The sequence below is a fragment of the Anomaloglossus baeobatrachus genome, chromosome 9 (assembly GCF_048569485.1).
Source record: "Anomaloglossus baeobatrachus isolate aAnoBae1 chromosome 9, aAnoBae1.hap1, whole genome shotgun sequence".
Taxonomy (NCBI): domain Eukaryota; kingdom Metazoa; phylum Chordata; class Amphibia; order Anura; family Aromobatidae; genus Anomaloglossus; species Anomaloglossus baeobatrachus.
This window is the reverse complement of record NC_134361.1, coordinates 72,729,206-72,801,294: the sequence shown is the minus strand read 5'-3', so window position 1 is coordinate 72,801,294 and position 72,089 is coordinate 72,729,206.

Sequence of the window (72,089 nt, the reverse complement as noted above, 5' to 3'; positions counted from 1 at the left end):
TGTGTGTCACAAACACCGTGACCCCGACGATATATCGTTAGCAATGTCGCAGCGTGTAAAGCACCCTTAAGTGTATAGAGCTTCAGAACAAAGCTCCATAGACTTGCATTGTAAAAGATAATTTGGACTCATGCATAGAGCACAAAGAGCGTGAGTTGGATAGTCTGAAGAGTGGGGATATCACTGAGAAGAGAAGCAGAACGGGGCTGGATCATAAATTAGGCAGAGGTAGGTGAGTATATTAATACACTCACACTACAATACATCTACAAACATTAATTAAAAACAAGTCTTCATGGGCGTGCTTTTTTAATGGAAATTAATTTAGATTGTGAATTGAACATAAAACATGTAAATTCAAAATTAAAATGATCTCTTAATATCAGTTTAAATTATAATTTCCTAATCAGATAATTATGCTATTACCTCTGCTTCAGGTCTTTGTGAATGACACAGGTTTTCTGAGTTGAAAAAAAAAATTATGGTTTGTCAAGCTTAGCAACACTAAGATATGAAAATAAAAGACAGCTGCACTCTGAAATTCTAAAACATGAATGTAAGAATATAGACATGTATTACTGCCAAACGAAATAAAAAAAAAAATTGAGATATTTAGCATACAAAAATGGCCATTTCTATATATGCCCAGTAGCCACGTCAAGGCATATCTCATATTACTGAGAACCTACACTGAACTGAAGCCTCTCTCTGGGTTAAAAACCTCCATGTGTATTGGGCGAGTAGGAACCTGTTATAAAGAAAAAGTAACCAGTTCTAATGGGGGAAGGGGTGCACAGTCAGAAGGCATAACCCCATAATCTAGGTAAAAAGACTGGTAGCACTGTGAACAGGTGCATAACTGAACATGGCATATAATGACAAAAAAGACAGCTGCACTCTGAAATGCTAAAACATGCAAACGATAAATGTAAGAATATAGATATTCATTACTGCTTAAGGAAATTAACATTTTTTTTTAGCTATTTAGCATAGAACAATGGCCATTTCTATATCTGTCCAGTAGCCACGTCAAGGCAATCTCATATTACTGGGAACCTACACTGAACTGAAGCCTCTCTCTGGGTTAAAAGCCCTATACTACAGGAGGCTGTGCCTCCATACTATAAAAGTATTGTACTCTATGTGGTGTCACCTTGGTGAGTTATTCTAGACGAAAATAGTTACATATGACCACATCCAATGGGGCATTTTGCAATTTTTTTTCTATGGGTTGCTGTAAGGATATACAGTATAAAGAGCTTTGCTTGCCCATGGAGGTACATTTAAGGATCCATACAGTTCTATGGGTGCTGTACTAAAGTTTTATACTTAGATGTTATTCATGAGACCTAAAGGAATGTTTCCCTGCTGATAACCATAAAACACATACACAATAAATTTCACGCAGTTGTTTTTCTTCATCTGTGACACAGTGTATTTTACAGTTCTTTTTACATAGTTACATAGTTACATAGTTACTAAGGCTGAAAAAAGACCTAGGTTCATCTAGTTCTTTGTTTAAAGCTTTCCATGTTTTTTCATTTGTGACATCAGCAGAGCTCACTGTAAAGTGAATAAAGATGTAACTTTGATGAGCTGTGCTAACATAATTCTAAGGGCCGCTTTACACGCTACGATATCGCTAGCAATTGCTAGTGATGTCGAGCGCGATAGCACTCGCCCCCGTCGTTGTAACGATATGTGGTGATCGCTGCCGTAGCGAACATTATTGCTACGGCAGCATCACACGCACATACCTGCTCTGCAACGTCGCTGTGACTGCCGAACAATCCCTCCCTAAAGGGGGAGGTGCGTTCGGCGTCACCGCGACGTAACAGCGACGTCACTAAGCGGCCGTCCAATCAAAGTGGAGAGGCGGAGAAGAGCGGATCGTAAAATCCCGCCCACCTCCTTCTTTCCTCATTGCTGGCGGGACGCAGGTAAGGAGATGTTCCTCATTCCTGCGGTGTCACACGCAGCGATGTGTGCTGCCGCAGGAATGACAAACAACATCGTTACTGCAGCAGCAACAATAATTGAGATTATGGGGTGATGTCACCGATTAGCGATTTTGCATGTTTTTGCAACGATTAAAAATCGCTAATAGGTGTCACACGCAACGACATCGCTAATGCGGCCGGATGTGCGTCACAAATTCCGTGACCCCAATGACATCGCTTTAGCGATGTCGTAGGGTGTAAAGCCACCTTAAGTGTTTGCATAGTTATAGCACTTTTTCTGCTCAGTGTTCTTTTTTTTTCATCCGTGACATGGACAAAGTGCATGGAAAGAAAGGATAACAGTTATAATTCCAGTATTCTTTTTACAAGTCAAGATTGTTAAATAAACAAATGTTTCTACTGAATTTAGTTCATTTTTAGCATTTTACACTATTTTACACCTTACTGATGTAATTTTCCAGTTTTGAGAATTGTGCTTGTTTTATGCTGTAGAAAAACAAAATGGACATACTTATCTGCCGCTTATTTTCAGCAATGAAAACCTTATAATTATCATCAAATCTTGTGCTCTAGCATTACAATGATTTACTATTTTCAGTTTCTTAAAAAAAATATTTCTGCCTAATAGGATCGGCCGGTCTCCATGATTCTGGTTACTAGTTTTCCTTGGGTGAACATCTCAGTAAATCACTTGACCACTGCCTTATACAGCTGAGTTAATTTGACTGCTTCAGTGTATTCTGTTTCAGTAGAGCCTTCAAATTTTCACTTTTTGCTACGAAGGAACATAATTGGTCCTTCTGCTGCTTGGTGTCACAGATGATTGATGAGCCGGTGCTTGTATTGTTCCATAGTGGAAGTGTTGCTAACAACTTTTAAGTCTCTAGGTTATTTGCAGTTCTTCTGCACTTGTGAATATTACAGACTTCTCGCCTGCTGCACCTTGGACACCATTTTGGAAGAAAACTTTGCAAATTACACATCCACTTTTATAGTCTATAAAATTGCGTAATACATTTTTCACATAAACACAGCAAGTATAATATTTTTATTGCAGAGGCTGAAAATGTATTGGAACACCTCTCTTTATCAATTTAGAGACTGCATTATTTGCAAGCAGCCTTTAATTCTTTAGTTACACTTTCTACTCTACTTCCAATAGGTGGCGCTGCGCTAGAGTTTGTCTCCTTTCCTGGAGAGACAATTTGAATATTTTGCAGAGGGGCATGGCAGCTATAAGTCCCCTTACTGGCAGATAGACTAGACTGGCTTGCAAAGTCTCCATAAGGAGACTAGTGTTCCCCCGTGGTCCCCACAAAGCTTCTCATGAGCCAGATCATACACCCCATACTTTGCACTGACGAGGGGCAAGCACCCCGAAACACCGTGTCTGCAAATTGGGATTCTGATCTGGCATATATATCCTAAGTTATATGTAAAGGATTGTTAAAAATCCACATTTAACTTTTAGGATCGCTACTTCCAATAGGTGGCGCTGCGCTATAGTTTGTCTCCTGTCCTGGAGAGACAATTTGAATATTCTGATCCAGGTAATTCCCTGAAGTCAATGCCTCTCAATGGCCTGTAATGCTCCCCAATATTGGGGAGTAGGAGTAGACCTACTGGGCCACAGAAGGAACTCGGGATTTCCCTGAGCCTGGGAAGGGTTTGATTAAACAAACGCCGGGGTGAACGTCAGGTGCCACTCCCAGGACAAATAATGAAATAACGTTTGGAACACCATTCTAAGTCCGAACTGGGTGCAAAAACCTAAAAAAAAATCACTATATGAAGAGAAGGTATGTACACCAGTGACTATGCAAGGGGAATACATGTAATAGCAGTAACTGCTGTGTGAATACTGGCCTGAAAAATACAATAGCTACATGCAAAAATGAAAAAATGAGAGTGGTTGATTGAGTGCAGCATTAGCCAGTCCTGTAGGGAGTGAATGGAGCAGCAGTCAGACATGAGCAATGCCACTCCATTGTGCTAGAAAAAAAATTGTCCCATTCTGCCGATTAGTGAGCGTCTTCGTAGTAAGGCCACCATGATCAATAAGTTATCACCTGTCCTATGGAGCAGTGATCATTTGTTTTTATCAGACATTAATAGTAGTCAAAATAATGAAATGTCTGGAAGTGTAGATTTTAACAATGAATTTAGTCTAAAAAAGAAAATGTCTACACAAGGAATATCTAATAATATTCCATTTTAGGTACATTTATGGCAGCAATTTTCTACAGTTTCTGTTCTGTGCCTCACTGGGTCTCAGATTATGTGGGTGTCTGCGTTATGACCTGCCACCCATGCTGACAATGTATTGTCCAACTGTGGTAGTAATCTTTGGCCACCATACAAGAATGTCACCACAGGGGCCAGGTGATTTCATGTCAGCATGAGCAACTCCTTATCATGATATCACAGGGCAAGGACCGCAGCCAGATAATATATTATCAGCATGTACAAAACGTGACACAAGAGTGGGAGCAAATTGCTATGGAAAAAAATGTCTTTGAAACTATAATATATGGCTTTTCCCATAATGCTTAAACTTTAGGGTATTGAAAACCTGTTTAAAAATTGGGGTCCTTGGTATCAGTAGGCAGAATTATAATATTAGGTGGTGGGGAGACTTTTGCCTCAGTCGTAGCAACTGTTTTACAGTACAAGACCTATTTTAGTAAATATGTCCACAAATAATTTTCTGATTTACAGTGAAGGAAGCGAAATGGGACAGAGGAACATGTAAGTGGATAGTGCTTCACTTTGACTCCAAAGCCCCCACAAACTTTAGATATTTGTGGGGTAAACAATGGTTCTACAAATTGTTCTGCCAGCAGCTATCTCACTGAACTCTCCCATAGAGGAGCGCCGAGCAAAAGAAGGTTTGTATAAGATATCGCTACTAGACATCCTTTCCGGTGGCTTATCTCTTAAGGCCCCGGTACACACATCGAGATTGCTAACGAGATTGTTGCTGAGTCACAGTTTCTGTGACGCAGCAATGATCTCGCCAGCAATCTCGTTATATGTGACACCTACCAGCGATCAGACCCCTGCTGTGAGATCGCTAGTTATTGCCGAATGATCCAGACTATGTTTGACACCTACCAACGACCTCCTAACACGGTCCCAACGCCCGCCAAGATCGTTATACAGGTCGCTGATCGTTACTACGTCGTTGGTAAGGTCTGACTGTGTGACATCTCACCAGCGACCTCCCAGGAACTTACCAGCGATCCTTATCAGGTAGTATCATTGTCGGGATCGCTGGTAAGTTCTTGTGTGTGACTGGGCCATTAGAGATCAATAGGATTGCAAGTACAGAGATGTTTTAACTTATCTCTACCATCATCATTTATTGGGGGCAAAGTCAGGGGACCCCAGGCACATTAGACTGATGGCTGAACCCGTCATTATGGACCAATTTGGCTGAGATTTAACTAATATGCATGGGGCCAGGTAGCATCAGCATCCCTGCACTACACTGTCTCTCCCGGCAGGGACGCCAACTCACTTACCCTCATGGCTGGATGTCGTCCTCCCCCACACTTTCACTGCCATCCATGTGCTTGCTTGCTTCCTCCCAGTGCCTGTGCAAGCCACACAAGTCCCCTGGGAAAGTGCCTATGGACCATGCGCATGCCTGCCCTGCTCTTCAAGGTCTTTGTGCTACTTCCCAGAAGTACCTCTTAGCAATAGGCTAAGAGGCATGGGATACTTGAGGCATCCTCCAACTAAGGAAGGTGTCTGCACTACGGTTTTAGTTAGTCTACCATCTACTAGCTAGTTGTCAGGTCCCGTGTTCATGACCCGTTACTTACACATGTTTCCACCTTCCCATACCTGCCTGCACTAGAGAATGTACCTGCTTGCACCTGTATCTGTGGGGGTCACCTGCACAGTCTCTTAGACTGTCCTGGGAGTGGAGGTATGCACACCAGTGAATATGCAACGGGAATACATGTAATAGCAGAAACTGCTGTGTGAATACTGGCCTGAAAAATACAATAGCTACATGCAAAAATGAAAAAAATGAGAGTGGAATCTGCATTACTGCCATGAAATGTGAATAAAGAGAAATTTAGCTATTGAATTGATCAATGCAACAGAGCCCCAAAACCTCTTCACAGTATTCTCTTATTTTTGGGGTCCCTAGCTAATGTGTGTCCTCTCATGCAGTTAAAAAACTTACCAAGTATGGAAAGCTAAGACCCAGGCTATATACAGTTAGGTCCAGAAATATTTGGACAGTGACACAATTTTCGCGAGTTGGGCTCTGCATGCCACCACATTGGATTTGAAATGAAATCTCTACAACAGAATTCAAGTGCAGATTGTAACGTTTAATTTGAAGGTTTGAACAAAAATATCTGATAGAAATTGTAGGAATTGTACACATTTCTTTACAAACACTCCACATTTTAGGAGGTCAAAAGTAATTGGACAAATAAACCAAACCCAAAAAAAATTTTTTATTTTCAATATTTTGTTGCGAATCCTTTGGAGGCAATCATTGCCTTAAGTCTGGAACCCATGGACATCACCAAACGCTGGGTTTCCTCCTTCTTAATGCTTTGCCAAGCCTTTACAGCCGCAGCATTCAGGTCTTGCTTGTTTGTGGGTCGTTCTGTCTTAAGTCTGGATTTGAGCAAGTGAAATGCATGCTCAATTGGGTTAAGATCTGGTGATTGACTTGGCCATTGCAGAATGTTCCACTTTTTTGCACTCATGAACTCCTGGGTAGCTTTGGCTGTATGCTTGGGGTCATTGTCCATCTGTACTATGAAGCGCCGTCCGATCAACTTTGCGGCATTTGGCTGAATCTGGGCTGAAAGTATATCCCTGTACACTTCAGAATTCATCCGGCTACTCTTGTCTGCTGTTATGTCATCAATAAACACAAGTGACCCAGTGCCATTGAAAGCCATGCATGCCCATGCCATCACGTTGCCTCCACCATGTTTTACAGAGGATGTGGTGTGCCTTGGATCATGTGCTGTTCCCTTTCTTCTCCAAACTTTTTTCTTCCCATCATTCTGGTACAGGTTGATCTTTGTCTCATCTGTCCATAGAATACTTTTCCAGAACTGAGCTGGCTTCATGAGGTGTTTTTCAGCAAATTTAACTCTGGCCTGTCTATTTTTGGAATTGATGAATGGTTTGCATCTAGATGTGAACCCTTTGTATTTACTTTCATGGAGTCTTCTCTTTACTGTTGACTTAGAGACAGATACACCTACTTCACTGAGAGTGTTCTGGACTTCAGTTGATGTTGTGAACGGGTTCTTCTTCACCAAAGAAAGTATGCGGCGATCATCCACCACTGTTGTCATCCGTGGACGCCCTGGTCTTTTTGAGTTCCCAAGCTCACCAGTCAATTCCTTTTTTCTCAGAATGTACCCGACTGTTGATTTTGCTGCTCCAAGCATGTCTGCTATCTCTCTGATGGATTTTTTCTTTTATTTTCAGCCTCAGGATGTTCTGCTTCACCTCAATTGAGAGTTCCTTAGACCGCATGTTGTCTGGTCACAGCAACAGCTTCCAAATGCAAAACCACACACCTGTAATCAACCCCAGACCTTTTAACTACTTTATTGATTACAGGTTAACGAGGGAGACGCCTTCAGAGTTAATTGCAGCCCTTAGAGTCCCTTGTCCAATTACTTTTGGTCCCTTGAAAAAGAGGAGGCTATGCATTACAGAGCTATGATTCCTAAACCCTTTCTCCGATTTGGATGTGAAAACTCTCATATTGCAGCTGGGAGTGTGCACTTTTAGCCCATATTATATATATAATTGTATTTCTGAACATGTTTTTGTAAACAGCTAAAATAACAAAACTTGTCACTGTCCAAATATTTCTGGACCTAACTGTATGTATAATGTGGACCGGCAAGGTATGGGTGGGGTCGGGTTCACAAACGAAAGACTACTAACAAATATGAGAATACCGTGAAGAGGTTTTGGGGCTCTGTTGCATTGATCAATTCAATAGCTAAATTTCTCTTTATTCACATTTCATGGCAGTAATGCAGATTCCACTCTCATTTTTTTCATTTTTGCATGTAGCTATTGTATTTTTCAGGCCAGTATTCACACAGCAGTTTCTGCTATTACATGTATTCCCGTTGCATATTCACTGGTGTGCATACCTCCACTCCCAGGACAGTCTAAGAGACTGTGCAGGTGACCCCCACAGATACAGGTGCAAGCAGGTACATTCTCTAGTGCAGGCAGGTATGGGAAGGTGGAAACAGGTGTAAGTAACGGGTCATGAACACGGGACCTGACAACTAGCTAGCAGATGGTAGACTAACTAAAACCGTAGTGCAGACACCTTCCTTAGTTGGAGGATGCCTCACGTATCCCATGCCTCTTAGCCTATTGCTAAGAGGTACTTCTGGGAAGTAGCACAAAGACCTTGAAGAGCAGGGCAGGCATGCACATGGTCCATAGGCACTTTCCCAGGGGACTTGTGTGGCTTGCACAGGCACTGGGAGGAAGCAAGCAAGCACATGGATGGCAGTGAAAGTGTGGGGGAGGACGACATCCAGCCATGAGGGTAAGTGAGTTGGCGTCCCTGCCGGGAGAGACAGTGTAGTGCAGGGATGCTGATGCTACCTGGCCCCATGCATATTAGTTAAATCTCAGCCAAATTGGTCCATAATGACGGGTTCAGCCATCAGTCTAATGTGCCTGGGGTCCCCTGACTTTGCCCCCAATAAATGATGATGGTAGAGATAAGTTAAAACATCTCTGTACTTGCAATCCTATTGATCTCTAATGGCCCAGTCACACACAAGAACTTACCAGCGATCCCGACAATGATACTACCTGATAAGGATCGCTGGTAAGTTCCTGGGAGGTCGCTGGTGAGATGTCACACAGTCAGACCTTACCAACGACGTAGTAACGATCAGCGACCTGTATAACGATCTTGGCAGGCGTTGGGACCGTGTTAGGAGGTCGTTGGTAGGTGTCAAACATAGTCTGGATCATTCGGCAATGACTAGCGATCTCACAGCAGGGGTCTGATCGCTGGTAGGTGTCACATATAACGAGATTGCTGGCGAGATCATTGCTGCGTCACAGAAACTGTGACTCAGCAACAATCTCGTTAGCAATCTCGATGTGTGTACCGGGGCCTTAAGAGATAAGCCACCGGAAAGGATGTCTAGTAGCGATATCTTATACAAACCTTCTTTTGCTCGGCGCTCCTCTATGGGAGAGTTCAGTGAGATAGCTGCTGGCAGAACAATTTGTAGAACCATTGTTTACCCCACAAATATCTAAAGTTTGTGGGGGCTTTGGAGTCAAAGTGAAGCACTATCCACTTACATGTTCCTCTGTCCCATTTCGCTTCCTTCACTATAAATCAGAAAATTATTTGTGGACATATTTACTAAAATAGGTCTTGTACTGTAAAACAGTTGCTACGACTGAGGCAAAAGTCTCCTCACCACCTAATATTATAATTCTGCCTACTGATACCAAGGACCCCAATTTTTAAACAGGTTTTCAATACCCTAAAGTTTAAGCATTATGGGAAAAGCCATATATTATAGTTTCAAAGACATTTTTTTCCATAGCAATTTGCTCCCACTCTTGTGTCACGTTTTGTACATGCTGATAATATATTATCTGGCTGCGGTCCTTGCCCTGTGATATCATGATAAGGAGTTGCTCATGCTGACATGAAATCACATGGCCCCTGTGGTGACATTCTTGTATGGTGGCCAAAGATTACTACCACAGTTGGACAATACATTGTCAGCATGGGTGGCAGGTCATAACGCAGACACCCACATAATCTGAGACCCAGTGAGGCACAGAACAGAAACTGTAGAAAATTGCTGCCATAAATGTACCTAAAATGGAATATTATTAGATATTCCTTGTGTAGACATTTTCTTTTTTAGACTAAATTCATTGTTAAAATCTACACTTCCAGACATTTCATTATTTTGACTACTATTAATGTCTGATAAAAACAAATGATCACTGCTCCATAGGACAGGTGATAACTTATTGATCATGGTGGCCTTACTACGAAGACGCTCACTAATCGGCAGAATGGGACAATTTTTTTTCTAGCACAATGGAGTGGCATTGCTCATGTCTGACTGCTGCTCCATTCACTCCCTACAGGACTGGCTAATGCTGCACTCAATCATTTTCGGCAGCCCCATGCAGAATAAATGGAGCAGGTGTTGGGCATCAGACCTCCCTTTTTTTTGTTAACAGAGTAAAAATTCCTCATTAGAGATACCATGTTTTTCCAAAAATAAGACAATGTCATATACATTTTTTTGCCCTGAGAAAAGCTCTAGGGCTTTTTTGGGTAGGTCTTATTTTTGGTGAAACATGGTTGGAGGTATATTACACCCCCCCAAAAAGCAGACTCCTCCTTCCCAACAGACTCATACTTACCAGATGTCTGCATGGCTCCCAGGTCCTCCTGCGATCTTTGGCGGGTGTTCCCAGCAGGTATGCTCCACAGTGGTCCTACCCTGCTCCTGGCCGACACACTCACATACATCAGATCACACACACACATCAGGTCGCACACACAATCACAAATCAGATGTCACACACACACTCATCACATCCGGCGATACCAATTGCATCCGGCCAGCAGGGGAAGATGGTATGCAGTGCAGTGGAGCGCGAGGACCTGTGGTGGATTGCATGGAGGACTGAGCAGTGGAATGCATTGATGCATTCCACCTCAGGTCCTCTATGCATTCCACCTCACTGCGTCCCAGGATTTTCTGCTGTACAGACGCAATTGATATCGCTGGATGTGGTGAGTGTGTGTGCGATCTGATGTGTGATTGTGTGCGATCTGACGTGTGTGAGATCTGATGTGTGGGTGTGTGTATGTGCGATCTGATGTGTGTGGGTGTGCATTTCACTTCAGGTCTTCCTGTTCAGCATCTGGTGAGTATGATTGCGGGGTCTTCTGTGTTCTTTCTTATTTCTTTTGTCTGTTTTCTATAATGAAGTGTCCTGCAGTATTCCTTAACTTTTTCAGCTGAACATTTTATTATTGAACCACGACTAGGGCTTATTTTCCGGGTAGGGCTTATATTTAAGACTTAAACCAAAATTGATGAAAATTCCTGCTAGGGCTTATTTTTGGTATAGGGCTTATTTTTGTAAAAACATGGTACATATTCTGTATTCTGCTGATTGGTGCAGATCTCAGCAGTCGTATCCACACCAATTAATGGGTTATCACTGGACACCTACTTTAATTTAATAATTTTGATTTGTATCCTTGGGGTAGATTAGCAAAACAGTCATGATATGTGAAGATGTAGGTGCTTCGGTTCTCTTTGGAAAAATGTAACCAAAGTAAAAGTACAGTTTGCAATTTATTTATTGCTGCAGACATTGTACATCGCTGTGTCTCAGCCTCGCTGAACATATTTCATTGAAAGTTCATAACATCTGGAACTTGATATTTGTTTTGCGTAGGTGCAAATCACAAAGAATGAATACAAATGAGATTCTGGACCAATTCCACTAACAATGCTATATGACTACTAAGCAAAAACATTTTATGTCCACACTTTAGAATGACTAGGAGAGAAATCCCGCTATGTACATTTTATTTAAAATAGCTGTGAACATTACGGTTTTCTCAATGTGTATTGGGTGATGAAGGTCATAGCGCAAATCTTCAGCTTATGGTGGGAAATTGTGTTTGTTGTGAGGAAGACCAAATATTTACTGAAGGGGTTTCCCACTGCTGACTTTCATGGCATTTCCACAGGAGCCATGGTGGCCGGCGGAAGCAAGATGTAGGAAAAGGTGAGAGGGATGACATACCATATGTACAATCAATAGGAGTGCTCACTGAGTATATAACAGCTGCAGGCTTATGCTGGATGGACTATATTGAGCTACAGCAGATGGTGCTGTGTTATCTATCAAGCTTTTTATTATAAGGGTAGTTCCTCTCTATACTGTCTTGTATGACCTCTCTGTTTTTTTGAGTCAGTTCTTTCATCCATGTTATTCATGATGCACAATATAGTTGTTATATGTGTAGGGGTGCTGCCATTATGAACGGTTAAGCACCCGATGATTTTAAGAGACAGTGCTCACCTGTGTTCTGCATTTCGTAGACTAGCCGTCAGAGTCGGTGCTCCCCTCTGAACTGTGCACTTGAACTAACCCTGCCCAAAAGCTGCAGGAAAGTGAGGAAGAATGGGAGAAGAGCTTAGGGTGGGAACAGACATTAGGTCACTAGAGCGTGTGAGAATGAAGAGAGGCTGCCCTAGAGACTGTCTGAGAATGGCAGTTGGGAGACAGGAACGTTGCCGGGCTGCAAGAGAGACTGCAAGTTGGACCGTGACAGAGCCCCGTATCCACCAAGTCAGTACAGGATTGTAAAGCTCTTGAGGTCAGCGATTACGAAGATGAGCAGTGCCGCCATCCTTAGGAGTCAAGAAACCCTGGGCCTGTTGAAGAGGAGAGGTTCACCCTGCATTGGAAGGAGAGTGCGCACCAATGAACCACCAGAGAATCACAGTATCGAGCCGCGTGGCCGAGATAGCAGAGGCCAATCAGGTTGTTATTGTAGTGTTTTTGTAAAGTAATTCGTTCTTTAAAGTTTTCTGCTGTTCCAATATTTATTTAAAACAGAGAACACAAGAGTCTTTAAATTCACCAAGGTATAAAAACACCCCATAGACATCGTAGTACAAATGTAAAAAACATTTTATTAATAATAATGCACAGGGTATTACAAAAATTACAGAGCAATAATCAAGATAACCGGAATGGGTAGTGAAGGAAGAGGGGAGAACCCCACGTGACCCAGGATAAATGTCAAATATTGAAAGCAGGACCTATTAACCAACATATATATGTATATAGTAGCCAACTGTCCATAGAAAAAGCCCCACATGGGGACCAAAAAATCCAATGTGCCGCTAGTTAATGGCCCAAGACATAGACATATGGCTAACTATCAGGTCATACATCAAGAATAGATGTCAAATATTGAAACCAGGACCTATTAGCCAAATATATATGTATAGTAGCCAACTGTCCATAGAGAAAAGCCCCACATGGGGACCAAAAAACCAATGTGCCGCTAATTAATGGCCCAAGGCATAGACATATGGCCAACTATCAGGTAATACATCAAGTATAGCCAGAGGCCCATATATCAAAGACTGACACAAAAGGCCAGGATTCACTATACAGCTGGGCTGTAACCTCATAAACAAATCAGAGGTGCCCAAGCTGCATAGCTTAACCGACTATTCATAAGACATGAGGGCTTACCAGTGATAAGTAGAAGGTCCAGAGATCCTGAGGGGCACGTGGGGACCGACGTCCCAACACGTGTTTCGTGTAATACTTCGTCGGGGGACGATAGTTGAAAAGTGTGAGAAGTGGAGTTTAAAAAGGAGGCCTGATTGTCGCTGACACGCCTCCATTCCCCATGTGCGCTGCAGTGGGTAACCGCTACGGAGCGCGCCGCGGCACAGTCTCGGCGGCCGGAAACCGGCGGAACACAAACTTCCGGTGACGTCACCAGATAGTACATCCGGTTCCCGGCCGCCACGAGCGCCGCCACGGACGCGATACCAATCAGGCGGAAACCACTGCAGTGCTAGGTGGGATAGACCAACCCCTTGTAGAAACGCCCATCCAGCCTCCATAATCGCGTCATCAACAATATAATGTCTAATGCACCAATATATACTAGGCACTTTTGCATATAGGAATGAACTATCCCCTAATAACACCTATAAAAGGGATATATTACAAGGCATATACGTATCATGCGTTATACAGACGCCACAAGTGGTGCTAATACAGAGGAGATAAAGAGAAAGAAGCGCTTTTACATATAACAATGAAATATCTCCTAGTAACACCAATAAAAGGAATATATTACAAGGCACATATATATTATGCGTTATTCATATACAAACCCCACAAATGGTGCTGATATAGAAGAAATAGGGGCAAAAGGCACTTTTACATATAAGGATAAAATATCCCCTAATGACACCCATGAAAGGAATATATTACAAGGCACATACATATTATGCATTATTCAAATAAAAACGCCACAAGTGGTGCTGATATGGAAGAGATAGAGGAAAAAGGAAGGAAAGAAGATAGGCAGACGTCTGCAAAGGGGTGTAGATATAGGAACATGGGCATGAGTATATACACAGTGGTTTCAACGTAGAAACAATTACAAACAATCCATGTCCATGTCTGTCACAATTCCATAGCCTCCCAGTTTTTTGTTGTTCTGTAGACGCACATGAACCTCCATTACTTCCAGATCAGAATTGATGACAGAACCTTGGGGAGGGGAGAAACAAGGGGGGGGGGGGGGGGGGAAAGGGGGGGGGGGGAGGGAGGGGCCAGAAGGTCGAGATGCGTGACAAAGACAGGTCCCTTAAAATTAAACAAAGAATAAAAGACACACTGTTAAAAGAGTCATAGGACCACCAATATATACAACATGAAAGATACATCTAAAAATACATCTAAAAATACGCTAGAGGTTACGCAGTTGTTCACCCCTCTATTGCGTATTAATGGTGGACTCAGCCACCCAGAGGACCAAATCTCAAGTTAATTGAATCCGACTGGGAGGAGCTCAACCCCCCTCTCTCCTCTCTCCAGTCGGACTCATTTAAGATATCACTATTATGGGGATAAGAACGGCAGTTATAAAAATGGGGCGAAGGAAAGCCGTTCATTAAGCCCGTCCGGAGCCTGAGTACCCAAGACAAAGATCCAACGGCACTCCACTTGTGCCAACCGTTTTTTGAGGTCACCACCCCGAATACCCAGATGTACCTTATCAATACCACGGACTTTAAGGGATGTAGGGTCACAATTGTGAACCTCCCTAAAATGTCTGGGTATCGTTTTTAGGGATTCGGGGTTGGTGGCCTCTTTGGCCGCCAGAACATCACGCACATGCTCCCTCGTGCGGATTCGGAGCTCCCGTGAGGTCAGACCGACATATATCTTGTTACAGCCACATGTGGCGTAATAAATTACGCCAGATGTGCTGCAAGAGATATATGCCCGAATGGAAAACTCCCTCTTTCCGTCCGCTGAACAGAAGGTTGTAGCCCGAATGATGTTCTGGCAGCCACGGCAGCCACCACAAGGGTAACAACCTACGCGTTGGGGACCACATCCAAAAAGGGGAGTGCTCTTGGCCACATAGTGACTATGCACTAATGTGTCCCTGAGACTCCTACCCCTCCTTGCCGTCATCAAAGGACGTTCAGGTAAATATCCACGAAGGGAGGGCTCAGTGTGGAGAATGGCCCAATGCTTATTAAGTATACCTCTGATTTGGTCCCACTGTCGGCAGTAGGTGGAGATAAATCTCGCCTTTGGACTAGACGTGGGTTTTATGGTAACATTCCCAGAAAGGAGCTGGTCCCGCTGGGAATGTTTAGCACGTTGGTAACCCTTTTTAATAGATCTCTTACTATATCCCCTCATAATGAACCTCTCCCGCATGTCCCCTGATTCGGATTCAAAGCCATCATCCGACGAGCACAGCCTGCGTAACCGCAGAAACTGGCCCGTCGGGATGGCATTCACCGTTGACCTGGGGTGACCCGAGGTGGCGTGGAGGAGGGAGTTGACCGAGGTAGTTTTCCTGAAGATGGTAGTAGAAACAGCCCCGCTAGACTCCACCGAGATCCGAATGTCCAAAAATTCGATGGTCCTTGGTCCGACTTGATGAGTTAGGTAGATGTTATAACTGTTGGAGTTGAGGTGACGCACAAAATCTTCCAGCTCAGAGACGGTTCCCCCCCAGACGACCAGAATGTCGTCAATATAGCGCAGCCAACACTGCGCATGGGAGCTCGCCGGCACGCCGTCCCCGAAAACCTCCCTCTCCCAAAAGCCGAGAAAGAGGTTTGCGTAAGACGGCGCACAGGCTGCCCCCATCGCAGTGCCGCGCCGCTGGAGGAAGAACCGGTCCCGAAACACAAAGAAATTGTGCGTCAAAATAAACTCCAACAGCTCCATGACAAGAGCGGACAAGGACCCATCGAGGCTACTCGAATCCAGGTAGAATCGCACGGCGGCCAACCCATCCTGATGGCCAATACTAGAATAGAGGGCCTCCACATCCATTGTTACCAAAATCGCCCCCTCCTCCAAGGTAAGACCCTCCACTCTCCTTAGGACATCAGCAGTGTCTCTGACATAGGAGGGCAACGTCTCCACTAAGGGATGTAAGTAGTGTTCAATAAATTTACATGTGACGTCGCACAGCCCTCCCATGCCAGAGACAATGGGACGCCCAGGAGGTGTCTTGGGGTTTTTGTGAATCTTGGGGAGGAGGTAAAAAGTTGGAACAACAGGTGTTTTTACTAGGAGGCCCTCATAGATTTTTTTGGGGATAATCCCCTCCTCGAATGCCCTCAGTAAAATCAACTCCAGGTCATTGGCGAAGCCGCGTATGGGGTTATGATGGAGAGGTTCATATGCCTCCCGATCCCTTAGTTGCCGCCATGCCTCCTTCTCATATAACTCAACCGGCCAAATTACCACATTCCCGCCCTTGTCGGCAGGTTTAATCACCACCCCGTCCAATGATTCAATCTCTCGTAGTGCCATTTGTTGTTGTCGAGTGAGGTTGTTTTTACCCCCTCTCCGTGGAAGTTGCTGGATATCCTTTGACACTAAATCACAGAAGATCTGAATCGGGGGGCATAAAGACAAGGGCGGAAATGTGGCAGACCTCGGCATTGTGTGGCGTGGGAAATTACCTGCTTGTTGGTAAGCCGACTCCTCCTCTAGCTCCTCAAGCGCAGCAATAGCCTCCTGTTCACGGATGGAAGCACTAGATTCCCCTGTAGCTCTCTTGGAGTGTAGTTTATGTAGTACCAACTTCCGCAAGAACAGGTGGAGATCTTTGATTACTGAAAAGAGATTGAAGTTAGTATGGGGCACGAATGACAACCCCAACTTCAACACATCCGTCTGCATGGGGGTGAGGACATGCTTGGATAGGTTAATTACCTCCATCTGTCCATCACCACCCTTTTTCCGGGCCAGAGGAGGAGGGGCTGACCGTCCACCACCCAGCGCCAAGGTCTGTTGATTCCGAGCCTGGACTGACCTAGTATTTGGTCTTACATTCCTGATATTTTCAGAGGCAGTATCTTCCTCCAATGAGGACATAGATGAGGCAGATATTGACATGGACGAGGCCTGGTGTTTCTTCTTTTTGGGGAAGGGTATACCTCGCCAGCGAAAGACCTGACCATTTTTATAGTCCGTGACGTCACGTTGGTATTTCTTCGTCTTGGTACTCAGGATCTCCTTTTCCCACTTAGTAAACTCCTTATCAAGTGAATCATTATACTTAGACAACTCCTCAGGGGTGAGTTCAGAGTCAAGGTTGGCCTGAGCGTCTGCAATTTCACTCTCCAAATCTTTAATGGATTTTTCATTCAGCTCAATAAGGAGCTGCATGAAGATCCTGGAGCAGTTAGACGCGGCCTCCTCCCACTTTGTTTTGACTGTCTCATCTGAGACCACAAAAGAAGGGAAGACCCTGACTCGTAATCCCCTGGGGACTAGTCCTCTGTCAATGTATCTTTTCATAAAAGCCACGTTCCACCACAATCGTGTCTTCTTATTCAACATGGTTTTAAGACTATTCATGCGATCTATGGTGGACCTAGAGCTCGTAGTAGGTAACTCTTCCCCTCCAGCTTCAAAAACTCTGTCCAGTTGGGTTTCCCACGTTTTTTCGCGGGCTTTATAATCCATGGAAACCTGGATAAGGCCTGTGATAAACCACAGAATAACTGTCAAATATAACATTGAGATCCAGAAATTATAGGCAACAACTCAATAATGCATTTAAAACAGAGAACACAAGAGTCTTTAAATTCACCAAGGTATAAAAACACCCCATAGACATCGTAGTACAAATGTAAAAAACATTTTATTAATAATAATGCACAGGGTATTACAAAAATTACAGAGCAATAATCAAGATAACCGGAATGGGTAGTGAAGGAAGAGGGGAGAACCCCACGTGACCCAGGATAAATGTCAAATATTGAAAGCAGGACCTATTAACCAACATATATATGTATATAGTAGCCAACTGTCCATAGAAAAAGCCCCACATGGGGACCAAAAAATCCAATGTGCCGCTAGTTAATGGCCCAAGACATAGACATATGGCTAACTATCAGGTCATACATCAAGAATAGATGTCAAATATTGAAACCAGGACCTATTAGCCAAATATATATGTATAGTAGCCAACTGTCCATAGAGAAAAGCCCCACATGGGGACCAAAAAACCAATGTGCCGCTAATTAATGGCCCAAGGCATAGACATATGGCCAACTATCAGGTAATACATCAAGTATAGCCAGAGGCCCATATATCAAAGACTGACACAAAAGGCCAGGATTCACTATACAGCTGGGCTGTAACCTCATAAACAAATCAGAGGTGCCCAAGCTGCATAGCTTAACCGACTATTCATAAGACATGAGGGCTTACCAGTGATAAGTAGAAGGTCCAGAGATCCTGAGGGGCACGTGGGGACCGACGTCCCAACACGTGTTTCGTGTAATACTTCGTCGGGGGACGATAGTTGAAAAGTGTGAGAAGTGGAGTTTAAAAAGGAGGCCTGATTGTCGCTGACACGCCTCCATTCCCCATGTGCGCTGCAGTGGGTAACCGCTACGGAGCGCGCCGCGGCACAGTCTCGGCGGCCGGAAACCGGCGGAACACAAACTTCCGGTGACGTCACCAGATAGTACATCCGGTTCCCGGCCGCCACGAGCGCCGCCACGGACGCGATACCAATCAGGCGGAAACCACTGCAGTGCTAGGTGGGATAGACCAACCCCTTGTAGAAACGCCCATCCAGCCTCCATAATCGCGTCATCAACAATATAATGTCTAATGCACCAATATATACTAGGCACTTTTGCATATAGGAATGAACTATCCCCTAATAACACCTATAAAAGGGATATATTACAAGGCATATACGTATCATGCGTTATACAGACGCCACAAGTGGTGCTAATACAGAGGAGATAAAGAGAAAGAAGCGCTTTTACATATAACAATGAAATATCTCCTAGTAACACCAATAAAAGGAATATATTACAAGGCACATATATATTATGCGTTATTCATATACAAACCCCACAAATGGTGCTGATATAGAAGAAATAGGGGCAAAAGGCACTTTTACATATAAGGATAAAATATCCCCTAATGACACCCATGAAAGGAATATATTACAAGGCACATACATATTATGCATTATTCAAATAAAAACGCCACAAGTGGTGCTGATATGGAAGAGATAGAGGAAAAAGGAAGGAAAGAAGATAGGCAGACGTCTGCAAAGGGGTGTAGATATAGGAACATGGGCATGAGTATATACACAGTGGTTTCAACGTAGAAACAATTACAAACAATCCATGTCCATGTCTGTCACAATTCCATAGCCTCCCAGTTTTTTGTTGTTCTGTAGACGCACATGAACCTCCATTACTTCCAGATCAGACCATCCTTAGGAGTCAAGAAACCCTGGGCCTGTTGAAGAGGAGAGGTTCACCCTGCATTGGAAGGAGAGTGCGCACCAATGAACCACCAGAGAATCACAGTATCGAGCCGCGTGGCCGAGATAGCAGAGGCCAATCAGGTTGTTATTGTAGTGTTTTTGTAAAGTAATTCGTTCTTTAAAGTTTTCTGCTGTTCCAATATTTATAATAGCTGGGGTGAGGCAGTGTTATTATTATTACACCTTCTACATATTGGAATAGGATCTTGGAGATGGGAACAACCCTTTAATTTTTCTCTCTCCTCTATTGTCTATGTTGGCGTCAATCGGACTTTAATAAGATGACATCCGAGTGCAGCCGATATTTGCACGCACCCATAGACTTGATTGGGAAGGCACGGTCTGATTTGTGATGCCACTCGCAGCATGATGCCTTTTTTTTCATCTAATGCCAAATCGGCATGAGAAAAAAAAGTTGCTCATTGGCACTGGTCCATGGTATCATATTGGAGCGAGTGCTATCCGGAAACACATTAGATTGCATTGACCGATGTATATATGCTCATGTGAGTGAGGCCTAAATGATACCATTCCAGCTGAGAAATAAAAACACAAACAAACAATGCTGAAGTTTTGCTTTAAATGATGCCATGCAAAGACCTGCAAATATCATCTGACTGGTCTATGCAAAGTAGCATACGGCATCGGAGAATAATAAAAGGTATTTTGTTATGTGCAGGAGGAATTGGGAGCTTAGATCGCTGGACTGTGGTTCAAGATGACTTAAAGGAATATTCCCATCTCCAAAATCCTATCATATTATGTAGTAGGTGTAATAATAATAATATTAGCAAGTACCTCCAATTAAAAATGTAGTATAGTTCTCCTGATTACCTATGTTGCTTACCTCATGTGCAGGGCATTGCAGGACCTTACACATTCATGGTTATGACCAGTAACAACTAACTAATTAACTAAAGGCTGCTTTACACGCATCGATATCTCGTGCGATCACATTTTCGATTGCACCCGCCCCCATCGTTTGTGCGGCATGGGCAATTTGTTGCCCGTGTCGCACAAAGTCAGTAACCCCCAACACATGTACTTACCTCCCGAATGACCTCGCTGAGGGCGGCGAACATCCACTTCCTGAAGGGGAAGGGACGTTCAGCGTCACAGCGACTTCACACAGTAGCCGGCCAATAGAAGTGGAGGGGCGGAGATGAGTGGGACATAACATCCCGCTCACCTCCTTCCTTCCACATTGCCGGCGGCCGCAGGTAAGCTGCAGTTCATCATTCCCGGGGTGTCACAACCGGCGCGCAGCAGGACGTTCGATTTTTTGAAAATGAGCGGTGTCAACAAGCATCGATAAGGTGAGTATTTTTGCTCGTTCACAGTCGCTCATTTGTGTTACATGCTACTGTCGCGGGCGGGGAGGAGACGCTGCGCTCACCATGCTCGGGTCCGGCGCTGCTGCTGCTTCGCTTGCTGCTCGGTGGCTCGAGCGGCGCTCCTCGCCCGTGAGTGAAAAGGGGAATGGTTTTGGGGATTTGTTGTCCGTGACGCCACCCACGGTTGTGGTGAGGTTGTGACACCACCGCTGCTCTGGACGGGGATCCCGGGAGCGATGACAGGGAGCAGCTTAGATGTTGTTCTTCCCCTCTGTGGGTAGGGGGTTGGTGTTGTCCCGGGGCCCGGTGAGGGAGGAATGGCAGGTGGGTTACGGGGCCTGGTGAGGTGCAGGGTCGCGGGGGCAGCGCGGTGCCGCACGGCACGGTGGTACTCACTCAGCCAATGATGAATGCAAAGTCTCCGGTAAAACAAACGGCTGGATGGACGGGTCCCACAGATGGCTACGGTGGTTCTTCTCCCGGTAGGTTGGCGGTGACTGCCTTTCCCTGCACCTGTGTTATGTTCTTGGTTCTGGTGGCTTCCCACCGGTAACCCGCTCCCCAGCTTGGATGGATGCTGAGGGAGCCCCTTTTGCCCGCAGGCTCTGGCCCTGGGAACTGTAGCCTTGGCGGTGACTGTATTTCCCTTCACGGTTTGAGCTGTTGCCTTCAATCGGTTCTTGACTGCTGGGAAACCCCGGAGGTTACCTTCGCTAACGGATTTGACCGGTTTTACGGCGACTCCAAGCCTGGTCGGGGTCCGTAGGCCCTGGCGAATGGTGCTGGCTTCTCTTCGCTCCCCGATCCGATACCGGCGGGCCACCGCCCATCCCCAGTCCTTACGGTTCACGTCAATCAGCCTCTCCTGCAGACAGTCACCACCATCTGCCAACCTTGCTGTATGTGCCCGGGCCACGCACCTGGACACGGTCAGTCTGCTTCACTACCACTTCACTCTTCAACCCTCCAAACTGAACTCCTCTCCTCTCTCAACTGAACTCCTCCACTCTCTCTTCCTTTTCCCGCCTCCAGGACTGTGAACTCCTCGGTGGGTGGGGCCAACCACCTGGCTCCACCCCCTGGTGTGGACATCTTCCCCTGGAGGGAGGCAACAAGGATTTTTGTCTGACTTTGATGTGCCTAGCCGAGGTGTGGGGTGTGTTGTTGCAGTACCTGTGATGTCCTGGCTTGTCCAGGGCGCCACATTCTCCCTTAGTAAAATGCAGACCGTCCACGGGCTGCCCGTCCATCACCGGTTTTATTTTTGTTAACTGCAAAAGAGTAAAAACAACATTCAAAAACACAAGCATTTTTAATCAAACTTCCCATAACGGGAGGCACATTCTTAAACGTTGCTAACGGTATATGTTTATTAAACGGTACGGCTTCCACTCTTCTCCCACCCAAAGAACCTGGCCCTGATGCTGCCCCTAAGAAGTGGGCAGCATCCCTTGACCCCAGTCCAGAACCAAGTTGCCCGAGCGGGTACAGTCTCTTCAGGGGACCCGCGTCCATGGGGACCCCTGAACCCCCGGGGGATCGCCACCGGTTACGGTAGTGGCGGGCCTGGTCCATCCCTTTCCTCCAGGCCCATCCTCCAAATCCGCCTCTCCGGAGGCGGTAACGGTTTAAACCAAATATTTACATCCCACAAGTTTGTGGTTGCCCTGCAAGTTCTCGGGCTTGTCCGTAAGCAGTTCCTTACGCAACGGTTGCAGAAAGTCCCTACAGGGACTAGTTGCCGGCAACGGCCAGTTCAATCACGGTTCCAATCAGATAACTTCTTCAGTTGATTCAATCTTATCATTCAAACTTTTAACGGTACTGGTGGTCCCAACGGGGACAACTGCCGACAACAGTGGACCGCTTACTCACTTCAAATCCACGATGTCGGCCGGAGGAGGGGGCTGGGCTAGTACTCGGGCCTCTTGGCTGCCCCTCAGCTTAGCGTCCAGAGCAAACCAACCCCTCTCCCCGCAATGCCTAGTGTACTGGACCAAATCCCCCGGCATCAGGTTGCGTCCCGGGTGGTCCTCCGGCAGGTGGGCATTGACGTCCCGTCGGGCTATAAAGACTTCGGCCTCCAGGCCCGGCTCATATATGAATCCGTACCCCCGACGGACGTCAAACCTCCTCACTTGCCCCTCATAGATCGGGCCCCATACGCGGAAGGTGGCCTGGCGGAGGCTCTCCTTTTCTCTAATCGTGCAGGCTACCAGCTCCGCCTTCCTCCTCTCCCTCTCCGCGATTTCCTGGCCCAGTGGGGTCTGTTCCCTGTCCCAGTAAGGGGCTACAGTAGGCCCCTGCACGCGGATCGGACCCCGCGAGACCTCCTTCACACTGCCCACTACTAGCGTTCTGGGCGGCAGGTCCCGCGGTGTCATAGCCTGGGGTGCTGCCTTACAGCGGCGACCCGGCGCGGCCTCAGCTGAGGCATGGGGAACGGGTACAGGGGTCCTCTCCCGCTGAGCCTCCGCCTCCTCCTGCACGAGACGGGCTGCTGGAGGTGGTACAGGGCCAGGCACGGTCACAGGTGCCTCCAGTATATCTTCGCTGCCGGGCTCAGCCTTCGGCTTCTTCCATGGAAGCGGTTCAGGGCGGTCACGGGCTTCTGCTGCAGGTCGGTCCGCCGAGGCGGATTGGCAGGGTACCGCTACCGATTGTGGTGGTAGCGGGCCTAGTGACGGGGCAGCAGCAGCCAACACGGGTAGCGGGGGAGGTAGCAGGGCGAGCGGGTGTAGACCGGGCCCCTCGGCCACGATGACCGACCCGCTAGGGGTACAGGGGCATGGGTCACTTACCCGCTCTTCCAGAACTCCCTCCACCTTGCGTCTCCGTATGGCCGCCACCACCTCCGCCATGTCAGCCTCCCACTCCTCCAAGAGGAGCTGCACACGAATCTGCAGCCGTTGTTGTAGCTAAGCGGTCCGGACCTCCACCCACGCCGCGGTCCCGGGCGCGGGGGCTACGGTGCTGCGGGACGGTTGGTGCATCGCTGCGGCGGCCTCTTCCAGGAACCAAAAGATGGCCGCAGGGTCCTGGCGTCCCTGCTTTTATAGCCACGGGCTACATGCGGCCAGACGCCATTCGTCCCCCTTAGTCTTTTTCCGGCTCCTCCTCTACAGGGGCGGGGTTTCAGCTTTTGCGCCTCCACTGCTCGAGGAGACGCTCGAGCGGGGACTTTTCACGCCCAAAATGGCGGCTTCTCAAAATTTTCGGCCGGACACCTCCGGCGGTCACAAGGCGCACCTCTACCAGACGGCAGAGCGGTAAGATCCTGTTTTTGACGCCAAGTTGTCGCGGGTGGGGAGGGGACGCTGCGTTCACCACGCTTGGGTTCTGGCGCTGCTGCTGCTTCGCTTGCTGCTCGGTGGCTTGAGCGGTGGGCCGGATCCGGGGACTCGAGCGGCGCTCCTCGCCCGTGAGTGAAAAGGGGAATGGTTTTGGGGATTTATTGTCCGTGACGCGCACCCACGGTTGTGGTGAGGTTGTGACACAACCGCTGCTCTGGACGGGGATCCCAGGAGCGATGACAGGGAGCAGCTTAGATGTTGTTCTTCCCCTCCGTGGGTAGGGGGGTTGGTGTTGTCCCGGGGCCCGTTGAGGGAGGAATGGCAGGTGGGTTACGGGGCCTGGTGAGGGGCAGGGTCGCGGGGGCAGTGCGGTGCCGCACGGCATGGTGGTACTCACTCAGCCAATGATGAATGCAAAGTCTCCGGTAAAACAAACGGCTGGATGGACGGGTCCCACAGATGGCTACGGTGGTTCTTCTCCCGGTAGGTTGGCGGTGACTGCCTTTCCCTGCACCTGTGTTATGTTCTTGATTCTGGTGGCTTCCCACCGGTAACCCGCTCCCCAGCTTGGATGGATGCTGAGGGAGCCCCTTTTGCCCGCAGGCTCTGGCCCTGGGAACTGTAGCCTTGGCGGTGGTTGTATTTCCCTTCACGGTTTGAGCGGTTGCCTTCAATCGGGTCTTGACTGCTGGGAAACCCTGGAGGTTCCCTTCGCTAACGGATTTGACCGGTTTTCGGCAACTCCAAGCCTGGTCGGGGTCCGTAGGCCCTGCGGAATGGTGCTGGCTTCTCTTCGCTCCCTGATCCGGTACCGGCGGGCCACCACCCATCCCCAGTCCTTATGGTTCACGTCAATCAGCCTGTCCTGCAGACGGTCACCACCATCTGCCAACCTTGCTATATGTGCCACGCACCCGGACACGGTCAGTCTGCTTCACTACCACTTTACTCTTCAACCCTCCAAACTGAACTCCTCTCCTCTCTCAACTGAACTCCTCCACTCTCTCTTCCTTTTCCCGCCTCCAGGACTGTGAACTCCTCGGTGGGTGGGGCCAACCGCCTGGCTCCACCCCCTGGTGTGGACATCTTCCCCTGGAGGGAGGAAACAAGGATTTTTGTCTGACTTTGATGTGCCTAGCCGGGGTGTGGGGTGTGTTGTTGCAGTACCTGTGACGTCCTGGCTTGTCCAGGGCGCCACACTACGATATGTCAAACAAGGCCGGATGTGCGTCACTAACGACGTGACCCCGACGACATATCGTTTGATATATCGTAGCGTGTAAAGCTTGCTTAACTGTGACTATATATGTGACTATATATCTGGTCGTAACCATGGACATCTAAGGTCCTGCAATGACCTGAACATGAGGTCAGTGACACAGTGAATCAGAAGAACTACATTACATTTCTAATCGGAGGTATTTGCTAATATTTTATTATTATTACACCTACTACATATTGGGATAGGATCTTGGAGTTGCGAATAACCCTTTATGTCATCTTGAACCACAGTCTAGCTATCTAGGCTTCCAACTCCTCCTGCACATAAAAAAAATACCATTTATTTCTCTCCGGTACCGTATATTACTTGGCATGGACCAGTCAGATGAGAGTCACAAATGTTTGAACGGTGTCATTTTTATCTCTGTAATTACATCCTCCCGCCTTCATTGATGGATGTATGCCACCTACACTGAGATGTAAATCTCGCACCTCTACAGCTGAAGCACAGGCCTGCACAGGTGTACTTTGCTCTGCTACTGACGATGCATGGGAATTGTAGGACTTGGGTCTGCCCATGGTAGGGCAGAGCAAAGTGCGCTTGTTCAGGCCTGTTCATGAACTGCACAAGTACAAGATATGTGTCACAAGTGATAGACAGCCATGTGGTTTCTGGCCATAGAAGGTCACAACATATGGCTGCGCAGAATGCTCCCTGACTTTCCATTGTTCCTGCTGTCAGTATTAATTGGTATAGGTAGCTTTCCTGTTGGATTCTTCTCTCTCGCTTTTGGAGCAGGAGCTTGAATTCCACCCAGCTGTTGATTATCAGTATTCCCTTGGTGCTTAAATACCCCTTCATCGCTATGGACTTTTCTGGTGATATTTTCAGTTCCTTTAAGCAGAGGTCGCAAGTAGGTGGTGTGTACTCCTCTGTGGTATTGTTGCATGGTGAGCAATTTCTTGATTGTTGCTGAAAACTCTGCTGACCATCTACCTAAGTCACCTAATAATAAGTAGCTCATGCTTTTCCCCCTCTGTATCCTCCTTGTATCGTCTATAGTGTTTAGTGGGGTTGACAAAGAACTCATCCCATCCATTCCCTATTTAGGGCCTAGTACTAGGAATACCTAGGGTTCGGTATCTGGCTCTGTGCATAGGTGCGGAACCTATCTAGGGTGGTGAGGGATCCCAGGGTCCAGCAGTAGGTTCAGTCAGTGGTCACCATCTTCCCTCTCCATAGACACAGGGTTTCCATTCCCTTTCACCGTATCTTGCGTGACAGGTACACTTGAGTCATCTGTGGATAAGTAGTTCATGTTCATGTTTTTCCCCGTGTGTCCCCCTTGTGTCTTCTATTGTGTTTAGTGGGGTTGAAGAAGAGCTCATCCCTCCCGTTCCCTATTTAGGGCACAGAACTAGGGATACCTAGGGTCAGGTATCTAATTCAGCGCATAGGTGCGGAACCTATCTAGGGTAGTGAGGGACCCCAGGAACCAGCAGTAGGTTGGGTCAGAGGGCACCATCTTACCTCTCCCTAGACAAAGGGTTTCCCTTCCCTTTCACCGTACCTTGCGTGACAGGTACAGTCATCTGTGGATAAGTAGTTTATGCTTTTCCCCGTGTCCCCCCTTGTGTCTTCTATTGTGTTTAGTGGGGTAGAAGAAGAGCTCATCCCACCCGTTCCTTATTTAGGGCCCAGCACTAGGGATACCTAGGGTCAGGTATCTAGTTCAGCGCATAGGTGCGGAACCTATCTAGGGTGGTTAGGGATCCCAGGGACCAGCAGTGGGTTCAGTCAGGGGTCATCATCTTCCCTCTCCATAGACACAGGGTTTCTATTCCCTTTCACTGTATCTTGCGTGACAGGTACAGTCATCTGTGGATAAGTAGTTTATGCTTTTCCCCGTGTCCCCCCTTGTGTCTTCTATTGTGTTTAGTGGGGTAGGAGAAGAGCTCATCCCACCTGTTCCTTATTTAGGGCCCAGCACTAGGGATACCTAGGGTCAGGTATCTAGTTCAGCGCATAGGTGCGGAACCTATCTAGGGTGGTGAGGGACCCCAGGGACCAGCAGTAGGTTGGGTTAGAGGTCACCATCTTCCCTCTCCCTAGAGAAAGGGTTTCCCTTCCCTTTCACCGTACCTTGCGTGACAGGTACAGTCATCTGTGGATAAGTAGTTTATGCTTTTCCCCGTGTCCCCCCTTGTGTCTTCTATTGTGTTTAGTGGGGTAGAAGAAGAGCTCATCCCACCCGTTCCTTATTTAGGGCCCAGCACTAGGGATACCTAGGGTCAGGTATCTAGTTCAGCGCATAGGTGCGGAACCTATCTAGGGTGGTTACGGATCCCAGGGACCAGCAGTGGGTTCAGTCAGGGGTCATCATCTTCCCTCTCCATAGACACAGGGTTTCTATTCCCTCTCACTGTATCTTGCGTGACAGGTACAGTCATCTGTGGATAAGTAGTTTATGCTTTTCCCCGTGTCCCCCCTTGTGTCTTCTATTGTGTTTAGTGGGGTAGGAGAAGAGCTCATCCCACCTGTTCCTTATTTAGGGCCCAGCACTAGGGATACCTAGGGTCAGGTATCTAGTTCAGCGCATAGGTGCGGAACCTATCTAGGGTGGTGAGGGACCCCAGGGACCAGCAGTTGGTTGGGTTAGAGGTCACCATCTTCCCTCTCCCTAGACAAAGGGTTTCCCTTCCCTTTTGCCACCTAGCGTGATAATATGCAATGTTGTCATCAACATCAATCAAGGCAGTAGGACACAATTGCACGAATAGAGGAGGCACAGGGCAAGGACAGCACCAATTAGCAAATAACAAGCAAGACGTATAACTGTAGTTTTGGATATTTAGGGGGGTTTGGAGCTTTAGTTTAGTTTATGTTGGAAAAACCTGCTAACAGGGCCCCTTTAAGATGCTTTATGTGGGTTTTTCATGATCCGTTATCTATAGAGGCAGAATGTATTATATATTCTGATGGAGTCTTACTCTTCACAAGACTCTAGAACATCACAGAGTTCAGATGTAAATTTCCCGTGTCTACATGTCACCTTTCAAGTATATTTCCAATTGGCAGAAGAGTTTTTCTCCAGAGTAAACAACCATCGCTATATATATCACAAAGGTGAAGCCCTCATAGGTCTTACAAAATCAATAAAGTTTACTGTGGGGCATAAATTGCATTCACTTTCACTTCCAGTAGTAAAAATGGAGCAATCATCTTGATAAAGGGTCTGGTATGATGATAACAAAATCACGGATACCATGTCTCCAGCGGAATGATTATGTTTTCGGTGCAATTACTGCACAAGTTTGGCACAGTTACTTACAATTTCTAAGGCGGCCATTGATGCCTTGATCTAAATGATCTCTGAGTCATGATAAGAGATATAGTCAGCGCCATAGGTAAATGTTTGTGCACACATCTATCTGTAATAGGAATCCTGCGGGCCATTTTTCTGTTCTTTTGCAGAAAAGTCTAATGATGGAGGATGCAATTTTGAATACACTGTAATTACATACCAAGTGGGAAGTAATTGAAAGAAAAAAAAATGTGTTGAAAGAAAAAAAATTCAGCAAAAGGATGAATGAGAAGAATGAAGCAATACTTAAAGTTATACCTATTATTTCAGGAAAACATTTAGAATAGATAATTATAATATATTTTTTTTTACTTGTAACTAGAGATGAGCGGAAATTTAGAAAGGAAAAATCCCTTGGTCTGTCTTTCATAAAAAATTGTGTCTTCATTGGTTCATATTAAAAAAAATGTATGTACATAGTCCGGCCAACAGTCCTGACGCGTTTCGGACTATGTCCTTTCTCAAAGGCCTTTGAGAAAGCATGCAAACAAGAAACTAGTGGAGATTTAAGCGTGTATATTTATAACAATGAAACCTTTATTAGCAAAATACAGGAGAATGATTTAAAAAATAAGAGTTGACAGAGGGGATGGAAATTGAGCACTGTTCCACTGCTAGACCATTAGGAATATTAAAATGACCTATGTCCAAAAGACATTACCATTAATCTAAATAGGCAAAGACATAAAGTACAGTTGTGCATATAAAGTGCAATTATATGAAGTTGGCACAAGAGGTTGCCTGTATACTGTAAGGATAGTCCTGAGAGTGGACCCACTGGACCATGCACCGAACTCCCCTGCGACGCCGCCTCGAGCGAATCCCTATACAGGGACTGTTGGGCGTTACCGCAGAGGGCCTAGATGCACGGAAGCCGGGATCAGCAAGAGTCACTGGATGCAGGATCCGATCTGGACCAGGTATAGGTTAACGGGATCAGGCAGAAGTCCAAAACTGAGACTGGTACAGATCACAGGGATTAGGCTGAAGTCCAGGAGCGGAGACTGGTGCAGGTTAACGGAATCAGGCTGAGGTTCGGAGGCGGAGACTGGTGCAGGTTAACAGGATCAGGTGAAGTCCAGAATCGGACACTGGTGCATGATACTGGGATCAGGCTGGAGTGTGTGCTCAGAACGGTACTCGAGATCTGCAAGCAGAGACAGAGTTACACCAAGCAAAGGCATAGAGGGACCTGAACAACTAGTACAAGAGACAAGCTACAGGGACACGTTGAACAAGCACTGGCCGTGGGAGTAGCAAGTTTTAAATACTCAAGGTTACTTATTAGTGATATTCCGGACAGTTGTGCTGGCCCTTTAAGTCAAGGAGAGTGCATGCGCGCGCCCCCTGGTGTGTATGTGTGAGGGCCGCAACAAGGAAATCAGAGCCGAGATCACAGGAGGAGAGACAGGACGCTGAGGCGCAGGTGGCTGCAGTGAGTGAGCTGCGCGGGGGCGGGACCGACGGGAAAAAGGTATGGACGGGGTAGTAGGAGAGTGGGCTCGGCGGGGAGCAGGGACCCCAGGGGTTGGAGCAACGGGTGGTGAGCGGCGCGGTCAGACCGGGAGCGTGAAATATATTATCAGTTAAGCCTATTTGAAACCTAAGTGTATCGTTCACGTGGAACAATTCACAAAATGCTATACAGATCATTATTCAGAAACTGCAGCATTATCTTACCTAATAACTAACAGAAGGTTAGCAGTGCACAAGGACCGAGGTGAGGAGCCTGACAGCCGTTTCGCGGGCAAGCTGCCCGCTTCTTCTTAGAGGCATGTGGTTGTCTCACTGGCCTTGCAGGACCTTCTAAAAGGACCTTTGAGAGGTCAAATGACCAAATACATCACGCGTGTTACCGCGCATGCGCGCATCCCTCTAATAAGGAACAGATGACGATACTTACAGAGGCGTGGCTTCACAGTGTTGGCGTCATGATCAAATTAGTCACATGATGATTACAGGCGGGTGGAGACTTAGGTCCGGTGATACCGCTCTGATCCCACATATTTGTTGCTGCCTCTAGAAAGGTGTGGAGGGACGCGTCACCTCCGCATTCAGAAGCAGCCTCAAGGAGGAAAGCGGTCAGAGAGATATCAGGAGGACAAACAGTGAATGGTATATAGTCACTGCGAGATCACTGCATAAATTAAGTCCTAATCAAAGTACATAGACACAAAAAAACACATTAATATAAATATTGTGAGGTAGATAATAACCAAATCTAGGACAACATTTTACAATTGGTATATCGAACGCGCAGATGCACTGTAATAGTTCATAAAGAATTCATCTATCAGTGATGTTTTTCGTCCATCCCACAGCATAATCACTTTAGTGACCAAGACGCACATCAAAAGGCCAGGAGAAGGTTTTTTTTCTCTCATTAAGTCACAATACGATAGGAGGTATGCATCAATATAACAGGAATACCCTAATATAGGGTATAAAGTAACAATTTTAGAATAAATGTAAAAAAATATAAATGAAAAACAAATATGCAAAATAGAATAATGGAGATTCATTATAGGAAAGAAGAAAAACTCAGGGAGTCAGTTAAACCACCCGAGTACAAATTCCCTAAGGTGACAATCCACTTGGCTTCACATTGGGGTTTTTTGAGGTTTCTCCCCTTGATGCCCCCGTGTACCACATTGATACCAAGGACTCTGAGGGACCTAGGGTTACAATTGTGAAATTAAAATGTCGTGGCAAGGTTTTAAGTGCCGAGACATCTTCAACCGTTTTTGCCGCAACTATGTCCCTTACATGCTTCTGTGGCGCCCTGGACAAGCCAGGACGTCACAGGTACTGCAACAACACACCCCACACCACGGTTAGGCACATCAGTCACACACACAAATCCTTGTTGCCTCCCTCCAGGGGCTGATGTCCACACCAGGTGGGGCAGGGCCAGGTGGTTGGCCCCACCCACCGAGGAGTTCACAGTCCTGGAGGTGGAAAAGGAGAGGAGTGGAGTTAGGGAAAGTGGAAGTGGAGGAGCGAGGAGTGGTAGTGGAGGGGCAAGAGCAGACTGACCGTGTCCGGGTACGTGGCCCGGGCACCCAAGAGCAAGGTTGGCAGACGGTGGTGACCGTCTGCAGGCGAGGCCGATTGACGCACAACCGTGAGGACCGGGGACGGGCGGTGGCCTGCTGGTACCGAACCGGGGAGCGAAGAGAAGCCAGCACCATTCGGCAGGGCTTACGGACCCCGACCAGGCTTGGAGTTGCCGTTAAACCGGTCAAATCCGTCAGCGACGGGAACCTCCGGGGTTCCTCAGCAGTAAAGACCCGACTGAAGGCAACCGCTCAACCGTGAAGGGAAATACAGCTACCGCCACAGCTAGAGTTCCCAGGGCCAGAGCCTGCGGGCAAAAAGGGGCTCCCCTGGCAAATACACCGCTGGGGAGCGGGTCACCGGTGGGAAGCCATCGGAGCCGACAACACATCACAGGTGCAGGGAGAGACAGTCACCGCCAACCTACTGGGAGTGACCATCGCAGCCGGCTGCGGGACACGTCAATCCAGCCGTTTGTTTTACCAGAGATTCCATCTACGTCATTGGCTGAGTGAGTACCACCATGCCGCCTGGCACTGCGCTTCCGCCCCCGCGACCCTGCACCTCGCCAAACCCCGCCATCCACCTTACAGTCACAACCACCGGGCCCCGGGACCACCAAAAGCCCCAATCCACGGAGGGGAGAGAAACATCTCGGCCGCTCCCTGTCATCGCTCCCGGGATCCCCGTCCAGAGCAGCGGTGGTGCCCCCAACCTCACCACAAACCCTGGGTGGCGTCACGTACTAAATCCCCAAACCAAGCCACCCCTTTCACTCACGGGCGAGGAGCGCCGCTCGAGGCCCCGGATCTGGCCCACCGCTCGAGCCACCAAGCAGCAGCAGCGCCGGACCCGAGCATTAGCGAGCGCAGCGCCCCGCCGCCCGCGACACTTCCTTGTTCGGATCCGTAATTCCCGGGATGTTAAACCAATATAAATGAATGAACACCCACACGTGGCATAGTATATCACGTGCGTTGTACCACACATGATATACTCTCTGATATTAAAGTGTTGCTTTCCATCGGCAGAGGAAAAAGTAGTACCTCTGTCGATGTTATTGCATGCCACACAATGTTGACATGGGTAGCAACCTTTACGTGCGTTAGTGGATTCGAACAAGTGAGGAGTCCCAGGGACATAGTGGCTATGAACCAGTAGGTCTCGTAGACTCCTGGAACGATGAGAGGTCATCAAAGGGGCATCAGTGAGACAACTCCTAATTGATGGTTCAGACATCAGAATTGGCCAGTGTCTCTGTAGTTTTTCCCGCGTCTGACCCTATTGCTGGTTATGGGTCGAAATGAACCTAACTGTATTAGATTCATTCACTTTGGAAAAAGAGGATTGTAGAAGTTTGGTATATGTAGTATTTTTAGTCTTGTTAAATCCCCTTTTGATAGACCTCCTGCTGTATCCCCTTTCCTCAAACCTATTTTTTAAATCTTGAACCTGTTTAATGAACTTATTTTTCAGTAGGGCAAATCTTCCTCATCCAAAGGAACTGACCAATCTGGATCCCTTTGAGGGTAGAATGATGATGTGCTGAAGTAACGTGTAACAGGGAGTTGTCTGCAGTTGACTTCCTAAAGACGTCAGCCTGTAGTGCCTGTGAAGAGTCAATCTCCAGGCTGACATCCAGGAAGTCAACCTTGACTGGATCACATTTGTAAGTAAGCTTAATATTAATGTCATTTGAGTTCAACTCCCTGATAAATAGTCTGAACTGCTCCGCTGTGCCCTGACAAAAAAACCCCAAACATTATTGATATACCGATACCAGCACTACACTTGGTCAATGGCCTGGGGGCCCTCGCCGCCAAATAAACCCCTCTCCCAGAAGCCCAGGAAGAGGTTGTCAAACAAGGGCGTTAAGGGCATGCCCATGGCAGTACCGCATTGCTGTAAGTAATATCGATTTTTAAAAACAAAAAAATTGTGTGTTAGGACAAAGCAGAGCAGCTCAAGGACTAATTCGCACAGCCCGGGATCCCGATTGGTCATTCCCAGAAAAATATCGGACAGCTCTTAATCCATCATCATGGGAAATACAGGTATATAGGGATTCGAAGTCCGCTGTGACTGGAGGGATGTTGGGATCCACAAAGACCCCATCGATCCTCCTAAGAACGTCCGTTGCGTCACGTACATAAGAGCGTGGAGTTTCCACAAGGGGTTTTAGGTAGTATTCAATACATTTACAAATAGCGTTACTCTAACCCTCAATGCTGGACATGATCAGACAACCAGGAGGGTCAAGGGGGTCTTTGTGGATTTTCGGTGTAAATATAAGGTTGGAATTTTAGGGGATGCAGTCAGGAGGCCATCAAGGACTTTTTTAGTAATAATATCCACATCAAACGCCCTATTTAACAACAGGTATAATTCAGCCAAGTATCTAGATGATGGTTTAGAATCTAATTTGCTGTAGGTGTTCCTATCGCGTAACTGGCAAAACGCTTCCCTCTCATACATAGAGCAGGGCCAGATCACGATATATCCTCCCTTGTCCACAGGTTTAATCAAAACATCGTCCAAGGATCGCAATTCATCCAATGCCTGTCTATGTTCTCGGTCAAGATTACCAGATTGACCCTTGGTGGAGACCTTTTTAAAGTCCTCCATCACTACCTTGGTAAAAACCTCAACAGCTGGACATAGGAACAGGAGGGAAATTTTGATGACCTGGGATAGATACTGGTGTGGAACATACCTGTTGTACTAGTTTCTTGTTCTTCAAGGAGATTGTTGAGGGTATTCAGGGCCTCTCTTTCAAAAGGACTGTCCAGTCCATGTCTCAATGAATTTATGCTATGTCATTTTTTGAAAAGTAATTTTCTTTAAAATAAATGTAGATCTTTCAAAGCTGTAATATAATTCAAATGATTAGTGGGTGAAAAATTAAGTCCCATTGCGAAAACTTCATATTGTTGTTGAGTGAGATGATTGGATGATAAATTGATTACCTTTGTGAAAGGATGTAGTCCGAAATGCCTCATAAAAGACACAAATTTTTATGAAAGACAGACCATGGCATTTTTTCTTTCTAATTTTGTCTCACATGGTGGATGCCAGCCGCACAGTCTCTGGTCCGAGGATCCATAGGAAGGTCAGTGAGGTCCCTAAACCTCCTTGGGTTGAGCGAACCTGAGCTGTAAAATTTGAGATTCGTATTGAACACTGGGTCCCAGATCCGAAGACAGACTTTTACCTGTACGTCCAGTTCTAGTTTGAGTTTGTCATCTGAATAAAGCTTGTAATCAGCAAGATTTTCCAATGTGGGCACTTCCGGCCCCATCACAGCCATGTCAAGTATTGGCATAGCTGTGATTGGCCAGCACACCATTGTTAAAAATAAATAAATAACATGTGCTCCTGCCCTAGTTTTAAAAACCAGTGTGGATAAAATAGACAGCTACGAGCTGCGACTTCTAGTTATCAGCTCTATCTTTGCTGGTCATCAAAAATAGAGGAAACCCCATGCCATTTTTAAATTATCTAAATGAATAATTTAAAAAAACAGTATGGGGTCCCTCTTATTTTATTTATAACCAGCCAAGGTAAAGCTGACAGTTGGGATTTGGTATTATCAGGGTGGGAAGAGCCATGGTTTTTGGCCCCTCCAGTCTGCAGTCGCCCCAGATTTGGTGCCTCCATTCTATGTCACGGGGAATGTACTGACAGACCAGGGATTAATAAAATATCTCTAATAATCAAGTCCCTGCACTGTTTCTCTTCTTGGAAGAAAGCTTGATGGTAGCTAGGTCCAAGCCCCTAACGTGACTCTGTCTTCAATCCGAGCCCTGATCTTACTCCCCCCACCCTGGGAGCGGGCCAGAAATCCAGAAACAAAACCCTACAGAAAAGACACGGACAAGGGAGAACGAAACCTCATACACACTGATCTCAAACACAAAGGAGGGGCAATATGTGTACTGGGGAATGAAGAAAAAGGAAGGGAACAAACTCACAACAGGGGAACGTTCTCACCACGCAGAAAAACAACTGTTATTCACCCTGAACTGATAACCACTGAGACTGGGATTGCTGATGCTATCTTCGGTGGTCTCCTACTACACTCCCCAGCCTTAAATAGGAAGGGAGCAGCTGTGAATGATAATCAGCGACTCTCAGAAGGGTTGCACACTGATCCAAAAAAAGATTAACTTTTGCATGGGTGGGAAAAGAAAAACAACTCAGCTGACACCCAGAAAAGCTGAGCACTTAAGGGAAGTCAGGTTGCCTGTCAGAATCTGCAATGTGAACAGAGTCCAATGCCGTAATAGTAATCTGTGTGTGCGGATCCGGACAATGCATGACATTCAACCATTCATCTGTTGAAGTGCAATTCAGTGTGAAATGGCCATCATCCAGACCTTATCCTGTATTCTCTTGTTCACCTGTTCAGCTTTTAATAAACTGAAGAAATAAAGAGGATTTTACACATACTGTAGGTGAGTGCCACCACCATATTTTCTTCTTGATATGGTCAATCTCATCCTTGCCCCTTGCTCGGGCTATAGATTTAACACAGAATCATACATCCAGTATCCTCAGTGCTGCCAACACTCACTGAAAGGTTGATAACTCACAATGCCATGCACAAAATGTACTCATTGCTCACAGGCTATATACGAGTCACATGCACAAACTATCACTTAGTCTATATGGACATATAAACAAGGTATGCAAACAAAGTACAGCTATTAAAGTTTTAGGGTTTAATACACAAAAGATACAATGCTAAATGTATAAAAATAGGGTAATTACACATACATAAAAGTTGCAAAAACAGTTAGAAAAACTAAAGATGGAAAAACATTAAAATTTTACAGATAGCGGTCCTCTGTAAGAAAGTCCTTTTCTGCTCCCAGAGAGCAGAAACAATTCAGAATTGGCTAAGGTCCCCAACTTGTGTAACATCTGGGAAATAATTCAATCACTCTATAATTACCATCATTGGGGACGGGGTGAAACATTATTCTCCTTACTGTTGGGTCCATCCATGGGGAGGATTCTTCATTACATCATGCATACCACCCAAAACCACTTGAATCTTTTTTTTTTATGTGAATCTTGTCTGAAAGATGTTACAGTCAGAGAATTTTGTCATGGCTCGATTTGGGGATTCAATCTGTGACCTCTTGCTCTGTGGTCAGTTCACCTGTCTGCTGTGCTATTGTCCTTTTCTTCTCAGTCCTAATGTTGATGGTTCCTATTGCCTTTACTTTTCCTTTCTGGGCCTGACACTTTTCAGGTGTTTTCCATTGTCCCATTTTGGTTAGCCCTATCACAGTCTGGGTTGGGATCTATATCCTCCCTTCACTACACTTCTTTGCTGGGTATACTTCTTGGTGGATTAGTCCTAAGGAGTAGAGATGAGCGAACCGGCCGTGGTTCGGCTCGAGTTCGGTTCGCCGAATGGAGGTCTCGTTCGAGTTCGGTTCGTCGAACGTTCGACGAACAGAACTCGAACCAATAGGCTATAATGGGAGGCAATCACAAACACATAAAAATGCATGATAAATGTACACAAACAGTTAATAAACATTGACATAACACTTACCGGTCACCGCGATCCCTCCTGCACTCTGTCTCCTGTCGCTATTCCATCCGATGATCGCTGAATCCTCCCGGTGACCAGCACTGCCAGCAGTGATGCAGGACCTATCGTGATGTCAAAATAGCCATGTGACCAGTCACGTGGCTATTATCTCATTGGCTACAGACTGGTCACATGACTATGACGTGTCATGTAGGACCTGCGAGTGCATCTCTCCGGTATACGGTGCACATTTGTGTATCGCCGTGTACCGGCAACATGCTCTAGCACACGGTCGACTCCCCGTTCCGTTAGGGACCGGCTGACACAGCCGGTCATTAACGGCGATCACCGTTGCCATAGCAACGCAGTTAGCGGTGACGTCACCGCTAACCGCGGCTCCGGGAGCACCATTGCTATGGTAACGCGTCTGTCAGCGTTACCGCTGTTACCGCTAGCAGCACTGATCTCTCACGGAGTGAAGGCTGCACGCTGCTTCCCGTGCAGCTTTCACGGAGTGAAGGCTCCACGGGAAGCAGCGTCTTCCCCCATGCAGCAGTGATGTAGCAGAGCTGCATTTGTTGAACGAGAAAGACAGAAGACCATGGATCGTGGAGGGCTGACAGGGGGTAATAAAGATGAAGTCTCTAATGTGTCTGTGTATTTATTTCTATTAAAGTATTTTTTCTCTGTGTGGTGTCTTTTTTTTAACCCTTTATTGGAGATTCTTAATGGCTGGGTCAAACGTGCCTGACATTAAGAATCTCTGGCTTAATACTGGCTAGTAAAACAAAGCCAGTATTAACTCATGATTACCCAACAAGCCACCCGGCTCCAGGGCTGTTGGAAGAGTTGGATACAGCGCCAGATGATGGCGCTTCTATGAGAGCGCCATTTTCTGGGACGGCTGCGGACTGAAATTCGCAGCAGAGGCGCCCAGAAACCTCGGGCTAACCTGTGCTGCGGATTCCAATCCCCAGCTGCCTAGTTGTACCTGGCTGGACACAAAAATGGGGCAAAGCCCACGTCATTTGTTTTTTAATTATTTCATGAAATAAGTGAAATAATTAAAAAAAAACGGGCTTCCCTATATTTTTGGTTCCCAGCCGGGTACAAATAGGCAACTGGGGGTTGGAGGCAGCTCGTGGCTGCCTGCTGTACCTGGCTAGCATACAAAAATATGGCGAAGCCCACGTCATTTTTTTGGTGGGCAAAAAACGTCTGCATACAGTCCTGGATGGAGTATGCTGAGCCTTGTAGTTCTGCAGCTGCTGTCTGCTCTTCTCCATACAGACAGACAGCAGCTGCAGAACTACAAGGCTCAGCATACTCCATCCAGGACTGTATGCAGAAGTTTTTTGCCCCCTGAAAAAAAACTACAAAAAATGGACGTGGGCTTCGCCATATTTTTGTATGCTAGCCAGGTACAGCAGGCAGGTACGGCTGCCCCCAACCCCCAGTTGCCTATTTGTACCCGGCTGGGAACCAAAAATAAAGGGAAGCCCTTTTTTTATTATTTCATGAATTTCATGAAATAATTAGAAAACAAATGACGTAGGCTTCGCCCCATTTTTGTGTCCAGCCAATTACAACTAGGCAGCTGGGGATTGGAATCCGCAGCACAGGTTGGCCTGAGCTTTCTGGGCCCCACTGCTGCGAATTGCAGTCTGCAGCCGCCTCAGAAAATGGCATTTTCATAGAAGTGCCATCTTCTGGCGCTGTATCCAACTCTTCCAGCACCTGCCTGCTATACCTGGCTAGCATACAAAAATATGGCGAAGCTCACGTCCTTTTTTTGTAGTTTTTTGGCAAAAAAAATAAAAAATGCTTCCCTGGATTTTCCATTGCCAGTGAAGGTAACACCAAGCAGTGGGGGTTAGCAGCCAGTAGCTGCTTGGATTACCCTTAGCTAGCAATTCAAAAAATGCAGCGGGAGCCCATATATATTTTTTTTTAATTATTTATTTAAATAACTAAAAACAAAATGGGCTTCCCTGTATTTTGATTGCTGGACATCACAGTGCTGTAAAAATAAATCTTTAAAAAAAATGACGTAGCGCTCCGCGGTATTTTTGATTCTCAGCGCAGATAAAGCAGACAGCTATGGGTTGCCACCCCCATATGACTGCCGTTACCTTGGTTGGCAATCAAAATACAGGGAAGACCATTCATTTTTTCTATTTAAAAAATAGTTAAAAAAAAAATGACGTTGGGTCCCCCCATTTTTGATAGCCAGCTAGGGTAAAGCAGATGGCTGTAGCCTGAAAACCACAGCTGGCAGCTTTACCGTGATTGGGGATCCAATGTGGAGGTCCCCTCAGGCTCTTTTTTATAATTATTTTATAAATATTAATAATTACACAAAAAAAGTAGGGTCCCCCCAAATTGGATCACCAGCCAAGGTAAAGCGGACAGCTGTGGTCTGGTATTCTCAGGGTGGGAAGGTCCATAGTTATTGGACCTTCACAGCCTAAAAATAGCAGGCCGCAGGCACCCCAGACGTGGCGCATCCACTAGATGCGCCAATCCTGGCGCTTCACCCCAGCGCATCCCGTGCCCTGGTGCAGTGGCAAACGGGGTAATAAATCGGGTTGATAATAGCTGTAAAGTCACCTGAGATCAAGCCCAGCAGTTTGTGATGTCATGGCGTCTATTAGATACCCAACATCATAAACTGTCAGTACTAACAAAAAAAAAATCGACAAAAGAAATTTATTTGAAAAAACAGTCCCCAAAACATTTCCTCTTTCACCAATTTATTGTAAGAAAAAAAATAAAGGGGTCCCACGACGACTCTGGACCATCTAGAATATGGGGGGGAGACACTCAGGGAACGTATCCCCCATTTTCTAGGAGTGCGGACCCTTCATGTGAGGAGTGTGGGTGGAATGAATCTGCACTCACTCTCCCCGGGTCCACAGCAGCAGAGTCCATGTCGTAATGGTTGCTACCAAAGCTGCAATGCCCTGCTCATGAGGTAAGGGCATGCCTAATCAGGAGAACTACTGTAGAGGAAGCTCTGCTCACTGGTATATCGGTGCTCAGAGGTAATAATAGATAAAATTAGTGAGTAACCTCGGCACTCTAAATCTCCCAGACTAAGTCAGTAAGTCACAACGGATAGTAATGCAAAATCACTCTTTATTGGTCCGTATTAAGAAAAAAAATTTTTTCATAAGCATATATGTTTTTGTCCAAAACAAGTTACAAATGACGTTTCGGCCTGAGCCTTCGTCAGATTGGACTTATCTGCATGTAATCATGAAAAATGACAATAATCAGTATCACATAAGAGTGAGAGAACAATAACATAAACTCGAACAATGTAGAGGTACAATTGGGATGCAGCAAAAAAATTGCAACACAGCAAGAAATGAAACACTTGATACAAATGTCATAATACAGTACAAGGACAATATAGTAATGAAAAATATGGGGTCAGAGTAGGCTTAGACAGCTCTGGTACGAAAGAGATGTCAATCATAAAGTAACATGTGCAGTAGGTGTAGAGCTACACTATGCATGGTAGAGCTAATGGGTAGACCGACCATAGAAAAAGTGTAGAAAAAGTGTAGAAAAAGTGGAGAAAAAGTGGAGAAAAAATGGAGAACAAGTGGAGAAAAAATGGAGAAAAAGTGGAGAAAAAGTGGAGAAAAAGTGGAGAAAAAATGGAGAAAAAGTGGAGAAAAAGTGGAGAAAAAATGGAGAAAAAGTGGAGAAAAAGTGGAGAAGAAGTGGAGAAGTGGAGAAGAAGTGTTTGTTCATGCCAGATGGGAGATAAATAATTTTTTACCGGCGCTGTCATTTACTGTAACGTGATCATCGGTGTACCTGTGATCACGTGAGCGGGGACCGGAAAAAACGTCCTGAATCATGATCTCCAGGGTCTCAGCTAGCCCTGAAACCCCAGAGATTTTCTGACGCCGGGGGGCGTTATTCACTTATTTCTGCCTGCTGTTTATAAACGGCAGATCAGAATAAGGCTACATTAACACGACCGATCCATTTTTGCGGTCTGCAAAAAACAGTCCGTTTTTTTCACGGGTGCATCCGTGTGGCATCCGTTTCCGTTCCGTAGACGGTCCGTATGTCATCTGTTTGTCATCCGTGTGCCTTCCGTTTTTTTTGTGTACTGAAAAAAAACTGAAGGAGGGTAAATGCATAAATTTACCCAGGATCCATAGCTTCATCCTACATGAGGCGGTCACATGTTCACTCCAGTGCCATTTTCTACGGGTTTTCACAGCGTAGAGCGCTCTGGTGATTTTCCTGTGCTTGTGCACTTCATATCAGTCTTTTCTGTCATTATAATGGCAGAAAGACACATAATGTCCCACTCTCCAGCATTTTGTAATTTTGCATCCTTTGGTGCCTTTCATGTGGCACTAAGGGGTGCTTAGCTTTGTATTTAGCCAAAAAAATGAAAAAAAAAAATGACATAGGGTTCCCCCTATTTTTGTAGCCAGCTGCAGCCTGCAGACCATAGCTGGCAACCTCACCTTGGCTGGTAATCCAAAACTGAGGGCACCCCACGCTGTTATTTTAAATTAAATAAATAATTAAAAAAAACACGTAGGGGTCCCCCCAAAATTGGATCACCAGCCAAGGTAAAGCAGACAGCTGTGGTCTGATATTCTCAGACTAGGGAGGTCCATGGTTATTGGACTCTCCCCAGCCTAAAAATAGCATGCCGCAGCCGCCCCAGAAGTGGCGCATCCATTAGATGTGCCAATCCTGGTGCTTCGCCCCAGCTCATCCTGCGCCCTGGTGCGGTGGCAAACGGGGTAATATATGGGGTTAATACCAGATGTGTAATGTCACCTGGCATCAAACCCTGGGGTTGGTGAGGTCAGGCGTCTATCAGATACCCGACATCACGAACCCAGTCAGTAATAAAAAAAAATAGACGACAAACACATTTTTATTTGAAAAAATACTCCCCAATACATTCCCTCTTTAACCAATTTATTAGAAAGAAAAACAAATCCAGGTCTGGTGTAATCCAAGGGGTTGCCATGACGATCCACACTGTCCCAGTCAATGAAGAGCAGGATGTTCCCCATTGGCTGGGAGAGCAGTGCAGTGACCTGAGCTAACATCAATGGGTCAGCCCAGGTCACTGCAGGGCATGCCAAGTGCTGCTGTCAGCGAGGTATATTACCTGCGCTGATCTCCTGCACTGCCGACAGCACCTGTCACTGAGTTCAATGACCGCCGCCTTCACAGCCAAGTATCGCGAGAGGCCCGTGACGTCACCGCTAGTCAGTCTCGGGTCGGAAGCAAGAGAAGGTGATGTGACAAGCGGCGGCCATGGAGGACAGTGACAGCGCTGAGGTCGGGACTTCATCACCGCAGGTAAGCCGAGCGGGACCATGTGTGCAGAGTGACAGGAGGATGTCAGTGTCGTGGACTGCATGGCTGGGGACGTGTGTGTGTGTGTGTGTGTGTATGTATGTGTACATGCCACGTGCAGGAGGGGGCGGAGTGAGCTGAGCGGGGAAGTGTGGACTTCCTGCACGTAACTAGGATAAACATCGGGTTACTAGCCAAAGCGCTTTGCTTGGATACCCGATGTTTATCTTGGTTACCAGCTTCTGGCAGGCTGCCAGCGATGGCTCCTGCACACTGTAGCTGTAAAAAGCCCTGCTTTTTGCTGCTAGAACCGTTCTCGAACGTATCTAGAACTATCGAGCTTTAGCAAAAAGCTCGAGTTCTAGTTCTATCTAGAACACCCCCAAAAATCACTCAAACCGCGAACTGGAGAACCTCGAACCGCGAACCACGCTCAACTCTACTAAGGAGTTCCAGCCCTACAGCAAATGGACTTTACCTGCTAGACCAACATTGTTTGTATTTCTGTTTTGTGTGTCTGTTTGGCTGTTTTCTTAACACCATTCCTAGTTTCTTTTAGTCTTTTCAGGAACCAGTAGGGTGTGGGTGAGACTTCTCTTTGTTATAGGCTTTTATATTTCTGTTACCCATGTATGCGTGAGTTGCATGTATAAGAGATGTCAAGGATGTCGCTCATTTGAAGTAAAGAATCTGGACCCCTTGCATTACAAAGGAGTCTAGTTATGGATATACATAAAAAGAGGCACAACAAGCCTTTGTATTCAAGGCCATAATGTCACGTGTGTGTCACGGGTGACAGACAGTCATGTGGTTTCTGGCCATAGAAGGTCATAGCGTTTCGCTGCGCAGAATGCTCCCTGACTTTCCATTGTTCCTGCTGTCAGTATTCATTGTAATATGTAGCTTTACTGCTGGATTCATCTTTGTCCCTTTTTGACCCAGCTCGCCTTCCACCCAGCTACTGTTCATCAGCATTATCTTCGTGCTTAAATACCCCCTTCTTCCTTGAACTGGTGCTGGTGATATTTTCAGTTAATTCAAGCCTTGGTTGCAAGTGGCTGGCTTTTACTGCTCTGTCGTATCGTTGCTGTGTACCTTGTTGAACTTCTACCTGTGTCATCTGTAGATAAGTAGTTCATGCATTTTCTCCCTGTGTGTCCTCCTTGTGTTGTCTATAATGTTTAGTGAGGTTGACGAAGAGTTCATCCCATTCATTTCCTATTTAGGGCCCAGCAGTAGCGATACCTAGGGTCAGGTATCCGGCTCAGCGCATAGGTGAGGAACCTATCTAGGGTGGTGAGGGAGTCCAGGGACCAGTGTTAGGTTTGGTCAGAGGTCACCATCTTCTTTTTCACTAGACACAGGGTTTCCCATCCCTTTCGTGATTCACTTGGTAGTTCTCCATACTTACGGTAGTGTGACACATAAGCAGTACAATTACAGCAGAAAAAGAACCACATATATACTTTCATTTGACTATCCCATAATCCAGAATATTTGATAATCCATCACTTAGTTGATTATATTACATGTGAATTAGAAAAAAAAAAGTATTCCAACCATAAATTGCTTGACTTACTCAAAATAAATTGCTTCATGTTGGGTGCACATTATTCACATCCATGACCCAGTTAGACTAGGGAAAAATAAATCTCTTTGTAATATATAAAATACTTATGTGGTTGCTTGACATTCACTGAGCCAGTCACATATTTTATTAACTTCTGTCTCCAGACGTCAATAGGAATAGGTTTAAATCGCTGCACAAAACACAAGGATATGTGATTAGTGAGGAAAAGTAGAAGAGATCAAGTGTTCCGTGAACCCAAGTACCTCCAGCCTTCAGTTATATTAAGAGAACATCTGAATATGCGCAGAGAATGTATAACACGGGGAATGAGTGACTTGTTATACATTCCATAATCCCTAACATGTTTGTTCATCTGCAAAATATACAATATCCTCTAAAAGTGCTAGGAAATTGAAATGGCTGTTTTAGCTGTATGTTTAAGCAGTTGAGATAGAAGATAAAAAAGATGAATGCGAGACAAGCAAACAGAATATTGCATTTTACGTTAGTTTTCTGTTTGCAAACACTGTAAGTTGTTATATTGTTTCACTTGAGATTACCAGCACTTTTTCGTTTAAGCAGCAATACCTTTTCCAATACTACTGAATTTACATTTCGGAGATACAGGATTGCATGCCAAGTATTTTTTGCTTTTTCACTGACCAGGCTTTTCCTTTTGACTTGTTTATATACAGTATGTGTAGCGGTACATTGTGTCTTGGAACACATTTTGGCACTGCAAAATTCTGAGAAGAACATAAAAAGAAGCACTGTCATGTTTAACTATTTTATTTTACTTTAGATCTGTCAAGCAGTGACTACCGGGGTTCCGCTAGGTAGACGGGAACCACCAGCGAGCACTGCAACACACGGGATACATAATACAACGATGGGACTTTGCGCTACGGAAAGGGGAGCAGTGACCTCTTAAACTCATCTGAGGCTGATCCCTGAACTCCCAAATGTCCCTATACGGGTTCTTTCACCCCGTTGCCGATCACATGCATATCCATGTCTTTCCTCTGGACTCAACCCTTTATAATGTGCAGGGCAGTGAGAATGCTAGTCTAGCTCTAGGTTAAAGACACAGAGAGGATATAAAGGCAAAGTTAACCTCTTCACGACCTTGGACAGATCTATCCGTCAAGGATCGTGTCCCGTTAAGCCCCGCCCCCTGCCGCGGAGAGGCGGCGGCGGTTGGCACACATATCAGCTGTTTTCAACAGCTGACATGTGTGCCTGCATGTTACGAGTGGAATCGCTTTCACTCGTAACATTTAACCCCTTCAATCTCGCTGCCAAAGTCTGGCAGCGAGATCTAAATGCGCGCGGCCATGTTTTTTACTTACCGCCGCCCCCACCGGAAGTCACGTGAGTGATCACGTGACGTTTGGTGGTTGCCATGATAGCACAGGGTCATGTGATGATGCCTGCAGCTACGAAGTTTCACTTTCGTTTTTCCTCGGCACGGAGCAGAGGGAAACCGGAAGTGACTGAATCTGCTGTTTACAGCTGTATAGCTGTGATCAGCAGATAGATAAGAGCGATCGGATTGCTGATTGCTATAGCCCCCTAGGGGGACTAGTAAAATAAAAAAATAAAGTTTTAAAAAATTAAAAAAAAAACAAAAAACCTAGTTCAAATCACCCCCCTTTCACCACATTGAAAATTAAAGGGTTAAAAAATAAATAAATATACACATATTTGGTATCGCCGCATTCAGAAATGCCCGATCTATCAAAATATAAAATCAATTAATCTGATTGGTAAACGGCGTAGTAGCAAAAAAATTCCAAACGCCAAAATTACGTTTTTTGGTCGCTGCATGTTTTACGCAAAATGCAATAAGAGGCGATCAAAACGTAGCATCTGCGCAAAAATGGTACCATTAAAAATGTTACCGATGGATGAGTGAAGGAAATGAGGGACCACACTCCGTACCGCTGTGCAGGAATCTTTAGTTTATTAGACGGTGCAAGGTAAAAAGCAGGAGATGAGCTGTGAGCTGGCTCCCAGGTAGAGGACGACAGCGGTTTCGCCTAACTAATTAGGCTTCCCCAGGTCCATTCTTGGACCTGTGGAAGCCTAATTAGTTAGGCGAAACAGATGTCGTCCTCTACCTGGGAACCAGCTCACAGCTCGTCTCCTGCTTTTTACCTTGCACCGTCTAATATACTAAAGATTCCTGCACAGCGGTACAGAGTGCGGTCCCTCATTTCCTTCACTCATCCATCGGTACCTGGACTCTTCTTCTGGACGAGCACCCCCGCTCAGGATACGGTAATTCCCAGCCCTCTATGAGCACACATGCGTTTTCACTGAGTGACATACAGTGGTGCAGCACCCTCTCTATCTTGCTCCATTAAAAATGTTAGCTCGAGACGCAAAAATAAGCCGTCACTGAGCCATAGATCCCGAAAAATGAGAACGCTACGTGTTTCGGAAAATGGCGCAAAACGTACGCCACTTTTATTGGACAAACTTGTGAATTTTTTTTAACCCCTTAGATACAAGTAAACCTATACATGTCTACAAACTCGCACTGACCTGAGGCATCACATAGATACATCAGTTTTACCATATAGTGAACACGGTGAATAAAACAACCCAAAAACTATTGTGCGATCACACTTTTTTTGCAGTTTTTCCACACTTGGAATTTTTTTGCTGTTTTCCAGTACAATATATGGTAAAACCTATGATTTCATTTAAAAGTACAACTCGTCCCGCAAAAAAGAAGCCCTTATATGGCAAGATTGATGGAATAATAAAAAAGTTACGGCTCTCGGAAGAAAAGGAGCAAAAAACAAAAACCGAAAGTGCCCGGGGGCTGAACAACAGGAAGTAATAATGAGGAACGGAGCAGAGGGGAAAAAGCCAAAAGGACTAAGGAAGGGAAAAACTCAACATAGCTTCACACAGCAACTGTTCTCTGAACGACTTCCTGGTCTACAGCTCACAGGTTCCCTCTAGAGGCAAGCAAAGTAGAAACTATCACCATCAATTACCTGAGCTAGGAAGGAAGTCTTTATAGCAGAACTAATTAGCAATAGATAACAGCTGGCTATTGCTTTCATACAGATCGGGAGACCAGAGGATCTACTAAACCCTAGCAGCGCTGGAAAAAGGAGAGGCTGCACAGCCAGCAATATTAACCCGAGCACGTGTGTATAAAGCTCTGTGCTGTGATCTTCTGACACCGGAAATAAGAGAGACCACTCTCTGTCATGGTACCCTTGTGACAAGATAACACAACACAACTTATGCTTGACATTATACTTACCAACTCTCCTGGACCATCTGGGAGGTTCACAATAAATGAGAGACCTCCTGAAGTCCAACAACAGTTGGCAAAACTCTTGGGTGCCATTGAAAGTTTTTAGAAGACAGATTCCAGAAAGTTTTTTGAGCATGATACATTTAATGGAGTACCAGGATTCAAAAGCACATTAATGGGATGTTACAGAGGTGTGGAGGGTAGTGTGGCACTTCACATGTCCCGTCACATCAATCCATCTCTAACAAAATCTTACAAGAGTGGCAAGTATACATATTTAATAGACGAAAGAAGGAACATCCAGCTCTTCAGGCGAGGAAAGCCATGGTTTTTATTTTAGCATGCAGACAATGGATGACGTCACATGACCAGCACAGCACTACGCATTTCAGGTGAAACAATCACCCTCAATCATGAACTAGGGTGATTGTTTCACCTGAAACGCATAGTGCTGTGCTGGTCATGTCATTCGTTGTTTCTCCATGCTAAAATACAGACCATGGCTTTCCTCGCCTGAAGAGCTGGATGTTCCTTCTTTCTTCTATTTGCAATATCGGGCTGCGACAGTGCCTGTCCATGCTCCAGGGAGAGGCCAGGAGTGAACTTGTACACAGTGAGCTGATATACATAAATTGGAATGCATATTTAATACACTTAAACATCTTGCTACAGATCTTTATAGGTATGATTAAGAGTTAAGGCCCAGTCACACTAAACAACTTACCAGCGATCCCAACAACGATCCAACCTGATAGGGATCGCTGGTAAGTTGCTAGGAGGTTGCTGGTGAGATGTCACACTGCGACGCTCCAGCGATCCCACCAGCAACCTGACCTGGCAGGGATCGCTGGAGCGTGGCTACACGAGTTGCTGGTGAGCTCACCAGCAACCAGTGTCCCAGCCCCCAGCCAGCAGCGCCACGTGGAAGATGCTGCGCTTGGTAACTAAGGTAAATATCGGGTAACCAACCCAATATTTACCTTGGTTACCAGTGCACGCAGCTACACGTGCAGGGAGCAGCGCACACCGCTTAGCGCTGGCTCCCTGCTCTCCTAGTTACAGCACACATCGGGTTAATTACCCGATGTGTGCTGCAGCTACATGTGCACAGAGCAGGGAGCAGCGCACACTGCTTAGCGCTGGCTCCCTGCTCTCCTAGTTACAGCACACATTGGGTTAATTACCCGATGTGTGCTGTAGCTACATGTGCAAGAAGCAGGAGCCGGCACTGACAGTGAGAGCGGAGGAGGCTGGTAACGAAGGTAAATATTGGGTAACCAAGGACAGGGCTTCTTGGTTACCCGATGTTTACTGTGGTTACCAGTGTCCGCAGAAGCCGGCTCCTGCTGCCTGCACATTTAGTTGTTGCTGTCTCGCTGTCACACACAGCGATCTGTGCTTCACAGCGGGACAGCAACAACTAAAAAATGGCCCAGGACATTCAGCAACAACCAACGACCTCACAGCAGGGGCCAGGTTGTTGCTGGATGTCACACTAAGCAACATCACTAGCAACATCGCTGTTACGTCACAAAAGTTGTTCGTTAGCAGTGATGTTGCTAGCGATGTTGCTTAGTGTGACGGGGCCTTTAGAAGTGAAAGTATGAGAGCCAAAGAAGAAAGGTTTTTTTTTTAGATGATACAGTATGTAGTGCTGTTGTTCCTTTTGGACTGATATCTGTTTGTTGTGTTTGGAACAGCTGAGTACATATAGAAGTTACACAACAGGGTTTAACTCCATACATTTTGGTTTATAATGGGCACACAACCTGTAGGACCACATTTGTCTAAAAAAAAAAACACTCTCTGAAGCCTCCAACTATCAGGGCTCCGTCATGGCCATGATTCTGAAAGTCTCAACTGAATGTCACAGGCTCCGGATACATAGAACAGGTCAATATAAATCTGTGGCTGTTCATATTTATCATCTATATTCTATGTTAGGCTTCTGCCACACTCACGTGAAATTCACGCACGTGCCGAGAGACACGTATTTTCCATGCGTGTTGCGTGCAGGTAAGTACGTGTCTCTGGTACGTGCGTGACACGTGTGTTCTACGTGTGCTATCCGCGATAGCACACGTAGAATCAGTAATTATCATACTCACCTGGTCCTTCCTGATGTCCGCGCTGCTGTCTGTGGTGCTGATCCTCGGTCTCCAGCCCTCCCGTCTCCCCGCTGCTGCTGCTGCCAGGCAGTGAAGTGAATATTCAATGAGAATAATGAGCGGCGGTCGGCAGCAAGAGGCAGCAGCGGCAGAGACAGGAGGGCTGGAGAAGGTGAGTTAATGTTTTTTGTTTTTTTCACTGACATGTGTGTTTTCTCCGGCGCGTGTCACACGGGACCGCATCCACACTACACCCGTGTGGTACGGGTGCGGGCCGTGTGACACCCGTGCTGCCGGAGAAATCACTGACATGTCAGCGCTTTGAAAAACGCACACACGTACAAACGCACACGGACACACGTTCCGTGTGGTTTTACGTGTGTGTGCCTGCTACAATAGGGTAGCATTGCTGATCGTGTCTCCGTGCCGCCGGTACGTGTAAAAAATGACAAACACGTGCCGGCAGCACGGATGTGTGGCGCTAGCCTTAGAGAGAGAAAAAGCATTGAGCAAAAACAGGAAGAAATAATCTTTGAAAGGAGAGAACCCCATTAATAGTACATTAGTTTTACCGATTTTGATTCTATGAAATCTCATTGAGAGAACAATATATAACAAAGTGCCCTTGGAGCAGTGAGAATTTTGCACCCATAAAAAGCAACTTCTAAAGATCTTTTTGGACTTCTGGCCATATACACTGGAGACTTGATTACCAGTGAGTGAGCATGGAGTTATATCATAATCTGCCATATACATAGATAAATGTATACTTATTTGGATCCAGAAAATATAGTGTTGTAGATATTTATCCATGTGTTAGGTGGGTTATGTCTTTGTTCCATGGCAGCTCATTTATTTTACATTATGAAGGATTTAAAGTGTTAAATAGCATTAGATAGGTGATAAGTTATTGATCCCACCACTGTGACTTACACCAATCGGAAAGGTGAAATTTTAGGCCTAGGACACACAGCGAGAAAAACGGTGCAAGTGGAATGTGTGCCGCCCTGGGAAAACCAGGGTGTCACAAAGGTCTGCATCCATGTTTTTGGTGCAGATCTCACACTCCCTTGGGAAGTTTCCCACACACAGAAACACACCATCCAATCAGGTCCCACTCACCCCCTCCCCAGGAAAAGGGAGGGGCGGGAGGAACTTAGAAAGAGCAGAGCAGAGTGGAGTTTGCAGTCAGTCTGCAGGAGGAGAGAATTCTGGAAGCAGCTCCGTTGGGAGAAGAGGAGAAATGGTAGTAAGGGCCTCAGGAGCAGGCCAGCCACTTGTGGGGACCCGGTGTGGACTGGGAGAGGGTAGTGGCCCCCCGGTGCCAGCTGTCGGGACCCAGTCCAGACCAGTGTGCAGAGCAGACACAGACCTCGGGCAGGAAAAGAGCACCTGAATCACATACACGGGTGTGGGACCCGTCCTCACAGCAACCGGCCGTGGGCACCAGTTACCAGCAACTTGGTTAAATTCTGGACTCGTGTCAGTTATTGCTTATACTGTGAATACTCCTGCACCACCCGGTCCAAGCCGTGGACTGCACCCGTTATTCCCCAAACCACCACTCCCAATTGGGCCCCGGGACTACAACTCCCCTACCCGTGGAGGGGATCCCACCTTACTGCCCCACACCATCAGTCCCGGGCACAGTCCCCAGAGGCAGCGGCGGTGCCACCAACTTATCACCGCAACCCACAGGTGGCGTCACGGACAATTTCCCCTACTTAATCCCCCTTTTATAGTGGAGCCTGGGATCACAGACCGGGTCTTGCCACCATGATACTTACTGAAGTGACCCTTGGCCCGAATCCGAGTACCCCTATCCCCTGGGCCACACAAATGCGATAAAAAAAAATTGCATTCCACTCTGACCAATATTACTCTATGGGGCAGCACCCATGAGCGATTAGTTTCTCAACCCTAATCGGACCGAGAAAACAGTCGCAGCATGCTGCGGGTGGAATGCGATCTTATTCCACTTGCACCCATACAAGCCTATGGGGCGAGGGAAACATCACACTGCTCTCGCATTACACTGGTATAACGCGAGTGCACTGCGAGAATCGTATCAGCCACCAACGGTGGAGTTAGGGAGATAAATCCCTCTCCTCCACAGTGCCGGCCCTTCCCTCTGCAGCACCGGCCCTCCCCCCGCAGCTGTGGACTGATCACACAATCGGACCACAGTCACATGACCCTTGCATTACCCTCGGTTCCCGCTGTGCTGTGAGTGTGATCTGAGTGTCATGTGAGGACTCGCACATAACCCCATGTGGCCTCAGCATCATTACCAATGAACAGAATGTAGCACCAGCGTGCATACCCACCTTTGCCCTATTCATTCTCTATAGAGCGGCAGGAAAAAACAATAAACCCAGAGCTCGGGAGCATGCACCAACTGGTACAACAGAGAGCTTTTATCTCCAGTAGAATGACGTGGTAGTGTGTATGCTTATCCACCTCTCCTTTCATGCCCTAAGGGGCTGCCAAGCGCTGGATTTGGCTTGTTGATGCAGCCACATATAGAGAATGAAGGGAGATCCGTTCTGGCCTGTGTGTGGTGCCCTGGACAAGCCAGGGGCCACAGAGAACAATACCAACACACCCCACACTCCCGGTCAGGCACACCAAAGTCAGACACAAAACCCTTGTTGCCTTTCTCCAGGGGCTGATGATCACACCAGGGGGTGGGCCAGGCAGGTGGTCCCGCCCACCGAGGAGTTCACAGTCCTGGAGGCGGGAAAAGCAGGCAGATCAGTTTGAGAGGTGAAAGAGAGAGGAAGTGAAGTGGCAGTTAAGCAGCCTGAAGTTGGTCCGGGTGTGTGGCCCGGACGGATCAGCAAGGTTGGCAGACGGTGGTGACCATCTGCAGGAGTGGCCTATCAGAGCTTACCGTAAAGACCGTGGACGGGCGGTGGCCCGGCGGTACCGGACCAGTATGCAAAGAGAAGCCAGCACCACCGGGCAGGGGCTTACGGACCCCGGCAAGGCTATGAGTCGCCGTGAATTTGCCGAATTCGTTAGTGAAGGGAACCTCCTGGGTTTCCCAACAACCAAGTCCCGACAGAAGGCAACAGTCCAACCAAGGGAGAGAGACACCGCCACCGCCAAGGCAACCATTTCTCAGGGCCAGAGCCTGCGGGCAAAAGGGGCTCCTCCAGCCCATATCCAAGCTGGGGAGCGGGTTACCGGTGGGAACCCATCGGAACCATCTACCGTACATAGGTGCAGGGAAAGGCAGTCACCATCAACCTGCCGGGAGAAACAACACCGCAGCCGTCTGTGGGACCCGTCCATCCAGCCGTGTGTTTTACCGAGAACTGTGTCCTCATCATTGGGCTGAGTGAGTACCACCGTGCCGTACGGCACAGCGCTGACCCCGCGACCCTGTACCTCACCAGGCCCCGTAACCCGCCTGCCATCCCTCCCTACCCCATCACCGGGCCCCGGGACAACCAACCCCCTACCCACAGAGGGGAGAACTAACAACAAAGCTGCTCCCTGTCATCGCTCCCGGGATCCCCATTCAGAGCAGCGGTGGTGTCACCAATATCACCACAACCGTGGGTGGCGTCACGGACAATAAATCCCCACAATCAATCCCACCCTTTTCACTCACGGGCGAGGAGCGCCGCTCGAGTCCCCGGGATCCGGCCCACCGCTCGAGCCACCGCCGAGCAGCAGCAGCCGCAGCAGCAGCCGGACCCGAGCAGTGGGAGAGCGCAGCGTCCCCTCCTCCGCCCGCGACATGTGCACTGATGTTCCTTTCTAATAAGGATAAAAGTGCCTCTTTGATAGAAAAAAAAAATCCTTTTTCTGATGGTACCAGTCACAGTACTTGGATTTCCCTAATCATAATCAATAAGCTGTCACCTATCCTTTAAAAAATGATAGCTTGTTATCCTTAATTTTTTCTAATGTGTAAAAACTTGTGGAGTACATCTAAAGCTAAAGTGCATAATTCTCTTTTTTGATTATCAGCCCTGAATGTTTTTATGACTTAAGGCATCATCCCAGTGTTTTTGTTTAAGTTTTTTTTATTTTACCACTGGAGTGGCAATCTAAATCTAAGTCCAGAGTCTTCGTCTGTTATTTGCATCACTCCCGTCACCCTTCTACAGTTTGTGACCTGCCGGCTGCTCTAGTGTTTCACCGAGCAAGCCAAGGCTCACAACTTAATAAAAGTCTATGAGAGCCTTATTCTTGCTCTTATATACTTGTATTGAGAGCTTACAACTGGACAGAAGTCAGAAGTTGTGATCACAAAATGGCGCTGCGGGACCAGAGCGACACCAAAAAAGGTGAAAATGCTAGTGTGAAGCCCCAGGGTGCTGATCCTTTTCGGGGACGCCACAGGGCTTATTCAATATGGCGAACAGGTAATGTCAGTTTTTATATGTCGTGACGCCACTAACGGCTTGCGGTCAGGGATGTGGATGACCACTGCTGCAGGTTTTACGAGCGTCTGGGGCTGATGGGGTCTGCAGCCAGATGATGTAGCCTCCCGTTAGTGAGGCAGGCCCCAGGGGCTCGGGTAAATAGGGTAGCGAGTCCCGGAATAACACAGGCTGAGTCCAAAAGTCTTTCAACTGGTTTTTACTCACTTCAGATGTTGCGGTGAGCTGACCCGGGCGTTGCTGTGATTAACCAGGTAAGACCAGGGTTCCTTCGGGCCAGTCTGAGGGTAACCTGTTAGCTCGCTTTCCTAGCACTCTCTGTTCGGATAACCCCCTGACGTGGAGTACCATGGGGGTCTATCCAGGGAGTCGCTACTGCCTTTTCTCCCCTGTGTTCGGCCCGTTTGCCAGCAGTGTGGACCAAGTGAGATGGCTTCAAGCTCTGTTCCCTTATGGATCCCTGCATTGCTGCTGAGGCTCGGACTCTGTGAGCATGGTGAGGTACTTGTAGTTCCCCTCACCGGCTGGTTTAGCAGGTAGTTAAACTGGAGTCTGCTCTAGGAACCTGTACCCTGTCCGTGCCTAGTCACCAGGAACACCCTTCTGTCTTTCACCAAGTGACCGTTCTCCCCCGCTAACCGTTAATACCCCGTGCAGGGTCTGCCTAGTGGCCGCGTGCCTATCTACCTCACGACCGCCGCTCACCACCACCAGACTGGCTCTCCTCCCTATCCTGACAACCTCTGCACTTTAGCTCCCAGCCCCTCCGCTTCACCCCTTGACAAGATTTGAAAGCCAGCCCTCTCCGGAGACTGCCCAAGGGTCCCATCCACTGGTGTGGGAGAACTGGTCTATGTGTCTGTGCGTACACACCTTGTTCTGGCCCTTAGGATTAACTGGATGTACTGTCCCAGCATGGGTGCAGTACTCAGTGGTGCCTGACCGGGTCAGGGGCGCCACACTAGCGGGTAAGCATAATAATAGAGACAGGGGGCTAAGATTAGAAGTACCACTCCAGCGCTGAAAAAAAGGCTGTTGTGGTGCTTTAAACCTCTATTAGCTATTTGTCGGTCAATTAAGAACCATCGTGTGCACTGCAACCTTGATGTTTGACTGGTAAAGTATACATTTGGTTCTCTGTGTTTTCCCTGAAACTTCTTCAATTATCCTCAAGCATCAGTTGATACATTTTTCTGTGAAATTTTTTACACATCCTGGCATTCAAGTATTCTTTTGACTGGAGTCTGAAAAAAGACATTACACCAGATAGTTAAAGGAAATTCTCAACAGAATCAGTCAGCGGTACATGACTTGTATTCCCCGTTTATAGCTCTTTGAATCCTTGTGTCATGTACCACCATTCTTTGTCCTGCACTAGACATAACATTGTGCTTCAGTGTATAAGAAGGTCTTCTGTTCTTCACTTTAGGATATGCCATAAATGTCTGCGTGGAAGGGGTGTGTGTGTGTGTGTGGGGGGGGATCTCTTGGAACTCTGTGTGCATGATAAAAGGGGTCCCCTAACACCCTGTATCACACTCCAGTGTGGAGACAGTGAAGAGGAGGGCTGACCATGGGTGCGTGTGACTGTCTTTATGGAGGCAGTTGGATAATTGGAAACTTGGATGTTTTTATAATTCTCTTGCACTACAATGAATAGACCAAGACATTTGGACGGTCTTCTCTTTTTCTCTAAAATGACAAACAAGGGACTTCCATTCTCCCCCAAGTGGAATATCAACCCATCAGACATTTATGACTCACATTGTCAATATGCCATAAATGTCTCCGATGGAAAAACATCATCAGACCTGTCATCAGATTTGGCCCCTATAAGCTGCGGCCACCACTAGTAGGCTCTTATATGCAGCATTCTAGAATACTGTATATAAGAGCCCAGGCCACATTGTATAACGTAAAAAACACTTTTGTTATGCTCACCTAGGGGGTGGTCTGGTCCAATGGATGTCACTGCTCTCTGGTTCGGTGCCTCCTCTCTGTAGTGATCTCAGTCCTCCTTCTACCCAGCCCAGGCCAGCATCATAGTCTTGTACAGGTGCACTTTGATCTGTCCTGCTCAGGGCAGATCAAAGTACTGTAATGCGCAGGTGCAAGGAAAGGTTAAAGACTACCCGCGCATGCGCACTACAATACTTTGATCTGCCCTAAGTAGGGCAGATCAAAGTGCGCCTGCACAGGAGCACAACGGAGGTCTCCATAGATGATGTAGGACGTGTCATGCACATAATTCTCAGAAGAAGGAGGATGGCGATTGCCGCAGAGAGGAGGCGCCGGACTGGAGAGCAGCGACACCCATCGGACCGGATCGCCCCCTAGGTGAGTATAATCAAAGCATTTTTTATGTTCTAAACAATGGCCTGGACTCTTATATAGAGTATTCTAGAATGCTGTATATAAGAGCTCATTGGTGGTGGCCACAGCTTATAGGGTCTAAATCCGGTGACAGGTTCGCTTTAATGAAGTGAATATGCACCCCTAATGCGGCGTTAAAAGGCAGACATTTGAACTATGCACTTTATTTTATTGACGGTATAGATGCTTTCCAAAATAATAATGGTATTCCAGCAGTATTTCTTTAGCAAATACTTAACTTAAGGACCAAGACTACTGAAGTCATACATTGATTTTTATGGTGGGCAGCATCAATGGCACTTAAGAGGTTGTTTCCTTAGTCCTCTTAAGTGAAAGCCACTTGTACAGATAAGTGCAAAATACAAAGATAAACATATTAATCTTGACAGTAAAGTGACACCGATAGGAACCTTTTGATAAATGTATCTCACACTTATGCCGTAAAACCTTCATTTGACAATTATGACATAAAGACCCTAATAAACTTATTTCACCGGCTCTCCACTAAAGGGACATTCTGTTCGGCGTTGACTCAGCAGAAGTGCTTCTAAAGCATTATGCATGACAATCAATCTGTAACCGGGGGACTCAATATATCAGCCTCTACTTTATATTTATCAACGAGTTTGAGTGTTATTAGGACAACTAATGTAATGTTCATAAAAAGCTTTGCTAATAATCCAGAGCCATTATTCACACTGTGGCAATGTTCCGTGCGCTCGTAGTGGATGACTCTGGGCAGAGGATAACACGTTCTCTTATAAATGAAGACTAGAGAGGCTGTCATTGTACACTTCTGCATATTTTCTGAGGTTGTTATCTTGACGGATGGTTTTGTAGAAGAGCAAAAAGCTTTTAAAGCACAAAAACTATATTTTGAAAAAGTCAGGAATTTTTACAAGTGGTGGTTGGTAATAGTAGTATACTTTGGCTGAAAAGCAAATTTGAAACATCTTTCATCCGTCCGAGGAAGGTTAAGGATTGTTTCTTTCATATTTAATCCTTTATCTCTTTATCTAGAAACATGTAAAAAAAACTGAGAAATAAGGAATTGTTGCCTTGATGGGACACATTTATAAATATGATATGTAGCGAATGTGTTGGGTTTTGGTCTAAGGATCAAATTGTCAGATTGTAATATTTAAAGGGAATTTGTCAGATGATTTTGCACCCCAAACTATTTATATGTACATTTAGCTCTTTCAAAGACAATTTCAGCAATATTTTTAAGTAGCCAGTTGCTCTGTTAGGCCTTCTTTCACACGTACGTGCCTCCGGTACGTGTTTGGTAGTTTTCTTACGTCCCGGGACATGTACACACATAGACCTACGTATTCCTATGGTTTTGGACACACGTAAGTATGTTCGCACGGAACGTGTGTCCGTTCCGTACTTGTGTGTGTCCATGTGTTTCTCACGCTGACATGTCCGTTTTCTCTCCGGCATCACGGATGTCACACGGAACGCAAACGGGTCACATGTAACACAAACGGACCACACGGATGTGTTCCGTGTGACATGCACCGGAGAAAAGACATGTGTCTGCAAGAAAAAAAAACAAAACATTACTCACCTTCTCCAGCCCTGCAGTCTCTGCCGCTGCTGTCACTTGCTTCCGACCGCCACTCATTATGCTAATTGAATATTCACTTCACTGCGACCGGAAACAGCAGCAGGGAGTCGGAAGGACCGGAGACCGAAGTTCAGCACCACGGACAGTGACGCCAGGGACAGGTGAGCAGAAAGTTCCCGTTCTCCGTGTGTTATCATGGATAACACAGAGAACACACGTAGGCAAGAAACATGGCTCACGGAGGGAAAAACGCACCTCTGACACGTCCGTGAAAAACGTGCATGGTTTTTCACGGACGTGTGAAAGAGGCCTTAGGCTGCGCTCACCCAAGTATATAAGGACGACTGCTATCCAATGTTTTATTGGTCCAGTGTTATACTATGGGGCAGTACCGATCCCAAAAAATGCAAGCATGTTGCTATTGACAGAGTATATATTATGCATATGTGGCACCCTGGACAAGCCAGGGGCCACAGAGAACAACACCCACACACCCCACACTCCCGGTCAGGCACACCGAAGTCAGACACAAAACCCTTGTTGCCTTCCTCCAGGGGCTGATGTCCACACCAGGGGGTGGGCCAGGCGGTTGGCCCCGCCCACCGAGGAGTTCACAGTCCTGGAGGCGGGAAAAGTAAACAGATTAGTTTTGGAGGTGAAAGTGGAAGGAGGGGAAGTGGTAGTGGAGCAACTAACTGACAGCGTCCGGGTGTGTGGCCCGGGCGGTACAGCAAGGTTGGCAGACGGTGGTGACCGTCTGCAGGAGTGACCGATCGGAGTTTACCGTAAGGACCGTGGACGGGCGGTGGCCTGGCGGTACCGGACCGGTACACAAGGTGAAGTCAGCACCATCTGGCAGGGGTTTACGGACCTTAACAAGGCTAGGAGTCACCGTGAATTTGTCGAATCCGTCAGCGAAGGGAACCTCCTGGGTTCCCCAGCAGCCAAGTCCCGACAAAAGGCAACAGCCCAACCGTGAGAGAGAGACACCGTCACCGCCAAGGCAACCATTTTCCAGGGCCAGAGCCTGCGGGCAAAAAGGGGCTCCTCCAGCCCATATCCAAGCTGGGGAGCGGGTTACCGGTGGGAACCCATCGTAACCATCTACTGTACATAGGTGCAGGGAAAGGCAGTCACCATCAACCTGCCGGGAGCAGAAACCACCGCAGCCGTCTGTGGGACCCGTCCATCCAGCCGTGTGTTTTACCGAGAACTGTGTCCTCATCATTGGCTGAGTGAGTACCACCGTGCCGTGCGGCACAGCGCTGCCCCTGCGACCCTGCACCTCACCAGGCCCTGTAACCCGCCTGCCATCCATCCCTTCCCCCATCACCGGGCCCCGGGACAACCAACCGCCTACGCACGGAGGGGAGAACTAACAACAAAGCTGCTCCCTGTCACCGCTCCCGGGATCCCCGTCCAGAGCAGCGGTGGTGTCCCCAATATCACCACAACCGTGGGTGGCATCACGGACAATACTCAAATCCACCATCCAACCAATCCCTACCCCTTTTCACTCACGGGCGAGGAACGCCGCTCGAGTCCCCGGGATCCGTCCCACCGCTCGAGCCACCGCCGAGCAGCAGCACCAGCAGCAGCCGGACCCGAGCAGTGGGAGAGCGCAGCGTCTTCTCCTCCGCCCGTGACAACTTGGCGTCACGAACAGGATGTTACCTCTCTACCGTCTGGTAGAGGTGTACCTTGTTACCGCCGGAGGTGTCTGGCCGGAAAATTTGTGAAGCCGCCATCTTGGGCGCGAAGAATTCCCGCTCGAGCGTCTCCTCGAGTAGTGGAGGCGCGAAGGCCAAAACCCCGCCCCTGTAGAGGAGGAGCCGGAAAAAGGGGGACTGATGGCGTCTGGCCGCATGTAGCCCGCGGCTATAAAAGCAGAGACGCCAGGACTCTGCAGCGATACTAGGTTCCTGGAAGACTTTATTGCCAAAATGCACAGTCCGACCACCAATGAGGACGCCCCCACGCCTGGCACGGTGATGTGGCTGAGAGACCGGACCGCCCCGCTGAATAACCGTCTGCAAGCCCACATGCAGCTCCTCCTGGAGGAGTGGGAGACCGACATGGCGGACGTGGTGGCGGCTATGCGGAGACGTGAGGTGGAAGAGGATTTGGAAGGGAGGGTGAGTGACCCACGCCCTTGTTCCCCTGGCGGGTCGGTCATCGCGGCCGAGGGACCCGGTCCATCCCCGCTCGCCCTTCCTCCTCCCCCACTACCCGTGTTAGCTGCTGCCGCCCCGCCACTAGGCCCGCTACCTATTCAACCGGTAGCGATACCCTGCCAATCCGCCTCGGCGGACCGACTGGCTGCAGACACGCGGAGCCGGCCTGAATCACCCCTGTGGGAACCGACAGGATCGCAGCCCCTTAGTGAAGACGTATCGGAGGCCCCGGCCAGGATGGCACCAGGTGCTGTGCCCGAGCCCGGGACCGTGGAGTGGATGAAGGCCAGAATAATTGAGTTTAACCAACGCCAGCAGAACCAGATATGCCTTATGATGGAGCAGTGGACCAATGAGGTGGAGATGCTGATTGCGACTGCCCCGATGTACGGGATGGGAATAGATGTGACGGAGCCAACAGGTGACCCACGTCCCTATGTCCTAACAGGACCGGCCACTGCGGCTGAGGGGCCCGGCCCAGTCTCGACTCACGCGTCGCCCTTACCATTACTTATGGGGCGCGTCAACGTGAACCCACCTGACTTACTGCCCCACACTACCGCAGAAGAGTCTGATGTGCTGGATACTGGGAGCCGGAGGCTGCGGCAGCTGGCGGCAACCCGCCTGACGCAGAGACAAGTGAGAGTGACTCCAGTGACTCCAGCTCCGCAGCTCCGGTGCTGAGCCCACCCTTGAAAGTGAGGAGACAAGTGAGCGTCTCCGCTACGTGGGAGAACCGGTAGTTTATTACACCGCGCGAATGGTGGGAACGGATACCGGGCACCCCTGCCACAGCAAGCATGTCACTGCATGTTTGATATGCTGGTGGTGGAGGATGGGGCCGCCTCATCAGAAGAGTCGGAGTGATGGCAGCGGAGTACCATTGCAATTGTCCCCCGTTGGGACCACAAGAGTGCTGTTAACAGTTTTGAAAAATGATAAAAGAATAATTTACCGTGAAAGTTCACCTGATTTACTGCTTGATTGAAACCGGTCGTTGCCGGCACCGTTGTCCCTATGGGGACTGTCTACAAGAGTTGCATAAGGGACTCCTTATGAACAGGCCCGAGAACTAGCAGGGCAACCACAAACTTGGTGGCTTGTAAATAGAAATGATGTTGGCTTTACCGTGACCGCCTCTGGAGAGGTAGATTGGAGGAAGGGCCCGCAGTGGAGCAGGCTGGGGCCCAGCCACCACCGGAACCGGTGGCAATCCTCTGGGGGTTTCAGGGGTTCCCCATGGACATGGGTCCCCTGAAAAGGACAGAACCCGCTCGGGCAACTTGTGCTGGACTGCGGTCAAGGGGTGCTGCCTGTTGCTTAGGGGCAGCATCAGGGCCAGGTTGCTTGGGTGGAAGAGAGCGGAAGCCGTAACCGTAACGTTTAAGTAAGAGTACCTCCCGATGTGGGAAGATATTAATATAATTGTAATGCGTTGCCGTTTTACCTTTTCTATTTTTCAGTTGTGAAAATAAAACCGGTGATGGACGGGCAGCCCGTGGATGGTCTGCATTTAACTAAGGGGAAATGTGGTGCCCTGGACAAGCCAGGGGCCACAGAGAACAACACCCACACACCCCACACTCCTGGTCAGGCACACCGAAGTCAGACACAAAACCCTTGTTGCCTTCCTCCAGGGGCTGATGTCCACACCAGGGGGTGGGCCAAGCGGTTGGCCCCGCCCACCGAGAAGTTCACAGTCCTGGAGGCGGGAAAAGTAAACAGATTAGTTTTGGAGGTGAAAGTGGAAGGAGGTGAAGTGGTAGTGGAGCAACTAACTGACAGCGTCCGGGTGTGTGGCCCGGGCGGTACAGCAAGGTTGGCAGATGGTGGTGACTGTCTGCAGGAGTGAGCGATCGGAGTTTACCGTAAGGACTGTGGATGAGTGGTGGCCCGGCGGTACCGGACCGGTACACAAGGTGAAGTCAGCACCATCTGGCAGGGGTTTACGGACCTTGACAAGGCTAGGAGTCGCCGTGAATTTGTCGAATCCGTCAGCGAAGGGAACCTCCTGGGTTCCCCAGCAGCCAAGTCCCGACAAAAGGCAACAGCCCAACCGTGAGAGGGAGACACCGCCACTGCCAAGGCAACCGTTTTCCAGGGCCAGAGCCTGCGGGCACAAAAGGGGCTCCTCCAGCCCATATCCAAGCTGGGGAGCGGGTTACCGGTGGGAACCCATCGTAACCATCTACCGTACATAGGTGCAGGGAAAGGCAGTCACCATCAACCTGCCGGGAGCAGAAAGCACCGCAGCCATTTGTGGGACCCGTCCATCCAGCCGTGTGTTTTACCGAGAACTGTGTCCTCATCATTGGCGGAGTGAGTACCACCGTGCCGTGCGGCACAGCGCTGCCCCTGCAACCCAGCACCTCACCAGGCCCCATAACCCGCCTGCCATCCATCCCTTCCCTCATCACCGGGCCCCGGGACAATCAACCCCCTACCCACGGAGGGGAGAACTAACAACAAAGCTGCTCCCTGTCACCGCTCCCGGGATCCCCGTCCAGAGCAGCGGTGGTGTCACCAATATCACCACAACCGTGGGTGGCGTCATGCACAATACTCAAATCCACCATCCAACCAATCCCTACCCCTTTTCAGTCACAGGCGAGGAACGCCGCTCGAGTCCCCGGGATCCGGCCCACCGCTCGAGCCACCGCCAAGCAGCAGCAGCCGGACCCGAGCAGTGGGAGAGCGCAGCGTCCCCTCCTCCGCCCGCGACACATACAGTAATGCCCACAAGGGAAATATAGTAAAATAAGGTCTAACTCAAAACTACTACACCTGACCCTCTCAGTTCCTGTAAAGACTAGAGGTCCCAGCTGCGCAATCTTTAAAGGCCCCTGTGCAGACTGAAAAAACCCTAACTGAATAACTCAGATGACCCCCTAGCTCTTGATTCCTAAGCGGCTATCAAGGGTATCACTTATTTTTTTAAGAATGAAGGGGAAGCTGCAGAGTAAAAAATAAAGGAAACCAAAAGTAATAAGCTGCCAGGAAAAGAATTTGGCAGAAAGGCTGTAATTCCAAGCAGGTCCACCTCAGAAATATCACCAACGGGAAATGCAAGCCTGGGGAAGCTTAAAATGGTTACACCAGCCTGGTGATAGGGCAGGCTGGATTACAGCATGGAAACATCTGTTGGCAGAAATGCATTGAATACAAACAAAGATGATCAGAACCTGGACAGCAACTAAATCTGACTGTGGCTCAGTGGGGAGGGAAACAGACCGGAGCACAGAACATTGCCACGTCAAATCTAAGGGGTACTTTGCATGCTGCGACATTGCTACTGCGATATCGTCAGGGTCAAATCGAAAGTGACGCACATCCAGCACCAGTAATGACGTTGCAATGTGTAAAGCCTAGATGCGCCGATAAACGATCGCAAAAGCGTCGTAAATCGGTGATCTGTGTAGCATCGGACATTTTCATAATGTCGCACCAATAGGAGATACGATGTTGTTCCTCGTTCCTGCGGCAGCACACATCGCTGTGTGTGAAGCCGCAGGAGCAAGGAACATCTCCTTACTGCCTCCACCGACTATGCGGAAGGAAGGAGGTGGTTGGGATGTTTACGCCCCACTCATCTCCGCCCCTCCGCTTCTATTGACTGCCTGCCGTGTGACGTCGCTATGACGCCGCACGACCCGCTCCCTTAGGAAGGAGGCGGGTCGCCGGCCAGAGCGACGTCGCAGGGCAGGTAAGTGCGTGTGAAGCTGCCGTAGCGATAATGTTCGCTTCGGCAGCTATCACAAGATATCGCATGTGCGACGGGGGCGGGTACTATCGCGCTCGGCATCGCAAGCATCGGCTAGCGATGTCGCAGCGTGCAAAGTACCCCTAAGCATGACAGTTGATCAGACAATGCAAACACGTTCGAGTCTATTGGTGTATGTAAAACATCTGAGTGCAGTCCCATTTACGCTCAAAAAGAAGTTCTCCATCTTCTCCACACCTGTGATACAATTTTCTTATGCAACAGAAACAGATCCCAGTAAACTGACACTCAGATAAAACACTGATGAGAGTTTGAGCCAAGTATCATTAACATAATCGTCCCGATTCTCTCGGAAGAAAGAATCATCATTCGTGTGAGCGCAGCGTTCCTGAGAAATCAGCATTTGAATTGATAACCAAATGAGGTTGAAAGCTATGGTAGATCTGAAGTCTCCATCACCCCAACTCAATTCCCTATCTAGTGCCACCTCTTTCTCCTTGACTGATTTTTTTTCGGCCTGAGTTCAAACAGCAAAGTGTCTGTCATTGAAACTTCTGAAGACAACTCTGGGCTGAAATAGAGCTGACAGAAGTTTCAGATCTAGCATAGCCCTTCAGCCTCATTTGCATATCAATTACAATTCTAATTTCTCAGGGTTAGTCTACTTTGTGGCCATGTAAAGGTATTGCTCATCTTATATTATAAAGTGCTCACAGACTGCTATTATTTTCAGCAGCACAGGTCCTGTTTATACAAAACCATGTGCTGCCGAGAATGATAATTTTTTTTTACAAGCTTAATATAGTGTTTGGAATATAAAACCTAAAATGTGTAGCCCCAAAATACCAATAGGTTGTATAAAAGGGGGATACAAAAAGAAAGGACCACAAATAGTCAAGGTGAAATACAAAACTTTATTAAATATGAAGAGGTGATACAGGGTGCACAGTAGTTGCAGGCTAGATGGAAAAAGCCTGCCAGAAACAACCCACAGCAATAGCAGGACAAACCACCAGATGGCAATAACCTGGTGACAGGCAGCAATGTAGATAAGGAATTAAGCAAAGTGAAATAGCCCGTAAAAGATCAAATGGGGACAGTATAAAGTTAATCGTGTACAAAGGAGATTTGTAGAATCTCACATAAGTTCCAGTAGCTAAAGGGCATGAACGGTTAGAAGATATTACCTTGCGTCATGTCAGAGCAGGAATGGTGGATTTGTCCAGGCGTGGGGGCGGGGCCTCGACGCGTGTTTCACCAAAGGCTTCGTCAGGTCCTTTCTCTTTGTATCCCCCCTTTATACAACCTATTGGTATTTTGGGGCTACACATTTTAGGTTTTATATTCTTGTGGACCCTTTCCGGTCATAGGAACGTTTGTTTAGGTTATGTTAATATAGTGTTTGGAAGTCTGCTTACAATAGCCAATGATTGGGAAATTGTTGTTCCTAGAAATGCTCATTCACAATAATCAACTAATTGCAACCTAAGGCTGAGCATATACTTTAGATACACTGCCTTGTGAAAGTATTCACCCCCTTGGCATTTTTTATATTTTGCTACCTCACAACCTGGAATTTCAGTTCATGTAAAGAACGTGTTTACAACTGGGAACATTTGTTTTTCTTTTTATTGTAACGCAAAAAACAAATAGAACTACAAAATAACCGAAAACTTCAGTGTGCATAACTATTCACCCCCCCTAATTTCAGTACTTTGTAGAGCCTCCTTTTGCTGCAATTACAGCTGCAAATCACTTTAGATAAGTCTTTATGAGCTTGCCCCTGGGATTTTTTCCCATTCCTCAAGGCAAAACTGCTCCAAATCCTCCAAGCTAGAAGGTTTCCTCTGGTGAACAACAATCTTCAATTCTGACCACAAATTCTCAATTGAATTTTACTTGGCCACGCCAATAAATTTACGCATTTCCCCTGAAACCACTTGAGTGTTGCTTTAGCAGTAGCTTTGGTTAATTGTTTTGTTGGAAGATGAACATCTGTCCCAGGCTCAAATCACTGACAGACTGAAACAGGTTTTGCTCAAAAATATCCCTGTATTTTGCACCATCCATCTTGCCCTCAAACTGGACCATTTTCCCTGTCCCTGCAGCCATACAACATCCCTACAGCATGATGCTGTCACCACCATGTTTCACTGTGGGGATGGAGTTCTTGGGGTGATGAGATGTGTTGTTTTGGCACCAGACATAGCATTTACCTTGGTGGCCAAAAAGTTCAATTTTGGTCTCATCTGACCACAGCACCTTCCTCCATATATTTGGGGCGTGTCCCACATGTCTTTTGACAAAATGAAAATGAGCCTTCCAATTTTGGCTGTAAGTTAAGTTTTCTTTCTGGCCAATCCTCCATAAACGTCAGCTCTATGGAATGTACGGCTTATTGTGGTTGTATGGACACATACTCCAGTCTTTGCTATGGAAGTCTGCAGCTCCTTCAGAGCTACCTTTGAGCTCTGTGCTGCCTCTCTGATTAATGCCCTCCTTCACCTGGCTGAGAGTTTAGGTGGGCGTCCCATTATTGGCATGCTTTTTGTAGTACTATGTTCTTTCCATTTGATGATAATGGCTTTGCTGGTGCTTTCAGGGGATGATCAGTTATTGAGATATTTTTTTTAGAACCTAACCCTGACTTGTACTTCTCAACAACTTTACGTCTGACTTGTTTAGAGATCTCCTTGGTCTTCATGGTGTTGTTTGGTTAGTGGTGCCTCTTGTTTAATGGTGTTGCAGCCTATGTGGCCTTTCAGGAAAGGTGTGCATATACTGACAGACCCTGTGACACTTAGGGGTACTTTGCACGTTGCGACATCACTACTGCGATATCGTCGGGGTCAAATCAAAAGTGACGAACATCCGGCGCCGGTAACGACGTCGCAACATGTAAAGCCTAGGAGAGAAGATGAACGAGCGTGAAACAATCAAAAAACGGTGATCTGTGTCACGTCGTTCATTTTCATAATGTCGGTGCGTCCGCAGGTACGATGTTGTTTGTCGTTCCTGCAGCTCCACGCATCGCTATGTGTGAAGCCGAAGGAGCCACAAACATCTCCTTGCCTGCGCCCGCCGTCCACCGGCAATGCGGAAGGGAGAAGGTGGGCGGGATGTTTACATCCCGCTCATCTCTGCCCCTCCACTTCTATTGGCCGGCCGATTAGTGACGTTGCGGTAACGTCGCTGTGACGACGAACGCACTGCCTCCTTGAAGGAGGGATTCTTCGGCAGTCACAGCGACGTCGCGTGCGTGTGAAGCTGCCATAGCGATAATGTTCGCTACGGCAGCTATCACAAGATATCGCATCTGCGACGGGGGCGGGTACTATTGCGCTCGGCATCGCTATCATCGGCTAGCAATGTCGCATCGTGCAAAGTACCCCTTAGACTGCACACAGGTGGACTTCTTTTCACTAAGCATTTGACTTGTGAAGGTAATTGCTTGCACCAGAAATTTTTAGGGGCTTCATAGCAAAAGGGGTGAATACATATGCACATGGTAATTTTATTTTTTTTTATCCCATACGTTACATTTTTGCTTTTATGTTTCTCACTTCACTTCCCCAAGTTAGACTATTTAGCGATGATGCATCCTACACAAATTGGATAACAAAAATATTTAAACACAGTTTGTTATGTAACAGAATAGGTAAAAACCCAACGGGGTGAATACTTTCGCAAGTCACTGTGGCTGCCGGCTAAGCACTCCTTTGGCGACAGCTATTCCTCCTGGTCTACCTCAATTGCCCTGTATTTGGCTGAGCATGCATGTCTTCTCAATAAGGACAGAGAAGTGAAATATAACATGCCCGGCCCTTCTCTGCTCCAACGTTATCTGTAAGGGGAGAGTTAAGACACCACCATAAAGTCTTATAGATCTGATCTTTTTCAATGGGAATAAAGGAGGGATGAAGATCAAAATCATTTCAGAGATTGAACACTAGATTAGCTGGGATTTATGGTGAGAGGGCACATGAACCCCAGCTGAGTGTTAACATTTTAGGTGGATTTATCATTTATCCTTCCATTCACATCGTTACATTCCTCGGGAGATTCCGAGCTACATTCGTGCTTTTTTTTCTAAAGATCTGATGTGTGAACTTGGCCTCTGATTTGATTTTATTACAAGTACAAAAATGCAATTAGTATAATTGCAAGGCAATGGCTTCAACATGAATTCTAAAGAAATATTTCATGATATGTCAGGCGAGAAGAAAATGTTGGGTTTTTATATAGATCTAATTTAGCTTTCCGCTCCTATCAATGGTCTGGTATTTGTAAGGATATGTCTGACACTTATCATAGATGATCAAATTATAAGTGTAGGCAAAGCAATCAACAAATGAGGTTAATAAAAAGCGATCATCTAACTTTTCTATTTAATACCGAAACATGACATTTTAATCCTTGTTAGATCTTATTAGTTTACTAACATCACAAGGAAGTGAAGGAATAAAAAGTCGTCCATAACTTGTCACATTGTATTTTGTGAGGAAGCGTATAAAAGGAAAATGTATGGTATTTGTTAGACTTCAAATGTAGTTTTGAGTAAAGATGAGCAAATATGTTTGAGTTGCATTGAATTCGTCTCAAATTTTACAGCAGTTCAGATTCTCCAAAATCTGAATTGCTTGCAGTTCGCTCACCTGTCCCACCCATTCCCCCAACCATAGAGGGCACTCACCTATCCCATCCAACCCTCCAACCATAGAGTGAGCTCACCTGTCCCACTTGTTCCCCCAATCATAGAGGATACTCACCTGTCACACCCATTCCCCCAACCGTAGAGGGTGCTCATCTGTCCCACCCATTACCTCAACTATAGAGGGCGCTCACCTGTTCCAACCATCCCCCCAACCATAGATGATGCTCACATATTGCACCTGTTCCCTCAACCATAAAAGGCACTCACCTATCCCACCCATTCTCTTAACCATAGATGGCGTTCACCTGTCCTACCTATCTCCCCAACCATAGAGGGCATCCACCTGTTCCCCCTGTTTCCTCAACCATAGAGAGCACTCACCTGTTCCACCCATTCCTCCAATCATAGAGGGTGCCCACCTGTCTCAGCCATTCCCCCAACCATAGAGGGCGCTCACCTGTCACACCCGCTCCCCCAACCATTAAGAGTTCTCACTTGTCCCACCCGTCCCCCCAACCAAAGATGATGCTCACCTGTCACACCCGTTCCCTCAGCCATAAAAGGCACTCACCTGTCCTACCCATCTCCCCAACCATAGAGGGCATTCACCTGTCCCACCCATTACCTCAACCATAGATAGCACTTACCTGTTCCACCCATTTTTCCAAGCATAGAGGGTGCTCCCCTGTACCACCCGCTCCCCCAACCATAGAGAGCTCTCACCTGTCCCACCGTCCCCCCAACCATACAAAATGCTCTCCTGTCCCACCTGTTCCCCCAACCATAGAGGGCGCTCTCCTGTCCCACCTGTTCCCCCAACCATAGATGACACACCCTTCCCCCCAACCATAAAAGGCGCTCACCTGTCCCCCCATTCCCCCACCATAGAGAACGTTCCCGCTTGTGAACTTTGTGAACAATAGAAAGAAATTTGACCACAGTTGAAGTGAAGTATTTTCCAGTGATCATCATAGATCTTAAAATTGAAATAAATGAAACTAGTAGCAACTGATTCATGATTGTTCTGGTTAATAAATTTACAGGATAAGGACTTGTGTACAATGCAATGCTGCATGCACATAGTCTGTATGGAGCGACATGGAGGCTCATTAATTCACCTAATTTCTAAAACATGCTGGGTGATGGGGCAAGATATGATCTCCATATGCCCCAAGTATAATTCTAGGTATACAGTGGTATTGTCCTTTTCATGTGGTATCTATGGGTGCTGTAATTTGACCTTTAGGAATCATTCACATTTGCAGACGAGTACTATCTGATGTTTTATAGGAAAGCACTTGGACAAATGTTACTCACGACCCTGCAGGAAAGTAAACGACAGTGCCCTCCTACACCAGTGATTCCAAACCTTTCTGACCTTGAGAGCAACATTCGGCTCTCAGAGAGGGTCGCGAGCTACATTTAGTTACTGCCCCTCACAATAGTGACACCCAGACCCCTCATTGCCAGTATAATGATACCCAATACTTTTCCATAGAAATCACTACACCGAGGCCGTATACTAATAACCAGGGGTTCCTATCTCCATTCAGATCTGCTCCTCTGTGTGGGGTTACTCACACATGTCCCCATCTGGAGACTTGTTCTTCATAACCGTTTGCAAGATTTTGTGTAAATGAATCAGGCTGGCAGACAGCCGCGAGCCACACATCATGGTTCCGCGAGCCACATGTGGCTCCTGAGTAACACGTTGGGGACCCCTGTCCTACATTGATAGCAAGCAATATTTTTTTTAAAAAAAATTAGGAATTGAAATACTAAAAAAAGTGATTACTTGCAGAAAATCCCCTTTAGTAGGTTTATCCCATGAGAATGATCCAATACAGATGCGCTACACTCCGCGAGAACATAAGCAGCCATTGAGCACTATAGGGTTACATACACTTCTGTCTGCAATTACTAAGAGTGTTACATCTCTTCGCAGCCACTTGCATTAAGCCTTAGAACGTGTTTCGATTCTCTTTTGTCAGGCTGTCCACTTTGATTTTTACAGTATTTCACGTCTCTGTTAAGTGAACAGAACACTTTCTGATATGATGAAGTGAACTTCTGTCTCGTCTCTTGTAGAAGATTGTTTTCTGACACATTGTCTCACCGATTCTGCTCCAAGATTTAATGCCATTTTAACGTCATCTACTAAAAAGAATAATACAGGGTAAACTGATAATTGGTGGTATACTTGGTGATAGAGGACAGCCTCGCCAGCAATGAACCAGAGTATTGATTGAGAAGAATGTGCACATTTTACAGTCTTTATTTTCATTGATTTATATTTTATTTTTAGATTTTTTTAAAGGGCATCTATCAGTAGGATTTAAACTCTTAAGCCATCTGTAAGGGTGTGCAGGTCATAGAAAGTTGAATAAAATGATACTTTGATATCTGCAACTCAATGTTTTAATCCAGAGAAATCCACTTTTATCTCAATATGTAAATTAGTTGTTAAGATCTCTGGGACGGACAGTGATTTCCCTGAGAATCTGCCTCCAGAGCATATTTTAAATGAAAGTGGCATTACCAGTGTTAGGCGCACTTTGCACACTATGACATTGCAGCTGCGATGTCGGTGGGGTCAAATCGAAAGTGACGCACATCTGGCGTCGCAGTCTATATCGCAGTGTGTAAATCCTTTATGATACGATTAACGAGCGCAAAAGCGTCGTTTTTGTATCATCGGTGTAGGGTCCGGCATTTCCATGAATTGGGAAATACCGATGTTACAATGTTGTTCCTTGTTCCTGCGGCAGCACACATCGCTGTGTGTGAAGCCGCAGGAGCGAGGAACATCTCCTACCTGCACCTCATGCCGGCTATGCGGAAGGAAGGAGGTGGGCGGGATGTTAACGTCCTGCTCATCTCCGCCCCTCCGCTTCTATTGGCCGCCTGCCGTGTGATGTCGCTATGACGCCACACAACCTGCCCCCTTAATAAGGAGGCGGTTCGCCGGCCAGAGCGACGTCGCAGGGCAGGTGAGTGCATGTGAAGCTGGCGTAGCGATAATGTTCACTACGGCAGCTATCACCATGATATCGCAGCTGCGACGGGGGCGGGGACTATCGCACACGGCTTCGCAGCATCAGCTTGAGATGTCGTAGTGTGCAAAGTGCCCGTTAGACATATAGATCAGCAGATCAGTCTGTCAGTCATTACATGTCTCACACCATCTTCCATTTAAAGGGAATCTATATGTGCGATCAGAATGGGTGGATGTAGCAGCAGCAGCGACCGGAATGGATAGGTGCATCAGCAACGGAAAGTATCGTAGCAGCGGCCGGTGTGGATAGTCAAAGGAGCCGAGATAAATAGTTGCAGCTGCAGTGGTCAGTCACCTAGATGCAGCCAGTCTGCATGGGTTGCGGAAGCAGCAGTCGGTATGGGTACTTGCAGCAGCAGAAGTGGACCTGACATGCACTGGAACACAGATAAGAGTCAGCTATACAGCACTCAACAGAGTAGCACCA